The sequence below is a fragment of the Suncus etruscus genome, chromosome 6, assembly GCF_024139225.1.
Source record: "Suncus etruscus isolate mSunEtr1 chromosome 6, mSunEtr1.pri.cur, whole genome shotgun sequence".
In the NCBI taxonomy this organism is placed as follows: domain Eukaryota; kingdom Metazoa; phylum Chordata; class Mammalia; order Eulipotyphla; family Soricidae; genus Suncus; species Suncus etruscus.
The window spans coordinates 32,220,791-32,291,818 of NC_064853.1; the positions used below are offsets into that span (position 1 = coordinate 32,220,791).

Below are 71,028 nucleotides of genomic sequence, written 5' to 3' on the forward strand. Positions count from 1 at the left end.
GGGTGATTGGGCTTCCACTGTAACTTTACCCTGTCCTCTTTCTTTGCATCTTTGTTGTCATAATTAAAATAATAAAAAAAATTAAAAAAAAAAAACCAAAAAAGGAAAAGAAAAAAAGAAAAGTAAGCCCTAAGTACCACTGAGTGGGTATGGCCCTAAAAAAACAAAAACCAAAGTAAATCTTGGGGACCTGAGAGAGAGAGAGCTCAATGGCTGGAGCACATACAAATGTCAAAAGAACTGTTGGAATTTCCCAGATACCATAGTTCCCTGAATGTAAGGAACTAGTTCAAAGGGCTGAAGTACATGCATACTGGAGACTTGGTTTGGAAATTCAGTTCACTATGGTCCCCCAGGATACCAGGAATAAGCCCCAAACACCTTGCTGAAAGTAGCCCCTAAATAACGTTGGATGTGACTCAAAAACCAAACCAAATTAAACAAAACAAAAATCGAATAGAAGGGTCAGAGATAGCATAAAGAGGCCCTTGCCTTGCATCGAGCCATCCCCAGGGTATTTAGATAACCATATAGTGCTAGAGATAGTTTTTTCCCACATACAAAACATGCACTCCAACCTACTGAACTCTCTCTACCAGCTTTATTAATTTATTTTTCTTTGTTTGTTTGTGCCATACCCGGTGACGCTGCTCAGGGGTTACTCCTGGCTATGCGCTCAGAAATCGCTCCTGGCTTAGGGGACCATATGGGACGCTGGGGATTGAATCCAGGTCGGTAGTGGGTCAGCCTCGTGCAAGGCAAATGCCCTATCACTGTGCTATCACTCGTCCCCTGCTTTATTCATTTATTAATATAACCATATCACTCTCCTTTGAATAGCTTTCCACTGAATTAGAAGGACATTTGAGCTACTTAAAACTTAATGTGTGGGCCCGGAGAGATAGCACAGTGGTGTTTGTCTTGCAAGCAGCTGATCCAGGACCAAAGGTGGTTGGTTCGAATCCCGGTGTCCCAAATGGTCCCCCGTGCCTGCCAGGAGCTATTTTTGAGCAGACAGCCAGGAGTAACCCCTGAGCACCGCTGGGTGTCCCCCCCCAAAAAAAAAAAAAACTTAATGTGTGAAAAATTTCACCATGACCACAGAGAATGACTTAGGTTGGACAACCTCTTATGCCTGGAACCCAGAGTCAGTCTTATGCCAGAAAACTTCAGGGTTAAGGTCTCTTTGTATGTAGGCTAAGGCTATTTTTTTTTCTTTTTCATTTTACCCATATTTTGCTGGGCCAATGCAAAGAACAACTGCCGCTCTCACACCTTTATTACTGTATTTTTTTTTTTTTGTGGTTTTTGGGCCACACCCGGCAGTGCTCAGGGGTTACTCCTGGCTCCATGCTCAGAAATTGCTCCTGGCAGGCACGGGGGACCATATGGGACGCTGGGATTCAAACCGATGACCTCTTGCATGAAAGGCAAACGCCTTACCTCCATGCTATCTCTCCAGCCCCTATTACTGTATTTTTTAACTCATCCTTTTAAAAAAAAGCCTTCTAAACTTTCTGCTGGTGCTTCAATGAATTCATTGTGAGTCAATAATTTTCAAAAATATTCTTTCCTTTCTCTTCCATCTCTTTAGTTTTTCAGTTTTGTTTTTTTTTCTTTTTGGTTTTTGGTTTTTGGGTCACACCCGGCAGTGCTCAGGGGCTATTCCTTGCTCTACACTCAGAAATCACTCTTGGCAGGCTCAGGGAACCATATGGGATGCTGGGATTCGAACCATCGACCTTTCACATGGAAGGCAAATGTCTTATCTCCATGCTATCTCTCTGGCCCCTCTTTAGTTTTTCTTTCAATTTTCTATTTTTTAAAAAAAAACATGTTGCGGGCCGGAGAGATAGCATGGAGGTAAGGCGTTTGCTTCTCATGCAGGAGGTCATCGGTTCGAATCCCGGCGTCCCATATATGGTCCTCCCGTGCCTGCCAGGAGCAATTTCTGAGCCTGGAGCCAGGAATAACCCCTGAGCACTGCCGGGTGTGACCCAAAAACCACAAAAAAAAAAAAAAAAAAAAAAAAAATGTTGCTTTTGGTCTCCCTACAAAATGTATTATTATCAGTTATGTCAACTATGTAATGTATTTTCGTTAAATAAATTAATTAAAAAAAAAACCTGGGGGCCGGGCGGTGGCGCTGGAGGTAAGGTGCCTGCCTTGCCTGCGCTAGCCTAGGACGGACCGCGGTTCGATCCCCCGGCGTCCCATATGGTCCCCCAAGAAGCCAGGAGCAACTTCTGAGCGCATAGCCAGGAGTAACCCCTGAGCGTCACAGGGTGTGGCCCAAAAACCAAAAAAAAAAAAAAAAAAAACCTACAAGGCTCTTTATAATATAGTCTCAATCCACTTCTTCAAATTCACTATTTTCCTTTCTTCATAATACTTTAAAAAAATAATAATGAGGTGAGACCAGAGCAATAGCCCAGTAGGTAGGGCATTTGCTTTGCACACGGGTGACTCAGGTTTGATCCACAGCCTGACAGGAGAGATTTCTGAGTAGAGAAGCAGGAGTAAACCCTGAGCACCACCGGGTGTGGCCCAAAAACAAAAAGAAAGGAGGACAAGAGGGTTGGGCCACACCTAGATGCGGGTGATCAGTGATCAGAGAACATTCCTGGCAACATTCCTTGAGCCATAAACAGTGTTGGTGATCAAAATCAAGCCAGCAGTACCCACTATACTATCTCACCACATTGGTCTTTCTGTTATTCCCAGACTGGATATGTAGTTCTGCTGTAGAGTGCTTCACTTTCCTTGCATCGTGGAGACCCAGGATCAATCCCAGCAATATGTGATCCCTGAGCATGATGGTAGTGAGCCCCAGGCACAGAGCAAGAATTAACTCCTGAAAACACTGTCAGAAGAGGCTAAAAAAAAAATGGGCGAGGGGTGGGGGGGCAGAGTGATACAATGAGTAGGGCATAGTCCTTACAAATGGCCAACCCAAGGGCTGGAGATATAGCATGGAGGTAAGGCATTTGCCTTTCATGCAAAAGGTCATTGGTTCCAATTCCGGCATCCCATTAGGTCCTCCAAGTCTGCCAGGAGCGATTTCTGGATTTCTGAGCATGGAGCTAGGAGTAACCCCTGAGCGCTGCTGGGTGTGACCCACAAACCAAAAAAAAGAAAAAAAAAGGCCAACTCAGGTTTCATTCCCAGCACCCTGCCAGAAGTAATTTCTTTTCTTTCTTTTTTTTTTTTTTTTTGGCTTTTTAGGCCACTCCCAGTGACATTCAGGGGTTACTTCTGGCTATGCACTCAGAAATCACTCCTGGCTTGGGACCATATGGGACACCGGTAGATCAAACCGCAGTCCATCCTAGGTTAGCGTGTGTAAGGCAAACTCCCTATGGCTTGCACCACCACTCTGGCCCCCAGGAGTAATTTCTTTTTTTTTTTTTTTTTTTTTTTTTTTTGGTTTTTGGGCCACACCCTGTGACGCTCAGGGGTTACTCCTGGCTATGCGCTCAGAAGTTGCTCCTGGCTTCTTGGGGGACCATATGGGATGCCGGGGGATCGAACCGCGGTCCGTCCTAGGCTAGCGCAGGCAAGGCAGGCACCTTACCTCTTGCGCCACCGCCCGGCCCAGGAGTAATTTCTTAATGCACAGCCAAGAGTAAACATAGAGCACCACAGGATGTGGCCCCAAAACAAAAACAAAAAAAGCCTTGAGAGGCAAAATTAACACAAAATGAAAAGTTAACACAAAATGAACTTACGTAAGACACTGAATCATATATTGATTAAAATATAAAGAAAACACTCAAAAAAAAAAAAAAAGGCCAAATTAGGAGCCGGAGCGGTGATGCAGCGGTAGGTAGGGCATTTGCCTTGCACGCGGCTGACCCAGGACAGACCGCGGTTCTATCCCCAGTGTTGCATATGGTCTGGCAAACCAGGAGCGACTTCTGAGCGCATAGTCAGAAATCAGCTGCACTATGCTGTCCAACAAACTTGTTTCGCTGGTGACCTGGGCCAATAGGGGCCTGGGCTTCAACTTGGTGCGGGAGTGTGTTGGCAGTTCTCCGGGGATGTGATGCTCACCGCGTGGGACACAGGCCGGGGCGGGCGGCCGTGCAGCAGCTGTAGGCCTACGGCCTGAGTCCCCATTTCCACATGCTGGATGTCAACTACCTGCAGAGCATCTGAGCCCTGTGCGATTTCCTGATCAAGGAATACAGGGGTGGGGGGGGCCCGGGACGACTCGACATGCTTGTGAACAAGGCAGGCGTCTTTCTGTGTAATATGTATAATAGTAATCCCAAATTAGTATTTCCTGATAAACTGAATTGACTTTAAAAACAAACTTTCATGGCACCAGAAATGTCTACACGGAGCTGCTGCCTCTCTTGAGACCAGGAGGCAGAATGGTGGTGAATCTATCCAACTCAGACAGCCTCCGAGTTTTTAAGGAATGCAGCCCAGAACTGCAGACGAAATTTAAAAGCAACACCATCATCGAGGAGGAGCTGGTGGAGCTCATGGACAAGTTCGTGGAAGATGTGAAGAACGGGGTTTATCGCGTGGAGGACTGTAGACGATTGGCGTCAAGCTGCCGTCCAGCATCCAGCCCAGGAAGCTTAAGGAGCAGAGGAAAGGGGACGGGGCGGGATCCTTCTCAAAGCCTGCTGTCCCAGCTGGGTGGGTCCTAAGCCATGAAGAGCCCAGAAGAAGGAATAAAGCTTCTATTGTATTTGGCTCTCCTGCCCCAGATGCGAAGGGACCTCATGGGCAATTCATTATGGAAAACAACTCCAAAGATTGGGTGAAGCAACATTTAGGCCTCCAAAAGACTGATATAACTGATGATTTAACCTTGAAAATCAACTGAATCTGATCAAAACCACTGGGAAAGGTAGAGCTGCCCGGAGTTGGCTAACTCATTCGTACACTCCATCATCTGTTTTTGCAAACTGAGCTAGTCTGTAAAATCCATAAATCTATATCTATATTCTTTGGTGTCTTCCACAGGCAGAACATGATTCACACCTCCACCAATTTCACTAGCTCCTGCTTATTTCTCTCCTACTTGTCACATAAGGCAACAAAGATTAAACCGAAAATAAAGGGGTCGGAGAGATAGCGTGGAGGTAGGGCATTTTCCTTGCATGCAGAAGGAAGGTGGTTCGAATCCCAGCATCCCATATGATCCCCAAGCCTGCTGGGGCTATTTCTTAGTGCTGAGCCAGAAGTAACTCCTGAGCGCTTCTGGGTGTGACCCAAAAAACAAAATAAATAAATAAATAAATAAATAGAAAATAAAGAACTAGAAATGATAAGTCTGATATAAGGAATAGAAAAACATCTAATAGGCAAGTTGTTTGCAGGGGGTTTTGGAACTTGGGGACATTGGTGGAGGGAAGTCATTAATGATGTGAGGTGGTGTTGGAACATTGTTCCCTTGAAACTCAAATATGAATGACTGTAAATCATGGGGCATTAATAGTTTTTAATTTTTTTCGGCCACACCCATTTGATGCTCAGGGGTTACTCCTGGCTAAGCGCTCAGAAATTGCCCCTGGCTTGGGGGGACCGTATGGGATGCCGGGGGATCGAACCGCAGTCGAACCGCAGTCCTTCCTTGGCTAGCGCTTGCAAGGCAGACACCTTACCTCTAGCGCCACCTTGCCGGCCCCAATAGTTTTTAATTTTTAATGTAAAATATTTTTCATCGGGGCCGGAGAGATAGCATGGAGGTAAGGCGTTTGCCTTTCATGCAGAAGGTCATCAGTTCAAATCCCGGCGTCCCATATGGTCCCCCGTGCCTGCCAGGAGCAATTTCTGAGCATGAAGCCAGGAGTAACCCCTGAGCACTGCCGGGTGTGACCCAAAAACCACAAAAAAAAATTTTTTTTTTCATCAATAAAATATATTTAAAACCTCAAAAATATTTAATGTATATAATTTAATTAACATTTATATAGTTTTATATAATGCAAATAATGTAAAGAGCTTTTAGGTTTAAAAAATGGGGTGGGGGGCCAGAGAGAAGTACAGCAGTAGGGCATTTGCTTTGTATGCCGCTAACCAGGGAGGATCCCGGTTCGATTCCTGGCATCCCATATGGTTCCCCAGCCTGCCAGGGATGATTTCTGAGTGTAAAAGCCAGGAGTGACCCTTGAGTGCCAATGGATGTGGTCCAAAAACTAACCAATCAATCAATAAAGTTTAAAAAAAAATCATGGGGGAACAAATAAAAAGGAAAAAAATCATGGGGGGCTGAGTGAGCAATAGTATAGGAAGTACACAGCCAACCTGAGTTAAGAACCCAGCATTCTATAGGTGTCAAAGTCTGCCAGGAGTGACAAACGAAAAAAATCAGGATCAATAGTTGGGGGGGGGCCGGAGAGATAGCATGGAAGTAAAGCGTTTGCCTTTCATGCAGAAGGACGGTTGTTCGAATCCTGGCATCTCATCTGGTCACCTGTGCCTGCCAGGGGTGATTTCTGAGCATGGAGCCAAGAGTAACCCCTGAGCACTGCTGGGTGTGACCCCCCCAAAAAAAAGTTGGCAGGTAGGACACTTGGCTTGCATTTGCTCAACTGACGTTTAATCCCTGCCATCTCATATAGTCCCTGGAGTCCATCAGTCCATCAGGCGTGATCTTTGTGGCCATGAGTGCCACTGGGGTGTGGCTCAAAAACCAAGAAACGGGGTCGGAGAGATAACATGGAGGTAGGGCATTTGCCTTGCATGTAGCCAATCCAGGACCAACTCTAGTTGTTATCCCGACATCCCATATGGTCCCCCAAGCCTGCCAGGAGTGACTTTTGAGCGCAGAGCCAGGAGTAGCACCTGAGCACTGCTGGGTGTGACCCAAAAACCGGAAAAAAACAAAACAAAAAAATCCAAACCAGAACCACACTTCTAAGCCCCCCATCACCAAGTCTGAGGATTAAATTCATTCTACCCCCACTGGATTTCCATTTCTCTCAGGCAAGCCTTAAAATTGCTCCAGCAGTTCTTCTAACTTAAAGCTTCCCCTCAAGCTATCCAATTTAAATAGAACACTATTCCCTCTCACCTCTTTAACTAATTATTCCCTATTCATCCTTCAGATCTTAGCTGATTAACTCAGTATGCTTCAGCTCTGCACATTTTTAAAGGCCTTCCTCCAACTGTAATTAGACTAATTATGCAATTACCTTTAAGTCTGTCTCACAAGTAAACTGTAGGGATTTGTGTAGTGGTTATAGCTATATCTCCAGGGTCTAACATTGTGCTTAACCAGTCCCCAGTAATTATTTAGTGAAAAGCAATGGTTTGGGGCTGGAGTGATAGCACAGCAGTTAAGGTGTTTGCCTTGCACAGGGCAACCCAGGGCAGACCCAGGAGCCATTTCTGAGTGCAGAGTCAGGTAGCAACCCCTGAGCGTCGCCAGGTGTGGCCCATAAACAAAACAAAAAAAGAAAAATAAAGCAATGGTCTGTCTATGAAACTGATGTGACTGAAGTTAGCAAGATTTTCCAAAAAGACTTCTAAAAATATGATTATCAGGGACAAAGAGACAACTCAAAGGATTGGAACACATGCTTCATATATCAGAGCTCCTGTATCAATCCTTGACACCTACCTGCATGGTCTCCTGAGCAATTTATAGGAGTAACCTGGCATATGAGCTCCCAAGTACAAAATAAATAAATAAGGCCGGAGTGATACTACAGCGAGTATAGTGCTTGCCTTGCACATGGCCAGCCTGGTTTCAATCTCCAGCATTCCATACGGTTCCCAAGCACCACCAGGAGTAATTCCTGAGTTCAGTGCCAAGAGTAACCCCTGAACACCACCAAATACCCAAATGCCCCCCACAAAAAATAGTGAGTTTAGGGGCCGGGCGGTGGCGCTGGAGGTAAGGTGCCTGCCTTACCTGCGCTAGCCTAGGAGACGGACCGCGGTTCGATTCCCCGGCGTCCCATATGGTCCCCCAAGCCAGGAGCGACTTCTGAGCGCATAGCCAGGAGTAACCCCTGAGCATTACCGGGTGTGGCCCAAAAAACAAAAAAAAAAAAAAAAAAATAGTGAGTTTAGTGGGTTTTTCTTTTTTGATTGAGATTCTATGATTTATAATACTATTAGTGGTTTCCCAAGCACATAACAAAAAAATATTTCTTGGGGCCGGAGAGATAGCATAGAGGTAAGGCACCTTGCGCATACTACTAGCTAGGACTGCGGTTCTATCCCCCAGCATCCCATATGGTCCCCCAAGTCAGGAGCAATTTCTGAGCGCATAGCTAGGAGTAATCCCTGAGCGTCACCAGGTGAGACCCCCCCCCCACAAAAAAGATTGGACTGCAAGTACTGCATGTAAGAGTCCAGGTTTCAAACCCCAGCACTAGTGTCACATGGTTTCCAGACAACCCAGGTAGCAACCCCAAGCACTGAGGAAGAGTAGCCACCTGAGGCAACCCTCCCCTTCAAAAATAATGTCTTGGGGTTGGAGAGATAATACAACAACAGTTAAACTGTTTGCTTTGTACACAGAAGAGTTAGGCTCACTACTTGTCATCACATATGATCCCCTGAGCTTGACCCTGAGTACGCCCTGAGCACTGCTGGATGTATCCTAAAAAAAAAAAAAAAAGTTGAATTTTTTTGTTTAAATATTTGAAGAAGGCATTTGGACAATAGTTGGCAGTGCTCTGCGGATCAAGTTGTGGTGCTGAGGATTGGACCAAGGTGTAAGGCAAATACCTTAACCTCTACACTATCTCACCAGACCACATTTGGATTAAACCTAACCACTGGTGAGGGTAGAAACTCACGACTAAGATCTAGCAATGCTTTGAAACCAGAGGACTCTCACCTCATTATCTCAATTCTGAGGTGATGATTAATTTTTGACATACTTAGCAAGATATGCTGCAGTAGCAATGCAATGTTGAGAATGGCCACTAGATTACACTCCTTACTGGTTTAATTGATTCAGAAAAGCAGGGGCGGGCTTTCAGCCTTATCCTTCGTTCTTCAGTTAACAAGAAAGAAAAAGTGAGCTCGTGACAAGTCACACACAGTCAGCATCCCTAGCTCCAGCAATCTAAGGAAACTTGTCCAGTCCAGTGCAGTCTGACAAATAAGACAAATGAGCAGTGTGGATTCTCCAATAGCTTTATTAACTCCCTCCTTCTGAGGGTGGCAGGATATTAAAGCTGGGGAGCTTGTAAGGAAGTAAGAAAGCTGTCGTCTTAGTAGGGATCATTAAAGGGGTACAGAGGATGCCCTGCATCTCTTGGGACTCTCTTCCCATCCACCTGAAATGAAAGATGAAGAACTTCTTTAGCAGGAATTGACCATCCAAAGATTCTAGATATGTTTCCTGATAGTTTCCTGAATCTCAGCTATATTCAGCACTTGGTAATAAGGCAGTGACCAAGACCCTGGCATCAATGAATAGAAAGTCAAAGTCTGGGGCCGGAGAGATAGCATGGAGGTAAGGCGTTTGCCTTTCATGCAGGAGGTCATCGGTTCGAATCCCGGCGTCCCATATGGTCCCCCGTGCCTGCCAGGAGCAATTTCTGAGCCTGGAGCCAGGAATAACCCCTGAGCACTGCCGGGTGTGACCCAAAAACCACAAAAAAAAAAAAAAAAAAAAAAAGTCAAAGTCTTTTTTTTTTTTTTTGGTTTTTGGGTCACACCCGGCGGCACTCAGGGGCTACTCCTGGCTCTATGCTCAGAAATCAACCCCCGCAGGCTCAGGGGACCATATGGGATACTGGGATTCGAACCATCATCCTTCAGCATGCAAGGCCAAATGCCCTACCGCTATGCTATCTCTCTCCAGCTCCAAGAAAGTCAAAGTCTTAGTTGCATTCCATCTCTAAACCCACCCATCGCCAAACCCAAACCCATAGTCATGATATCAACTACATTCCATTACCAAACTCAGAACCAGATTGCCATTTAGAATGCTGACCTGGGTCCCCAGAACCTGCCAGCAATAATCCCTGAGTACAGAACCAGAAATAAGTCCTCGCATCACTGGGTGTGACCCAAAAACAAAAAGAACCCCCAGTGCCTAAGTTAGCCATTTTCTCTACAACATTCTCCTTCCTTATTGCCGAGAAAGACTGAGGTCAGAGAGGCAGAAATTCATTGTCAAGTTCACATTCTTCAATTGTGAGGGCAATACATACCGTAATCATGGGCACAATGTATCTCCAATTTTTATTCAGGGCATTGATCTGCTTCATCTCCTCCGGGGTAAAGGTAAAGTCAAATACCTGGGAGTAAGTGAGGGATGAAGGTCATGAATGGAAAGACTGCCTTCTCACCTAGCCTGGCCAAGAAACAAAGGACTGGGGCAGGAGCGATAGCACAGTGGTAGGGCATTTGCGTTGCACCTGGCCGACCTGGAACAAACCCAGGTTCAATTCCCAGCATCCCACATGGTCCTCAGAGCTTGCCAGGAGTAATTTCTGAGTGCAGAGCCAGGAATAATCCCTGAGCACCGCTGGGTGTGGCCCAAAAACGAAAAAAAAAAAAAAAAAAAAAAGAATCACAGGATTGCAAATGCATAAAGGGAGTGTGGCATGTACAGAAAGCACAGAAAGGCCATGCTCTCATCCCTCCTCCCACTTTCCCTTACAGTGATCCCACCTGTATGGCTCATCTAGATCCTTGTGTAATTAAATCATGAATCCAGGGGCTGGAGCGATAGCATAGTGGTAGAGTATCTGCCTTGCATGCAACTGACCCAGGACCAATCCAGGTTCGATTCCTGGCATCCCATATGGTCCCCCTAGCCTGTCAGGAGCGATTTCTAAGCACCACTGGATGTAGCCCCAAACCAATAAACATACAAACAAAAACAAACAAACAAAAAAACATGAATCCACTAGAGCAGAGCAAAGAAGAAAATTATATGTTCAGCAAATACCTGGATATTCTCCAGGATCCGTGAGGGTGTGATGCTTTTGGGGATGCAAATCACTTTCCGCTGGACCTGCCACCTGTCACCGGGGAGGAGAGGCAAGTGAGCAGGAAGAGTCAGTGCTCGTGAATATGGTTATGTCCTCTCCACAGCCTTCTCTCAGCTCCCAGTGCCGCCCAGTCCCACTGGAATAAGAACTTGTCCCAGACTGATAGCCTCTGTATCATGTGACAAGATTCTTAGCTTGCAGCTGGCCCACTGTTGATGTATTTAAGGAAATTACACAAAGTACATTTAAGAGGTGATGATACTCCCCACTATAATGGCAGATGAAACTGGCAGTTATTGGAGAGGCCCAGGGAAAAGACCAGAGCAGGGCCTACCCACCAGTAGGGAACCAGAGATAAAGTATCCTGCAGTCTGTATCCCTATTCTCTCTCAAAGTCTGGATTTAAAGGCCTACCTTGGCCCTCTCTGGCTTGTGAAATACATTTATCTCTGTCTCAGAAAAACAACCCAACCCACCCTCGCCTTACCCCCAACCCACCCCACCTTTACCCCCCCACCCCCCCCCCCACCGTTGTAGAAGCAGACTTCAGACTTCAAGCTAGGAATAAAAGGATATATTGTGTCTACTCCTCTCACTCTCTGGGCCTCTCTCTTGCGTTCCAAACCCCCCCAGCTCTGGGTGGGGCAGTCACAGGTGGCTACATTTTGGTGTCCCTGGGTAAAACACCTCACCCCACCCGGCAGCCTGGTCCCAGGGCCCTTGCAGCTCTGCAGATTTTGCAGCCCCATAAATAAGAAATTCCTCAATTCCTGCCTCCCCACTCTGCCTACCTCATTACCTTTCTCCCACAAAACAGTTGTACCTGAGCAAGATCTGGGCTGGAGACCTGTTGTACTTTTTAGCCAGTGCCAAGATCACTGGTTCTTCAAGTAGGACAGGTTCATTAGGATCACGCCAAGCACGGTCAGAGGAGCCCAAAGGGCTGTAGCCAGTCACCTCCAGGCCACGTGCCTGGCAGTGAGCTATCAGCTCATTCTGAGCCAGGTATGGGTGGCATTCCACCTGCATGAGAAAACGATCCACCATGTGGGTAGCCCTGCCCAGACAAGCATGTGCTACCCACCTCATTAGCCTACCCCTTATATCACAACCCTCTGGCCCACTTTTCTCCTTTTCCATTTCCTTTCCTTCCTGCATACACTTGGGTGCCTTTTATGTAGAGAAGTCTGCAAGTGGTCTACCTTCCAAACTGTGAGACCTTTCAAGGTAACAGACCTGCTCATACCTGCTCTGGCACCCCTAAACCAGCAGCTCTACCTGTGGAACTCACCTGCAGGACAGCAGGGCGCACTGAAGCCACACTAAGCAAATCATCAATCTGCCGGCTACTGAAGTTGGACAGGCCCAGGGCCCGCACCAGCCCCTTCCCCACCAAGGGTTCTAGAGCCTTCCATGTCTCCTTGTAGTCAGTAAAGTCATAGCGGATCGTCCCATCGGCGTTCTTAGGGAAGGGATTGTCTCCCTGCCTGGATGAGACAGCAACAGTGAATGGGCAACCACGAAAGACTTCTTTTTTTTTTTTTTTTTTTTTTTTGGTTTTTTGGATTACACCCAGCAGCACTCAGGGGCTACTCCTGGCTCTTTGCTCAGAAATCATTCCTGGCAGGCTCAGAGGACCACATGGGATGCCGGGATTTGAACCACTGACCTTCTGCATGAAAGGCAAACGCCTTTACCTTCATGCATCTCTCTGGCCCCACGAAAGACTTCTGATCTAACTGATCTACCTGTCACTGTCCTATACTCTAGGCCCTGAAAGGGAAATGGAAAGAACAAAAACACAGCACAGAATTAGAGATAGCACAGTGGCAGGGTGCTGGCCTTACAAGTGGTTGACCCAGGTTCAATCCCTGGCACCATCCCCTGAACATCTCTAAGAGGAATCCCTGAGCACTGCCAGTGTGGCCCCCAAACCAACAACAAGCAAACAAGAAACAGCAATATCGGAGAGATAACATGGAGGTAAGGCGTTTGCCTTTCATGCAGAAGGATGGTGGTTCAAATCCCAGCATCCTATATGATCCCCTGTGCCTGCCAGGGGAGATTTCTGAGCCTAAAGCCAGGACTGACCCCTGAGCACTGCCAGGTGTGACCCAAAAACCAAAAAAAAAAAAAAAAAAAAAAAAGAAACAGCATTATCCCTTGGAGTGGTCACAAATACCTAAACACTACTACAAATGCCCCCACAATCCTAAAACAAGAATAAAGGGGCAGGTTGGGCACTTGCCGTACCTTGCATGCAGCAAACCCAGGTTTGATCCCCAGCATCCCATAGCATGCCCTGAGCACCACCAGGAATGATTCCTGAGTGAAGAGCAAGGAGTAACCCCTGAGCATCACCAAGTATAGCCAAAACAAAATTAAAAAAAAAAAAAAAGGAGCCTGAGAGATAGCATGGAGGTAAAAGCGTTTGTCTTGCATGCAAAAGGATGGTGGTTCAAATCCCGGCATTCCACATGGTCCCTCAAACCTGCCAGGGGCGATTTCTGAGCATAGAGCCAGGAGTAACCCTGAGCGCTGCCGGTGTGACCCAAAAACAAAAACAAAAAAAAATTTAAAAAAAGGTGGAGGTAAAGAAAACCAAGATTTTTCTTTTACTCTTCTAGACTGTGACCCAGATATTAACTTCAGGATGTCCAGTGCCTTCCTCTGCTTCCCAGACACTTTCTCTAGAAAGTCTGCCCAGCTGTGTGCTCAGGAGCATCTCCTGCAGCCTCCTTCTAACAACATAGGCCACTGGGAGGCACACTGCCAGGTTCTTCACATCCTCTCCCCAAAAGTTCATTCTCTATGGCTAGCTCAAGAGCTTGCTCAACATAATTGAGTCCCTCTCATGAGTTAATATTCTTTTTTTTTTTGTTTTGTTTTGTTTTGTTTTGTTTTTGAGTCACACCCGGCAGCGCTCAGGGCTCACTCCTGGCTCTACGCTCAGAAATTGCTCCCTAGCAGGCTCGGGGACCATATGGGATGCCGGGATTCAAACTACTGTCCTTCTGCATGCAAGGCAAATGCCCTACCTCCATGCTATCTCTCTGGCCCCAATATTTCTTTTTTTTTTGTTTTGTTTTGTTTTGTTTTGTTTTTGGGCCACACCCGGTAACGCTCAGGGGTTACTCCTGGCTATGCGCTCAGAAGTTGCTCCTGGCTTGGGGGACCATATGGGACACCGGGGGATCGAACCGCGGTCCGTCCGAGGCTAGCGCAGGGAAGGCAGGCACCTTACCTTTAGCGCCACCGCCCGGCCCCCCAATATTTCTTTTGAGGTTTGTTTTTGGGCCATACTCAGTGACACTCAGATCATTCCTCAAGTAAGTGCTGGGAATCCAACACACACAGCAAGCACCTTAGCACTATACCAGTCCCTTACAAGTGGTTGCTACTCCCTCTTGAGGTAAATCACTGCCACAACTTTTGACTCTAGATGTATACCCAGATGAATACACAGGCTTACTCAAAAGCATAAGGCCAGTGTATCAGGTATAAATCCAAATACTCCAGCTGGAGGTCAGCCAGTGTCTTCCGAAGGGCAGGCTCCACATCCTCCGGGCGGTGCTTGGTGTTCCACAGCTTGGATGTCACGAACACTTCCTCCCGGGCCACCGCCTGGAGCATGAGGCAGGGCCCAGAGTTAGACCCAAGGGCCCCAGTCTCACCACATTACCTCTGGGAAAGGAGCTGGAAGGAAGCAGATCCCTGAGCAGCCCCAGGCCGAAGCCCCCCCCCCCCCCCCCACACACACACACCCGGCCTGCAGCCTCAGGCCCTTACCTTGCCAGGTCCCACATTCTCCTTCAGAGCCTCCCCAATTTCAGCCTCATTGCCGTAGATGGCAGCACAGTCAATGTGGCGGTAGCCTACACTCAAGGCATGCTTAACAGCTGCTTTCACCTGCAATGGAGAGAAGCAGAGGAGTCAGTACTTTCAATGTGGGCCAGTAGCTGCTGGAAAGGAAAAGAGAAAGAGGGAAAGAGAGGAAAAGAAAGAGTATCACTGATGGGGGGGTGGGCCAGCAGACGGCAGGCATCCAAGCAGTGGGAGTAGAAGGAAAAGTTGATTGTAGTCTAAGGAATCCAAAGCCTCTTAAGGTGCTCCTAAATCCTTTCTCTTCGTCCTACAACCCCCAGAGTTCCTTCCTACCCAAGCCAAAGTCAGTTCAGCCAACTCAGCATTAAACAATGTGGAGGGCTGGGGAGATAAAAGTGATAAGGCACATGCCTACTAAATCAAAGCCCAAAGTTCAAAATCCTCTCCAATCCTGTATCATAGGGTCTCCTGAGCACCATCAGGTACAGCCCTGGAAGCCAATGAGTACCAGCCACACCACTGGGGTATCACCATAGCTGGGGTAGAACTGTCAAACTGATTCAGCTAGAGACCCCTGCAAAGAAAATAAACAAAAACCTAACAAGTTGTGCCTGGACTAGCATAAAGATTTTAGTGCATCTTTTTTTTTTTTTAATTTTGTTTGTTTGAGGGCCACATCTGGCAGCACTCAGGGGTTACTTCTAGCTCTGTGCTCAGAAATCATTCCTGGAAGGCTCAGGAGATCATGTGGGATGCTGGAAATCGAACCTGGGTCTGTCCAGGGGTTGGCCACATGCAAGGTAAACACCCTACTGCTGTGAAATCTCTTGGCCTCTTTAGCCTTCCTTCCTTCCTTCCTTCCTTCCTTCCTTCCTTCCTTCCTTCCTTCCTTCCTTCCTTCCTTCCTTCCTCCTTCCTTCCTTCCTTCCTTCTTCCTTCCTTCCTTCTTCCTTCCCTCCTTCATTCCCTCCCTCCCTCCCTCCCTCCCTTCCATTCTTTCTTTCTTTCTTTCTTTCTTTCTTTCTTTCTGTCTTTCTGTCTGTCTGTCTGTCTGTCTGTCTGTCTTTCTTTCTTTCTTTCTTTCTTTCTTTCTTTCTTTCTTTCTTTCTTTCTTTCTTTCTTTCTTTCTTTCTTTCTTTCTTTCTTTCTTTTTTGGTTTTTGGGCCACACCCAGTGACACTCAGGTTACTCCTGGCTCTGCGCTTAGAAATTGCTCCTGGATTGGGGGACCATATGGGACACCAGGGGATCAAACCGAAGTCCATCCTAGGCTAGTGCATGCAAGGCAAGCGACTTATGGCTTGTGACACCACTTTGGCCCCTCTTTCTTTTTTGGGGGGGGGGTTTGGTTTTGGGGCAACATCCAGAGGTTCTCAGGGGTTACTCCTGGTTCTGTGCTCAGAAATCGCTTCTGGCAGGCTTGGAGACCACATGGGATGCTGGGAATAGAACCCAGATTTGTCCTGGGTCAGCGCATGCAAGACAATAGCCCTAGTGTGGTGCTATCTCTCTGGCCCATTTAGTACATCTCTCTGAATAAAATATGTAGGGACATTGGGGGGGGGTGCGGAGAGATCATACAACAGGTAGGATGATTGCTTAGTTTGCATGTGGTAGACCCAGCACCACCTATGATCCCCAAGTCTGTCAGGAGTGATTCCTGAGTACAGAAATAGGAGTAAGCCTAGTTCTAGTAAGTCCTAATCACAGCTGAGTGTGATCCATTAAAAACAAAAGAAAATAAATATGGAAGGACAAATTAACAGAAGTATATAAGTCACAAAAGCTGACTAGTATAGCAGATGGAGTACTTGCCTTGCATGTGGCAACCCAGTTTCAATCCCGGCACTTCAAATGGTCCTCAGAAGCCTGCCAAGGGTGATCCCTGAGCACTGTAAGTAGTAAGCCCTGAAACTGTAGAATGTAGCAAAAGAGAAGGGAGGGAGGAAGCAAGGAAGGAAGGAAGGAAGGAAGGAAGGAAGGAAGGAAGGAAGGAAGGAAGGAAGGAAGGAAGGAAGGAAGGAAGGAAGGGAGGTAGGGAGTGAGGGAGTGAGGGAAGGAAGGGAGTGAGGGAGTGAGGGAAGGAGGGAGGAAGGGAGGGAGGGAGAGAAGGAAGGAGGGATGGAGGGAGGAAGGGAAGGAAGGGAAGAAGGGAAGGAAGGGAGGGAGGAAGGAAGGAAAGAAGGAAGGGAAGAAGGGAAGGAAGGGAGGGAGGGAGGGAGGAAGCAAGGAAGGAAGGAAGGAAGGAAGGAAGGAAGGAAGGAAGGAAGGAAGGAAGGAAGGAAGGAAGGAAGGAAGGAAGGAAGGAAGGAAGGAAGGAAGGAAGGGAGAGAGAAAGAGAGAGAAGTATATAGGCCATAGATACAGAATCCTAGTTCTGAGGAGCTGCTTAAAGAAATGGGACACAAGGGCCCGGAGAGATAGCACAGCGGCATTTGCCTTGCAAGCAGCCGATCCAGGACCAAAGGTGGTTGGTTCGAATCCGGGTGTCCCATATGGTCCCCCGTGCCTGCCAGGAGCTATTTCTGAGCAGACAGCCAGGAGTAACCTCTGAGCACTGCTGGGTGTGGCTCAAAAAACAAAAACCAAAAAAAAAAAAAAAAAAAAAAAAAAAAAAAGAAATGGGACACAGGGCTGGAGAGATGGTTCAATAGGCTAAAGCAGGGGTCTCAAACTCGCGGCCCACCTTCAAATATCGCAGTATTCGCGATTAATTCACTTACCGAATAATCGCAATAAAAATCGCATTAATAAGAAAAAAGTTACATTAAAAATTCGCATATCCTGAGCAGTTCTGTTCGGGGTATGCAAATGTTTAATGTAATTTTTTGTGATTTTTTTTCTTATTAATGCGATTTTTTTTTTTTTTTTTTTTTTTGGTTTTTGGGTCACACCCGGCAGTGCTCAGGGGTTATTCCTGGCTCCAGGCTCAGAAATTGCTCCTGGCAGGCACGGGGGACCATATGGGGCGCCGGGATTCAAACCAATGACCTCCTGCATGAAAGGCAAACGCCTTACCTCCATGCTATCTCTCCGGCCCCCTAATGCGATTTTTTTATTGCGAATATTTGGTAAGCGAAATCCCTTATGAGGCCCTGCCTCACCCTGACTTTGCCTCCTGCGGCCCCCAGGTAAATTGAGTTTGAGACCCCTGGGCTAAAGCATTTGCTTTGCATGCATAGGTCCAAGTTCAATCCTTAGCATAGTCAGGAGACCCTGAGCACTACCAGGTGTAGCATCCCAAAAGAAGCAAAACAAAAGGTACCAGGCTGCTATTCAAGATCCCCCATTTAGGGACCAGAAAGCTAACCCAGAGGATAAGGCACTCGCTTTCCATGTGGCCAACCAGGTTCCTTTCTCAGCTGCACGTAAACCAGGTATAGCCCTAAGTACCACCAGGTACCCCAGAGGCCAGAGCAATAGTATAGCAGGGGCCAGAGAGATAGCATGGAGGTATGATGTTCGCTTTGCATGAAGAAGGACGATAGTTTGAATCCTGGCATCCCATATGGTCCCCCGAGCCTGCCAGGAGTGATTTCTGAGAGCAGAGCCAGGAGTAACTCCTGAGCGCAGCTGGGTGTGACCCAAAACAAAAACAGGTAGCAGGTAGACTATTTGCCTTACAGACAGCCTACCCAGTTCACAATCAGGAGTCACTCGTGAGCACCACCAGGTATGGCCCAGAAACAAATAAAGATCCTCATTTAATTATATCTCTTACTATTCAAATATATTATGCTGACCCTACACTGACTCTGGCCCTGGTCTGTACCTCCAACCTTAAACCTGACTCTAGTCTCCAGTCCCATGCCTTCATCACATAGTTAATTCTTTTTTTTTTTTTTTTTTTTTTTTGGTTTTTGGGTCACACTTGGCAGCGCTTAGGGGTTACTCCTGGCTCCACGCTCAGAAATCGCCCCCAGCAGGCTCGGGGGACCAGATGAGATGTCGGGATTCGAACCACTGTCCTTCTGCATGCAAGACAAATGCCTTGCCGCTGTGCTATCTCCTCGGCCCCTAATTCTTAAATTTGTCCTCAAGTCATGTCAAGTACTTGTCTGGAGTACAAAAAAACCCACTTCAGAGTCCTAGGAAGGAAAACATCTGCATTGCCCAACCACACAAAAAAATCCCAGCCCAAAACACAAGCTCTAGAGAAGAGTTGGGTATAGGACCTCCAAACTCAGTCCCAAACTTCTCTAAACTGACTCAGAGTCCAAGGAGCAAAGAGGAGGATGTGCCTCCCACAAGGTAGCAGCTGAATTACTGGCTATGAGAACCCCAAAAAGCAGGTCCCCAATCACGGGCTCTCCTAAGCCAAGAGTTTTTTTTTTTTTTTTTTTTTTTGGGCCACACCCAGCGGCACTCAGAAATAGCTATCTGCTCAGAAATAGCTCCTGGCAGGCACCAGGGACCATATGGGATGCCGGGATTCAAACCAACCACCTTAGGTCCTGGGTCGGCTGCTTGCAAGGCAAAAACTGCTGTGCTATCTCTCCGGCCCCTAAGCCAAGAGTTTTTAAACTCCACTACCAACAGACTTTTCTTTCTTTTTCTATTTTACTAGGTAGTCAAGATCATGCCTTTTGCATAAGAGGAATGTGGTCACCTTAGAGCTATAACACCAGTCCTTTGGCTGATTATTATTTTCCTTTCTTCTTTTTTTTTTTTTTTTGGTTTTAGGGCCACACCCAGCGGTGCTCAGGGGTCCTCCTGGCTATCTGCTCAGAAATAGCTTCTGGCAGGCACGGGGGACCATATGGGATGCCGGGATTCGAACCAACCACCTTAGGTCCTGGGTCGGCTCTCTCCAGCCCATTTTCTTTTTTCAATTATTATTTTCAATCCTTTTACTAAGAAAAATGTCTATCCATGGGCTGGAAAGATAGCACAGCGGTAGGGCGTTTGCCTTGCATGAGAATGACGGTGGTTCGAATCTCGGCATCCCATATGGTCCCCCGAGCCTGCAATTTCTGAGCATAGATTTCTGAGTGTAGAGTCAGCAGTAGCCCCCTGAGCGCTGCTGGGTGTGACCTCCACCAAAAAATAAGTCTACACATGGAAAGGTTACACAACACCTTCAGAATCCCATAAACACCTTCACTTTGCAACTCATTCAGCAAAATCTAAATGATTAACCATCAGGTTCTTTAAAAGAGACTTGCTAGCCTTTGGTTTATACAGTTGACCTGGTTATTCTTCAAACCCTGCCACATACTCTGTGCTGAACTCTGGCCTGAGCACAAGAGAGAGTTTCAGCTGTCAAGGAGCCCAAGTGGAAAAGACATGAGAACATAAGGTGCTGCGTTCCACTTGGGGGTCACTGTGGGACAAGCACAGAGCCATCACACGGGGAGTGGTTTCTTCCCTAGGCCCTTGGCCTGCTGTGCCCACAGCCCCACTCTGAGCCAGTAGGGAAAGTCCTAGAGTCACTGCTGGTATCTTCTTCTCCCAGCCTCAAGGCTTATCTTATCTAAAGAGAAACTTACAGAAGCGACTAAGCAAAATACAAGGACCCTTTCTCAATAGAGGTGGCTGAAGCTGTTTCCCTCATCCCATCACCTGGCCAGGCTCACTCTTCCAGGTGCCCAATCCAATCAGGGGCATCTTCTGCCCTGTGTGCAGCAGGACACTGGAAGCTGCCATTGTTGCCTGGAAAACAGAGAGGGAGAAAGTGATGTGAGGATTAAGGATTGCTTCTTGAGGGGCTGGAGCAATAGCATAGTGGTAGGGCATTTGCCTTACATGCGGCCAACCCCAGACAGACTCTGGTTCGATTCCCAGTATCCCATATGGTTCCCCGAGCCTGCCGGGAGCAACTTTGGAGCGCAGAGTAGGGAGTAACCCCTGAGCACTGCCCAGTGTGGCCCAAAAACAAAACAAAACAAAAATACAAATTCAGGAAGACTTTTTCAGTTTTTTTAGTCTATAATCTGATTGTAGGAGCCACCCTTTAAGTCTAAGAGGATGAGGAGGGGGGCCGGTGAGGTGGCGCTAGAAGTAAGGTGTCTGCCTTGCAAGCACTAGCCAAGGAAGGACTGCGGTTCGATCCCCAGGCGTCCAATATGGTCCCCCCAAGCCAGGGGCAATTTCTGAGTGCTTAGCCAGGAGTAACCCCTGAGCATCAAACGGGTGTGGCCTGAAAAACCAAAAAAAAAAAAAAAAAAAAAAGAGGATGAGGAAGATGGATTCTGGGTCACTCCTGGTGGTATAGCAGCTATTCTTACCTCTGTGCTGGATTACCATGCAGTGCTGGGAATTCAACCATGGTCAACTACATGTAAAACAAATACCTTAACCCCTTTACCACCTCTGGCCCAGGAAGCCACTCTTCTCTAAGACAAAAATAAAATTAGGGACTGGGTGCCGGAGAGATAGCATGGAGGTAAGGCATTTACCTTACATGCAGAAGGTTCAAATCCCAGCATCTCATATGGTCCCCTGAGCCTGCCAGGAGCGATTTCTGAGCAGAGAGCCAGGAGTAACCCCTGAGCGCTGCTGGGTGTGACCCAAAAAAAATAAAATAAAATAGGGCCTGGAGAGATAGCACAGCGGCGTTTGCCTTGCAAGCAGCCGATCCAGGACCAAAGGTGGTTGGTTCGAATCCCGGTGTCACATATGGTCCCCCGTGCCTGCCAGGAGCTATTTCTGAGCAGACAGCCAGGAGTAACCCCTGAGCACTGCCGGGTGTGGGCCCCCCCCAAAAAAAAAAGAAAAGAAAAGAAAATTAGGGACTGGAAGGGCCAGAGAGATAGCACAGCGGTAAGGCGCTTGCCTTGCAAGCAGCCGATACAGGACCGATGGTGGTTTGAATCCCGGCATCCCATATGGTTCCCAGTGCCTGCCAGGAATGATTTCTGAGCACAGAGCCAGAAGTAACCCCTGAGCGCCGCTGGGTGTGATCCAAAAACCAGAAAGAAAAACAACCCCCCCAAAAAATCAAAGAATCGTTTAAAGGGACCGGAGAGATAGCATGAAGGTAGTGCATTTGCTTTGCATGCAGAAGGATGGTGGTTTGAATCCCGGCATCCCATATGGTCCCCTGAGCCTGCCAGGAGCGATTTCTGAGCATAGAGCCAGGAGTAACCCCTGAGCACTGCCGGGTGTGACCAAAAACTAAAAAAAAAAAAAAAAAAATCAGGGACTGGAAATAGTATAGCTTGCCTTGCATGCGCCTGATCCAAGTTCTATCCCCAGCATTCCATCTGCTATATCTCCCAGGATATCCCATATCCTCCAGATCCCCAAGCACCACCAGATATAATTACTGAGTGCAGACCCAACCAGGAGTTAAATCTTGAGCAATTTGGGACTGGGTATGGCACGAAAACAAACCAAAGAAATTGAAAACAAAACTGTTCAGTGCGCCAGAGAGTACAGTAGGTATGGTGTTTTACTCTGCACATGGCCAATCCAAACTCCATATCCAGACCTGCCAGAAGAGATCCTGAAGCACAGAACAAGAAGCCCTGAGTCCCATTGGCTGTTACTCTCCCCCCACAAATAAAACCCTGTTCAAACTGGACAGTACTGTGTCCTCAAATTTGGTAGGGCCACCAGGATTCAAGCAAGCAAGTAGCTTGTACCTTATAGCTACCCCAGGGTCTGCGGGGTTTCCAGGTCTAGATCCCCAGGTAAGTAACCTTTTGGCCTCTCTGCCCAGATTTCTCAGCACAGAAGAGGGTTCTGAAATTACATCTGTGCTGAGAGCTTGCACAAAAACCCTAAGAGGAAAAGGAAGAAACATGATGCTTGGTTCTCCCTTTCTTTTGTGATGAAACTAAAAGGATCAAGTCTTGGCGGGGCAGAGATCATAGAGGTGAAAACATCTAACAAAGATCCACAAGACAAAAGCTCCAAAGGAGCCTATGGACTTTGTGAAAAGGTATATATGCCTTACTTGAGTCTCTAGGTTCAATCTCATAAAAAAAAAAAAAAAAAAAAGGTGAGGAAATCCATAGTGATTGCAGTGGGTAGGGCATCTGCCTTGCAAGTGGCTGACCCAGGTTCAATTCCCAGCATACCATATGGTCCCCCTGAGTCTGCCAAGAATGATTTCTAAAAGAGAGAGAAGGGAAAAAAAAGAGGGGGGGGTCTGCAAGAAGACCAATGTTTTTCATTAGGATTCAAAATCAGCTCTGCTTGCTATTCACTCTATTTCTCCATTTCTTGCCTGTGGCAATAGCTTTCCGACCCAGCTCTTCTAATCCTACCAGGAGTGATCACTACATGCAGTCAAGAGTAAATCCAGAGTACCATTAGGTGTACCAAAGCAGGATGGGGATGGGTTCAGTGACAGAGCACTTGCTCTTTTGAATTTGTGGGTCTCTGTGTTCAATTTCCAGCACCATAGGTGTCCTAAGCATGTCTAGATGTGGCCTGAAAAAAAAACTAAAAAATGTGCCAAAAAAAATCTAATATGTTCATAGTAGTACAATGCATGATGTTTAAAAGTTTGCATCGGCCAACCCTGATACTACGTCGTGGGGTGATACCAAGCACAAATCCAGGGATTAGCCCAAAAGAAATATATTTGTGTGTGTGGTAGGAAGGCACACATTGCTGTGCTCAGGGGTTACTTCTGGCTCTGCACTAAGAATTACTCCTGGCAATGCTCAAAGGACTATATGGCATGCTAGGGACTGAACCTAGGTCAGCTATATACAAGGTAAGTGGCCTGCAGTACTATCATATCACTCTGGCCCCACTCCTAAGAAATGCTAGGTATAATCTAACATCTCACCACCTTCGTAAAAAAAAAAAAAAAAAAAAAAAAGCCAGGCAAGGACAGAAAGCTAGCTTAATGAGCTGAAACCCTGTTTTGGATGTAGGAGTCCAGAGTTCCAAGGGACCACATGACTCCCCAGGAGAGACTCACCCCAGCCCCAAGCACTAAGTCAGCAGTAGTTCTCAGTACCATTATTAGGTGTGACCCAAAGCAAAGCAAACAAAAAGTCATCTATTGAAAGTATTTCAGGGGTAGAAGAAATAAAAAAGCATTTATCTTGTACACTGCCAATCCCATTCTGATTTCCAGCACAACCATGAGTAACCCCTGGGAACTAAGTCAGGAGTAAACTCTCAACAGAGCCAGGCATGCTCCCCTTCACACACACACAAAAGTATTTCAATTCATTTAAGCTATGTCTGAGTATTAACAAGGCCACACCTAAATGTGGGATTAGCAGATCCAGGGATTAGCTCCCCAAAAATCTGTGGGGGGGGGCACACCTGGCTCTGCTCAGGTGTAACTCCTGGCTCTGCATTCAGAAATCACTCCTGGCAGGGCTAAGGGGACTATATGGGATACAAGCAATCATCAAATGCAGGTACAAGGCAAGCTCCCTATCAATTGTGCTATGGCTCTGGCCCCAACAGTCTTTTTTTTTTTCTTTTAAACAAATGACAGGGATTAGTGTATCTTCTGTGCTTTTTAAGAAGGCAACAATAGGGGCTGGAGAGATAGCATGGAGGTAAGGCATTTGCCTTGCATGCAGAAGGACGGTGGTTCGAATCTCAGCATCCCATATGGTACCCCGTACCTGTCAGGAGTGATTTCTGAGCGTAGAGCCAGGAATAACGTCTGAGCGCTGCCAGGTGTGACCCCCCCCCCAAAAAAAGAAGGCAACAATAAAAGTGTGTGTGTGTGTGTGTGTGTGTGTGTTGATTTTGTTTTGAGGTCACACATACAGAGGTGCTCAGGTTTTAACCGGGCTGCATGCTCAGGGATCACTCCCAGTGATGTTCCTGAGACCATATGTAGTGCCAGGGGTCAAACCCAGTCAGCCAGTCAGCTCTCCAAAAAAACCATCTTTACTATTAACGGTATGCCAAATTTGGTTTGTTTGATTAGGTTAAAAATGCTTTTAGGGAGGCCGGAGAGATAGCATGGAGGTAAGATGTTTGCCTTGCATGCAGAAGGACGGTGGTTCGAATCCCAGCATTCCATATGGTCTCTTGCCTGCCAGGGGCGATTTCTGAGCATAGAGCCAGGAGTGACCCCTGAGCGCTGCCGGGTGTGACCCAAAAACCAAAAAAAGTAAATGCTTTTTTAGGGGCCAGAGAGATAGCACAGCGGTAGGGCATTTGCCTTGCATGCAGCCAATCCAGGACAGACAGTGGTTTGAATCCCGACATCCCATATGGTTCCCCATGCCTGCCAGGAGCGATTTCTGAGCGCAAAACCAAGAGTAACCCCTGACCATCGCTGGGTGTGACCCAAAAACAAAAAAAAAGAAAAAAAAATCACTCCTGGAGGTGGGGGGCATTTATGGTGCTTGCCTGCGATCAAACCCAGGTGATCAAACCCAGGTTGGTGGCTGCTTGCAAGGCAAATGCCACACCAGCAGTCCTATCTCTCCTGCCCCTACTACTTGACGAAGGCTTACAAAATTTTAAAAAACAGGCTGGAGAGTGCTTGGAGAGACAGTACAGCAAGTATGGTACTTGCTTTGTATGCAACTGACCCAGGTTCAATCCCCAGAATTCCATATAGTTCCTGGGGTCCTGCCAGTAGTAATTCCTGAGTGCAAAACAGTAGTACTCACTGAGCACTGATGAGTGTGTTCCTCCACCCAAAACAAATGTCCAGAAAGATAATACAGCAGATAGGGAGCTTGCCTTGCACATGGTAGACCTAGGTTTGATCCCCAGAATCCCCTATCATCCCCTGAGCCCTGCTAAGGAATGATCTTTGAGCACTGAGTAAGGAGTAAGCTCTGAGCACTACCAGGTATGACCCCAAACCAAACAAAAAATTTTTTTTGGTGTTTGGGCCACAACCAGGATAGACCTGGATTGGATCCCCAGCATTACATTGGTCCCCAGAACCTATCAGGAGTGATTCCTGAGCTCAGAGCCAGGAGTAACCCCTGAGTGCCGCCAAGTGTACACCCCCACAAAGTAAGAGTATATTTTCTAAATAAATCTTTCTCCGCTGCCTCTGTTTGGCTCTGTTTATCTGCTTCTAGTTCGCTTCCTTCTTGCAACAATCCACTCCCCAAATCCAACATGTGGTCCAAACTCTTTCAGCAGTTCTCTCCTATCCTCAAGATAAAGAGCAGGCCCATTAATAAAGCCCTTTGTAACCCACCATGGAACCTTCCTCCCTTCACCTCTTCACTCCAGCTACTCCAGACTCTGCAGAACCAGCCATTCGGGAGAGAGAACAAGGCCAGATCAGAAACATCGATGCTCTTCAAAAAAATGTCCTGCAGCCCCTGAGTAGGTACACACAGGCTTAAAAGGGAAGTTTTGTTTTGTTTTGATTTGGTTTTTGGTCCCACCCGGCAGCGCTCAGGGGTTACTCCTGGCTCAATGCTCAGAAATCGCTCCTGGCAGATTCGGGGACCATATGGGAAGCCGGGATTCGAACCACCGACCTTCTGCATGCAAGGCAACGCCTTACCTCCATGCTATCTCTCTGGGGCCCCATTAAAAGGGAAGTTTTAATAGCAGCCCCATTTTGTGACAGTACAAACTCCAAATCTCACTTGACAAACCTTGAAGCCAACAACTCTGATTGTCTAAAAACCACAGTAGAGGGCCCTAGATAGTACCAGGGGTGGAGTATTTGCCTAGTAAGAGGCCACCCGACCTTATTATCTGGCATTCCCCAAGGTCCTCCAAGCAAATGGATTCCTGAGCTCAGAGCCCTGTGCGCGGCGGGTGTGCAAAATTAATGAATAAAAATCTCAAAATAATAAACAATTTTCCAACTAAGTCTTGCCCCTTTCACTCTTCTGCTCTAGTTGCAGGGGCGGATACTTCCATAGGCAAGCAGCAAGGCCCCATCCAGGTGGCTTTGGACAACGAGAGCCTTCGCTGGAGAAACTCACCTCTGCAAGAGCACAGAGTGTGAATGCGCAGTGAGTGTTTTCGGCTCACTTCGGAGTCGCTCCCGAGAGCCAGAGAGCCCCGACTTCCGGGACCCAGAGCAGCGAGGCAAGCAGCAATGGAAGTCGTGGAAGCTAAGGCTCTGGAAGGAAGCAAAGACCCGGGGACTTAAGGCTAGCGGCGAAGAGGAAACCCCGCCCAGAGAAGGGGCAGGGGCCGGACTTTCCGCGTCACGTGCGATAACGGACCCCGCCCTTTGGACCCCGACGATGCCGAGGGATGGAGACCAGACCTCCCGCGCCGCCCGCGTTTGGAGATCCCACCTCTCCGAGCAGCCTGCAGCGCCGTGGTCCACGTGGCGCGCTCCGAAGGCGGGGCCCCGCCGGGCCCACAATGCACTGCGCGCCCACCTCGCCGCGCGCTCAGCCGTCGCGCCGCTTCCTGCGGGAGAGCCGAGGCGCCTACCTGTTGCCCTCTCTGATCCCCCGAGCCTGCCAGGAGCGGTTTCTGAGCGCAGAGCCAGGGGGAACCCCTGAGCATCACCGAGTGTGGTCCCAAAACAAAACAAAACAAAAATGTTGTCGGGGGACCCCAGTAAAGATAGCACAGCAGGTTAGGGCTCTTGCCTTGCACGCAGGCCCCACCAGGTCCATCTCCAGCCAGCATCCCTTATGGCCCCCTAAGAGAGCATCTACGAGAGTGATCCCTGAATGCAGAAAAGGGAGTAACCCCTGAGCACCACCAGGTGTGGATCAAAAATGTAAAAAAAGAAACAAGTGGGGCTAGAGAGAGAGCATAGAGGTAGGGTGTTTGCCTTGCATGCAGAGAAGGTCGTTGGTTCGAATCCCTGCATCTCATATGGTCCCCCGGGCCTGCCAGGAGCGATTTCTGAGCATAGAGCTAGGAGTAACCCCTGAGCTTGCTGGGTGTGACCCAAAATAAAAAAAATAAAAATAAAAAAAAGAAACAAGTTCATGATTCCTCTTTTCTGACCCTGGTCACAAAGATTTTTAAGCATGGTTTTATAAAATCTAATCTGTAAAAGGGAGTGATTTCTTATTATTTGGTTTTCATATATTGTAAACATTTTAATTGAAGTGTTGCATACACACAGAAAATTGTAGGGTGTTTTTTATTTTTGTTTTTTTGTTTTTGTTTTGTTTTTGGTTCACATCCGGCAGTGCTCAGGGGTTGTTACTCTTTTTTTTTTTTTTTTTTTTTTTTGGTTTTTGGGCCACACCCGGTAACGCTCAGGGGTTACTCCTGGCTATGTGCTCAGAAGTTGCTCCTGGCTTGGGGGACCATATGGGACACCGGGGGATCGAACCAGCGGGTCCGTCCAAGGATAGTGCAGGCAAGGCAGGCACCTTACCTTTAGCGTCACCGCCCGGCCCCTCAGGGGTTACTCTTGGCTCTACACTCAGAAAGCGCTCCTGGCAGTCTCAGGGGACCATATGGGATGCCAGGATTCGACCACCGTCCATGAAAGGCAAACGCCTTACCTCCATGCTATCTCTGCGGCCCCTGTAGGGTTGTATTTTAAGGTGGGTACAGCTAACTGTGCTTATGGGTTGCTCCTCAGAAACCAAGTTGGGTGGTGGAGAATTTCAGGGAGAGTACTGTGACTAGAGCTACTGGCTACTTTTTTATTTGCTTGGGATCATATCTTGCAGTGTTCTGGAGTTTCTCCTGGCAGTGTTCTGGGAAACATGGGATGCCAGAGATCAAACCCAGGTCTATACTATCTGTTTGGTTTATCTGTTTATATGGGATGCCAGATATCAAACTCAGGTCAGCTGCATGCAAGGCAAATATCAATCAGCTATATTATTGTTCAATCTAATTCCTCAAGTTTCACTCTATTTTTCTCATTTGGTTGATTTTGCTTGCATTAGAATCATTGTCAATCTACATGTTCATGTTTTCCCACTAACCCTATTAAAATATAATCCAAGGGGGCAGAGCGATAGCGCAGCTGTAGGGCATTTGCCTTGCAGGCGGCTGACCCAGAACGGTCCTTGGTTCTATCCCCAGCGTCCCATATGGTCCTCCAAGACAGGTATGATTTCTGAGCTCATAGCCAGGAGTAACCCCTGAGCGTCACTGGTGTGGCCTAAAATCCAAAAAAATAAAAATAAAAGGGGCCGGAGAGATAGCATGGAGGTAAGGTGTTTGCCTTTCATGCAGAAGGTCATCAGTTCGAATCTGGCTTCCCATATGGTCCCCAATGCCTGCCAGGAGCAATTTCTGAGCATGGAGCCAGGAGTTTCCCATGAGCAGTGCCAGGTGTGACCCAAAAACCACACACAAAAAATATAATAATAAAATAAAAAAATAAAAACAAAAAATAGGGGCCGGGCGGTGGCGCTAGAGGTAAGGTGCCTGCCATGCCTGCACTAGCCTTGGACGGACCCGGTTCGATCCCCCGGTGTCCCATATGGTCCCCCAAGCCAGGAGCAACTTCTGAGCGCATAGCCAGGAGTAACACCCCTGATCTTTACCGGTGTGGCCCAAAAACCAAAATAATAAATAAATAAATAAATAAATAAATAAATAAGTAAGTAAGTAACTCCTGCGCTCTGCCACTGGGTGTGGTCCAAAACTCCTCCCAAAAAATCCAAATATAATTGTGTGTGTGTGGTTTTTTTTTTTTTGGGGGGGTGTCATACCCGGCAGTGTTCAGGGGTTACTCTTGGCTCCATGCTCAGAAATTGCTCCTGGCAGGCACGGGGGACCAGATGGGACGCTGGGATTCAAACCCATGACCTACTGCATGAAAGGCAAATGCCTTACCTCCATGCTATCTCTCCGACCCCAAAATCCAAATATAATTGAGATTGAGATTGTTCCCCTTCCCTTGTGAAATCTTTCTTGGAAATGGTTACGGTGTCTTTGATCCTTGAACCATGAACAGGTGAATGGCGAATATATGATCAACAACTTTCAAGACTCCACAGTCTGACAAAACCAAATCCTATGACCTTTACTATGATCATCCTATGACCATCCCTCACATGCCCATAAGCTGATCAATTACACATCTCTAGTTCCTTGTATCTGGCTTTAAAGACACTTTACTTGTCCCATCTGTGGACAGGCTTGACTTTGGGGTACTGCTGTCTCCCTTGCCTGTTTGCTATAACAAACATACCCCCTTTTTCTGAAAACCGTATTCTGTGACTGGCTTGAGAAACAAAGTGTCAGAGATCTTTGGTATCAAATACATAAAACGTGGATTTTCTGGCACCACCAGAAAAACGCTTATGAAAGCCACATTGCTGATTAAATTACAGATTTGAGATTTGATATAACCCTTTGGAAATACAAGCAATGTCTTGTATTTATGTGGTGTGTGTGTGTGTGTGTGTGTGTGTGTGTGTGTTTCTTGGCAACAATAGGCAAAAAACAGGACTTTTATGTATTTTTTAGTTTTTGGGCCACACTCGGCAGCACTCAAGGGTTTCTACTGGCTCTGTGCTCAGAAATAACTCCTGGCATGGGGCGGGAGAAATAGCATGGAGGTAGGGCATTTGTCTTGCATGCAGAAGGACGGTGGTTCGAATCCCAGCATCCCAATTGGTCCCCTGAGCCTGCCTGCCAGGAGCGATTTCTGAGCATAGAGCAAGTAGTAATTCCTGGGTGCTGTCGGTGTGACCCAAAAACTAAGAAGAAAGGAAGGAGGGAAGGAGGGAGGGAGGAAGGGAGGGAGGGAGGGAGGGAGGGAGGAAGGAAGGAAGGAAGGAAGGAAGGAAGGAAGGAAGGAAGGAAGGAAGGAAGGAAGGAAGGAAGGAAGGAAGGAAGGAAGGAAGGAAGGAAGGAAGGAAGGAAGGAAGGGAAAAAAGAAAAATATATGAAAAAGAAAAGAAATAACTCCTAGCAAGTAGTAACCCCTGGGTGCTGCCGGTGTGACCCAAAAACTAAGAAGAAAGGAAGGAGGGAGGGAGGGAGGGAGGGAGGGAGGGAGGGAGGAAGGAAGGAAGGAAGGAAGGAAGGAAGGAAGGAAGGAAGGAAGGAAGGAAGGAAGGAAGGAAGGAAGGGAAAAAAGAAAAAATATATGAAAAAGAAAAGAAATAACTCCTGGCAGGCACAGGGGACCATATGGGATGCCGGGAAAAGAACCCAGGTTTGTCATTGTTTGGCTGCATGCAATGCAAATGCTCTACCACTAAGCTATCTCTCTGGCCCCAGTTTTCTTTCTTTTTTTTTTTTTTTTTTTTGGTTTTTGGATCACACCCGACAGCACTCAGGGTTTACTCCTGGCTCTATGCTCAGAAATCAATCGTTCCTGGCAGGCTCAGAGGACCATATGGAATGCCGGGATTCGAACCACCATCCTTCTGCATGAAAGGCAAACGCCCCACCTCCATGCTATCTCTCTGGCCCCTTCCCCCAGTTTTTTTGTTTTGTTTTGTTTTGTTTTTTAGTTTTTGGGCCGCACCTGGTAGTGCTCAGGGGTTACTCCTGGCTGTCTGCTCAGAAATAGCTCCTGGCAGGCATGGGGGACCATATGGGACACCGGGATTCCAATCAACCACCTTTGGTCCTGGATAGGCTGCTTGCAAGGCAAATGCTGCTGTGCTATCTCTACGGGCCCTCCCCCCAGTTTTTTATTTTTATTTTATTTTATTTTATTTTTGGCTTTGGGTCACACCTGGAGACACTCAGGGATTACTCCTGGCTCTGTGCTCAGAAATTTCTCCTGGTAGGCTCGAGGGAATACATTGGATGCCAGGAATTGAACTCGAGTCTGTCCTGAGTCAACCACGTGCAAGGCAAATGCCTTAACTCTGTGCTATGGCTTTTGCCTGCAGTTTTCTTTTTTTTTTTTCTTTTTGGTTTTTGGGTCACACCCAGCAACACTCATGGGTTACTCTTGGCTCTGCGCTCAGGAATCGCCCCTGGCAGGCACAGGGGACTTTATAGAATATCCGGAATCGAACCAGAGTCTGTCATGGATTGGCCACGTGCAAGGCAAACGCCCTACCACTGTACTATCACTCTGACCCCTGTTTTCTTTATTTCTTTTTTGGGGGGGGGCACACCCGTTAACGCTCAGGGGTTACTCCTGGCTATGCACTCAGAAATCGCTCCAGGCTTGGGGGACCATATTGGACACTGGGGGAATCAAACCGCGGTCCATCCTAGATCAATCACATTCAAGACAAACGCCCTACCGCTACACCACCGCTTTGGCCTTTTATTTATTTAGGTTTTTAGGCCAAGCCTGGCATCATCGATCAGGACTTACTCTTTGCTTTGTGCTCAGAAATAGTTCCTGGCAGACTGGGGGACCACAGGAATCAAACTCAGGTTCATCCTGGGTCAGGCATGTGCAAGTAAACGTCCTACTACTATGCTATCACTCCTGCCCCATTTGATTGGCTTTTTGGCCATACCTCTATTTATTTGGGGGCTGCTCACAGGAAAGCATGCAATTCCGGTATCTAACCAGATTCTTGCATGCAAGCAAAGCTTATGCTCCAGCCCTTGGAACAATCGCCCAGTCTCTTGGGTATTTTTACTTTACTTTAACCTCCTGGATTACCCCCCAGGGATTCTACAATGATGTCCTGTTTGACCAAATTGTCCAGTGTTATCTATCCAGCATCTACTGTTAGAAAGATGAGCTGATGGGGGCTGGAGAGATAGCATGGAGGTAAGGCATTTGTCTTGCATGCAGAATGTTGGTGGTTCGAATCCCGGCATCCCATATGGTCCCCCGAGCCTGCCAGGGACTACTCTGACAGTAGAGCCAGGAATAACCATTGAGCGCTGCCGGGTGTGACCCAAAAACCAAAAAAAAGAAAGAAAGATGAGCTGATACTAGCTTAAGTTATTAGGAGTTAGTATTCCTCAAATTCCTTTTATCTTAGCAAAGGCAATCAAAAACATAATACGGCTGATCCATAGCACTGTACATGGTCCCCAGATCACTGACAGGAATGCAGAAGTAAAGTCTGAACAGAGTCAGGTGTGACCAAACTCCCCCAGATACAAAAATCAGCATAGATAAACTCTGTACCCCACTCCTGCCCAAACCTGCTACAGGGTCTGATACACATCCTGCATTTCCTTATTATTGCTGACTCTGACTTCTGAGAAGTCTGAAGTGCAACCATCAAGTGACCTTGCCAACTGAGAACTGCTGAGTCACTGTTGTAATTCAGTGGCCCCCTTCCCAGTTCTAATTATTTTTGGTGCTTTTTTCCCTCCTTTGTTTTTGGGTCATACCAGGAATCTACATTCAGGAATCACTCCTGGCCAGCTCTGGGGATCATAAAGGATGTCAGGGATCAAATTCAGGCTGGATGTTTACAAGGCAAGTGCCTGACCCGCTGTATTATCTCTCTGGCCCCAGTTTCTAGTGATTTTTTTTTTTTTTTTTTTTTTTTGGTTTTTGGGCCACACCCGGCGGTGCTCAGGGGTTACTCCTGGCTGTCTGCTCAGAAATAGCTCCTGGCAGGCACAGGGGACCATATGGGACACCGGGATTCGAACCAACCACCTTTGGTCCTGGATCGGCTGCTTGCAAAGCAAACACCGCTGTGCTATCTCTCCGGGCCCCAGTGATTTTATTTTTAGTTCAAGCCAGATTGAAACATGCAAGCAAGGGGCCCTTGGCAACAATTTTTTTTTTTTGTTTTTTGGGGTTACTCCTGGCTCTACTCTCAGAAATCGCCCCCGGCAGGCTCGGGAGACCATATGAGATACCAGGATTCAAACCACCGTCTGTCTGCATGCAAGGCAAACACTTTACCACTGTGCTATCTCTCCGGCCCCTGGCAACCATTTTTTTTTTAATAATTCAAAACCAAAATGTGATCAGAAAAGGAGTTCTAGGGGCCAGAGAGATAGCATGGAGGTAAGGCGTTTGCCTTTCATGCAGGAGGTCATCTGTTCAAATCCTGGCATCCCATATGGTCCCCCGTGCCTGCCAGGAGCAATTTCTGAGCCTGGAGCCAGGAATAACCCCTGAGCACTGCCGGGTGTGACCCAAAAACCACAAAAAAAAAAAAAAAAAAAAAAAGAAAAGAAAAGGAGTTCTAGCCCCAACTTTGTCTCTACGGCTCATCAAAGGATGATGATTCAGCAGGAACAAAAGCTCTGGGAAGACTGAGAAAGTGGGGTTGGGTGTGGGGTGAAAGAGGGCCTCTGAACTCTATCAAGTTCTCCTTGACAACACCCTAGCAATGAACTCTTATCTGGAAAACCTCCAAGCAAGCAGCTTGGAATAGGCCTATAAAATCCAATTGGGGGAGGAGTGCTGAAGTGAAAATACACAGGGTATTTGGAAGTGATAATACAGAGGGTATTTGGGCGTTGACTTGCATATGGTCAATCTGGTTTTGATCCCCTGAATCCCAGATAGTCCCATGGGGGTGGGGGGGACAGAGAAATAGCATAGCTGTAGGGTGTTTGCCTTGCAAGCGCTGACCTAGGACGAATGGTTGTTCTAATCCCAGCATCCCATATGGTCCCCTGAGCCAGGAGTGATTTCTGAACAAGAGCCAGGAGTAACTCCTGAGCACCACTGGGTGTAACCGTGACCCCCCCCCCAAAAAAAAAAAACCCCAGATAGTTCCATGAGCAGCTCAAAGAGTTAATTCCTGAGTGCAGAGTCATGAGTAACCCTTCAGTACTGCTAGAGGTAGCCCAAACAAACAAAACACACACACACATTTGGGAAAGCAAGCAACTATAGCCATATCCTAATAGGATAATAGGAGTATAATTCATTTCTTTTCATGTGAAGGGTTATTTCTTCTCCCTTCTCTCTCTAAAGCAGGGGTCTCAAACTCAATTTACCTGGGGGCCGCAGAAGGCAAAGTCGGGGTGAGGCAGGGCCGCATAAGGGATTTCGCTTACCGAATATTCGCAATAAAAAATCGCATTAGTAAGAAAAATAATCGCCAAAAATCGCATTAAACATTTGCATACCCCAAACGGAACTGCTTGGGGTATGCGAATGTTTAATGCGATTTTTTTTTTTTTTACTAATGCGATTTTTATTGTGATTATTCGGTAAGCGAATTAGTCGCGAATACTGCGATATTTGAAGGGCGGCCGCTGGCCACAAAATGTTGTATGGAGGGCCGCAAACGGCCCGCGGGCCACAAGTTTGAGACCCTTGCTCTAAAGAAACCTACTCTCTCTCAAACATGTTTCTTTTTCCTTCTTTTTCTTGTTTTGGTGTGGGGAGGGGGGAGGAGGGATTTTGAGCCACACGCAGCAGCACTCAGGGGTTACTCCTGGCTCTGTGCTCAGAAATCGCACCTGGCAGGCTCAGGATCATATGGAATGCCAGGAATCAAACCTGGGTCCATCCCAGATTGGCTTGTGCAAGGCAAACACCTTACCACTGCTGTGCTAACTCTCCAGCCCCTAAATAAGCTTTTTTTTTTTAATCCAAACTATCTTGGGGCTGGAGAGAGAGCACAGCTGTAGGGCGTTTGCCTTGCAAGCAGTCCATCCAGGATGGATGGAGGTTCGAATCCCGACATCCCCTATGGTTCCCTGAGCCTGCCAGGAGCAATTTCTGAGCACAGAGCCAGGAGTAACCCCTGAGTGCAGCCGGTGTGACCCAAAAAGCCAAAACAAAACAAAACAAAAATCCAAACTATCTTGCATCACAAAAACAAAGAAAACATCTCATGGTGGTGTCTATAATAAAATTATTTTCTATAAGAACAGCTAATGAACCTGAGACACCTGTCCCACCAGGTGTGGAAATCAGAACTGACTTCCTTTTCTTGCTTCAATTTGAGAAACATGGATCGCTCCAAATGTCATTCAGGTGGTGGGACCAGTTCCTATACCACACAACAGTATTGTCTGAGAGCTGGCAGAACCAATGTGTCTAATCTGGTATACAAACCCCTGTGGGATATTTTTTCTGGCAGGGGGTACTGAAAAGTGGCTTCCCATGCCATACTCACTTACTAGAGATACACTGCTGTAGATTCAGTCAGCCTGTAAGTTAAAGACTAGGACCCAAAGAAGTGGTGCTGCTTGTGTCCTGTAGAACCAAGAACCACCAGGGGTCTGGGCTACCCTAGAATAGCTAGCGGAAAGAGTAGGCCCTCCCAAGTGACTTCCACAAATGTTCAAGATGTCTCCTGGAATTCCAGGGCTACATCCAGCAATTTTAGGGAGTATGTAGTATTTGGGATCAAAACTGGTTTCCATGTGCCCAAAGCCCTGTACTCTTCCCCTACTCCCATGTGCAAGCTTTTATGAGAGCTGTCCTCTCCTTCACTGGTAAGGTCCTGGTAAACTAAAAAGCAGCATTGTGGGCAGAGCAGTGGCACAGCAGAAGGGCGTTTACCTTGCATATGCTGACCTAGGACGGACCAATCCCCCAGCTTCCCATATGATCACAGGAGCCAGGAGCGATTTCTGAGTGCACAGCCAGGAGTAAAAAAGAAAGGAAGAGGGCCCGGAGAGATAGCACAGCGGCGGCGTTAGCCTTGCAAGCAGCCAATCCAGGACCTAAGGTGGTTGGTTTGAATCCCGGTGTCCCATATGGTTTCCCCGTGCCTGCCAGGAGCTATTTTTGAGCAGACATCCAGGAGTAACCCCTGAGCAATGCCAGATGTGGCCCAAAAACCAAAAAAAAAAAAAAAAAAAGGAAGAAATAAAGGTGTGGCCCCAAAAGCATAAAGTAAAAAATAAAATAAAAAGCAGCATAGTGGCATCTTTCTTTTTTTTTTGGTTTTGTTGTTATTGTTGTTTGTTGTTTTTTGTTTTGGGTCACACCCCACCCCCACCCGGCAGCGCTCAGGGATTACTCCTGGCTCTACCTGTGCTCAGAAATCGCTTCTGGAAGGCTCAGGAGACCATATGGGATGCCGGGATTCAAACCACGATACTTCTGCATGCAAGGTAAAAGCCTTACCTCCATGCTATCTCTCTGGCCCCAAAACAAATTTCTTAGCTAGCATTGAGGGTTCATTGCCCCAAACTCCAAATCTTGAAGCCACTAAACAAATGTTCTCTTCAAAATAAGAACGAATCTACACCCAGGATCATAAACCCTTGGGCAAATTGTTTCCAGTTCTTTGTTTTAAAAGCCATTAGTAATGGATTATAGGTCTTTCAAAAATAATTTTGCATTGTGTTGGGATGTGAATCAGTAGTAGAGTACTTGTCTTACATAAGTGAGGTCTTTTTTTCAATTTCCAAGTCTATGAAATAATAATGATTTTACAGGGCTATTAATCTTGGGTGGTACAGGGTAGAGGAGGTGGTTGAGGGAGGAGGAGGTGGGGATTATACCTGCCAGTACTCCTGGCTCTGAGCTCAGTTCCTGGCTGTACTAAAAGAATTATATTTGGTGCCAGGGACTGAATGAGTCAGCTGTTTGCAAGGCTAGAGCCTTACCACTGTACTATCTCTCTGGCCCTAGGCTATTATTCTCTTTCTTTCTTCCCTTTTTTTTTTTTTTTTTTTGATTTTTGTTTTTTGTTTTATGAGCCACACTCCATGAGGCTCAGGAGTTACTCCTCGATCTGCACTCTAAAATGACTCCTGACAGGCTTCAGGGGACCATATGTGATGCTGGAGATCAAACTCAGGTCAGATGCGTGGAAGGCAGATGCTTTCCTTGCTGTACTATTTCTCTGGCCCCATTATTTTTTTCTGTTTCTTTAGGCCACACCCTGTAGTTCTGGAAGACAAGATTACTCTTTGCTGAGCATTGGGAGTTGTTCCTATTTATGCTTAACTGACCATGGAGGACAATCTTTTTTGAAGAACGGGCTAGGTTTTGGGGGCATCAGCCAGGTCTTTTCCAGGCTCTGTGTTTAAAAGTTGCCTGTAGTTCAGGGGATCATCTATGGTGTGATTCAGGTGGCCATCTACAGTAGCTACATGTAAGGCAAGCACCTACCTCTGGAAATATCTCTCCAGCCCCCTAATATATCTTTTTTATCCTTTTTAATTTTGGGGCCACAGCCAGCAGCCCTCAGGGATTATTCTTGGCTTTGAGCTCAGAAATTTATCCTGGGGGCTGAAGAGATAGCACAGCGTCGTTTGCCTTGCAAGCAGCTGATCCAGGACCTAAGTGGGTTGGTTCGAGTCCCAGCGTCCCATATAGTCCTCTGTGCCTGCCAGGAGCTATTTCTGAGCAGATATCGAGGAGTAACCCCTAAGCACCGCCAGGTGTGGCTCCCCTCCCAAAAAAAAAATGATCCTGGCTGGCTCGGGGGAATAAGATGGTTCAAAACCTGGCATCCCATATGGTTTCCCAAGCCTGCCAGAAGCAATTTCTGAGCACAGAGTCAAGAGTAACTCCTGAGCACCACCAGGTGTGGCCCAAAAAAAACAAGAAAAAAAAAAAAAAAAGGAAGAAATAAAAAAAAATGGTCTATTTAAATCTCTGCTAAAGTCACAACTTAATAGTTATGACCTTGTGCATAGAGATTTAGTATCTATTTTGCAAAAGTTATACGAGATTAAATAAAACAATGAAAATAGAGTAGTACTTAGCAGGGGACTTATGAATGGTAATTGCTGTTTTCATATTAAAAGTGGTTGCTGATAGCACAGCGGAGTTTGCCTTGCAAGCAGCTGATCCAGGACCAAAGGTGGTTGGTTCGAATCCCGGTGTCCCATATGGTCCCCAGAGCCTGCCAGGAGCTATTTCTTTTTTTTTTTTTTTTTTTTTTTTTTTGGTTTTTGGGTCACACCCGGCAGTGCTCAGGGGTTATTCCTGGCTCCAGACTCAGAAATTGCTCCTGGCAGGCACGGGGGACCATATGGGACGCCGGGATTCGAACCGATGACCTCCTGCATGAAAGGCAAACACCTTACCTCCATGCTATCTCTCCGGCCCCCAGGAGCTATTTCTGAGCAGACAGCCAGGAGTAACCCCTGAGCATCGCTGGGTGTGGCCCAAAAACAAAACAACAACAACAACAAAAAGTGGTTGCTGGGGCCTGAGGAACAGCATGGAGGTATGGCCTTTGCCTTGCATGCAGAAGGACAGTGGTTCAAATCCCGGCATTCCATATGGTCCTCTGAGCCTGCCAGGAGCGATTTCTGAGCATAGAACCAGGAATGATCCCTGAGCGCTGCCAGGTATGACCCCCCAAAAAAAAAAAAGTGGTTGCTGCCTGCCAACCGAATTGAGATAGGTGTTAAACCCCTCTCTACCCCGTAAAACTTCTTCCCAGATCTGAGGTATATACTAAAACTCCTAAGGACAGGAATTGGCCTAAAGATTACACACTCCGCTTTCCTGTCTCACACTTAAACACATGTACGTGTACATTAATCTAGATTCTAGATTCTAGAACTTCAGCTGTCGGCATAAAAATGTTATCCTAGAAAAAATACAGGTAGGGGCCAGAGCAATAGCACAAGCAGGTAGGGCATATGCCATGCACAGAGCCAACCCAGGTTCAATCCCTAGCATCCCCTATGCACTCCCCCTAGACCCTGCCAGGAGTAATTTCTGAGCACAGAGCCAGGAGTAACTGCCGGGTGTACCCCAAAAACAAAACAAGGGAAAGTTGGGTTTTTTTTTTTTTGGTTTTGGGGTCACACTCGGCAGTGCACAGGGGTTACTCCTGGCTCTATGCTCAGAAATCGCTCCTGGCAGGCTCAGAGGACCATATGGGATGCCGGGATTCGAACCACCGTCCTTCTGCATGAAAGGCAAACACCCTACCTCCATGCCATCTCTCTGGCTCCAGGAAAGTTTTTTTGTTTTTTTTTTTTTTTTGTTGTTTTGTTTTTTTTTTGGTTTTTGGGCCACACCCTGTGACGCTCAGGGGTTACTCCTGGCTATGCGCTCAGAAGTTGCTCCTGGCTTCTTGGGGGACCATATGGGACGCCGGGGGATCGAACCGAGGTCCGTCCTAGGCTAGCGCAGGCAAGGCAGGCACCTTACCTCCAGCGCCACCGCCCGGCCCCAGTTTTTTTGTTTTGTTTTGTTTTGTTTTTGTTTGTGTCACACCAGGAGGCGCTCAGGGGTTATTCCTGGCTCTGAGCTCAGAAATCCCTCCTGGCAGTCTCAGGGACCATATGGGAAATCAGGAATGGAACCACCCTCTGTCCTGGGTTGGCCATATACAAGGCAAACACTCTACCACTGTGAAATTTCTGCAGCCCCAAAAGGGGGAGTTTTTGTTTCTGTGGCCAGTATCTGCCAGTCAGAGGCCTGGTGTCCTTATTAGTGCAAAGGTGTTCTTACAGCTCTTCAAAGTCTCAGAGAGCAATGCTGCAGTGAAGCTGTAGAAAAGAGGCTGCTGAAGAATGAAACCCTGGTCTGAACTGGAAAAGAAGAGAATGTATACAGAATATCTGGACAAACCAAGCAGGGTAAAAGCAGAACCAACCGTGACAGGAAGCAGCCAGTCTAAATCAGATGGCCCTGTGCGTTTCCCAATTGAACTTCATTTCCCAATTTTACAACCTCCTATTGCACATGTAACCCACAGAGGCTGCTCCGTGCTCAAAGTGGATTGAAGTGATTGACATACTCATGCAATTGAAAAACATTCTTTTCTTTTTCTTTTTTCTTTTTTTTTTTTTGGTTTTTGGGTTACACCCAGCAGCACTCAGGAGTTACTCCTGGCTCTACGCTCAGAAATCGCTCCTGGAGGGTCGGGAGACCATATGGGATGCCAGGATCTGAAATGATGTTCTTCTGCATACAAGGCAAACGCCTTACCTCCATGCTATCTCTCCGGCCCCTGAGAGACATTCTATGATGATCACTGTATACCTGGAATCTTTGGTAGAATAAACAGTTTCTTATTAGGGAGTTAAAAGGAACTGAGCAAAGGCAGGCCGGCAAAGGAACGACCGTCTGCCAAATTGTGGAGAATAAAGCAGGAACTATATGTAGTCTGATGAGATGGGCTCATACAGAACCTGGGAGAAAAGTAGGAGATAAAACTTGAGAGATGAAGACCAGTTCATTAAGAGCCTTAGATGCTACATGACAAGGACAAGGGCAAGAAGAGGTAAATTCCTATCTCATACTAAATATAAAAGTAAAGTTTGAGAACGGAGTGATAGTACAGTGATATGGTGCTTGCCTTGCATGCAGCTAACCCAGGTTCAATTCCCAGGACCCTATATGATGCCCTGAGCTCATCTGCAGTGATCTCTAAGGGCAGAGCCAAGTGTGAGTACTGATCACCATTGTCCAAAACCAATAAAAAAAAAAAAAAAAAAAAGACAACACAAGTAAATTTCAGGGTCCAGAGTGATAGCACAGTAGGTAGAGCATTTGTCTTGCATGCAGCCAACCTGGGTTTGATCCCCAGCATCCCAAGCCTGCCAGAAGTAATCTCTGAGCACCGCTGGGTGTGGTCCAAAACCCAGAAAAATAAAAAGTTTCAGGGCCTAAAGATAGTATATGAATGGAATTTTGCCTTGCATGTACTCCAACCCAGTTCAATCCTCAGCACTCTATGTGGTCCTCTGAGCACTGCCTAGAGTGATTCCTAAGCTCAGAGTAAGTGTATGGCTCAAAAACAGAAGAAAAAAAAAAAGGCAAAGTAAATTTCAGACTATAAAGTTTAAAGAATTTAATAGCAAACCAATACATATAATACTACTAATTTTTTGTTTTGTTTTGTTGTGGTATAGGTATTGAGCCACCTCCACCAGTGTCAAGGGGATCCTTTTTTTTTTTTTTTTTTCTTTTTTTTTTGGCCACACTCAGCAGTGTCAGGAGTTACTCCTGGCTCTGCTCTCAGAAGTTGCTCCTGGCAGGCTCAGGGAACTATATGGGATGCCAAGGATCGAACCCAGGTTGGTCCCGGGTTGGCCGCATTTAAGGCAAATACCCTATTGTGCTATTGTTCTGGCCCTCAATAGGCTGCTTTTTGGTCTGAGATCAGGGATCACTTCTGCAAGTGCTCGGGGGACTTATGTGGACTATGGATCAAATTGGAATCAGCCACACACAAAAAAAGTACCTTAACTCCTGTACTATCTCCTCATTCTCTGAGATGTTTTTTCATATAATTTTGGGATAGACAGGCTTTTCTTTACAGCCAAAGTTAGAAAGTATAGACTAATTTATTGATAATTTGGGAGCTGGCTCAAGGAATGGCTGAACATGCTTTGCATATAGGAACTCTGGATTCAGTGGTCTTCTTAGCACCACAGAAATTGAAAGTGACTCCCAAATACAAAACTAGGCAGAAGGGGCCGGCGAGGCGGTGCTAGAGGTAAGGTGTCTGCATTGCAAGTGCTAGCCAAAGAAGGACAGTGGTTTGATCCCCTGGTGTCCCATATGGTCGCCCCAAGCCAGGGGCAATTTCTGAGCGCTTAGCCAGGAGTAACCCCTGAACATCAAATGGGTGTGGCCCGAAAACCCCCCAAAAAAAAAAATCTAGGCAGAATACTAAATTGGGAGTAACCCTGAGTACAATCCAAAATTAAATTAAAAAAAAAAAAACTATTGTTAGGTTACAAACCCCCCCCCCCAATAAGAACAAATTGCCAAGTAGGAAGAGTGTCAAAAAGTTAAAAATCTTGGAGCCAGAGAAACCGTGCAACAGATAATACCCTTTTCTTATTTGCAACCAATTAAAGTTCATCCTTGGCACCATATATGGAATGCATTTTGAGCACAGAGCCAGTAAAAAGCCCTGAGTATCAATAGTTGTGCCGCAAAAAAGTAAAAACAGGGCCTGGAGAGATAGCACAGCGGTGTTTGCCTTGCAAGCAGCTGATCCAGGACCAAAGGTGGTTGGTTCGAATCCCGGTGTCCCATATGGTCCCCCGTGCCTGCCAGGAGCTGTTTCTGAGCAGACAACCAGGAGTAACCCCTGAGCACCGCCGGGTGTGGCCCAAAAACCAAAAAAAAAAAAAAAAGTAAAAACAGGAACCAGGGGCCTAAGGGAAAGTGCAGAGCATGGGGGTGTTTGCCTTGTATAAAGCCAATATGGATTAGATTCCTGGCATTTCATATGGTCCCCTGTCCCTCCAGGAGTAATTGCTGAGTGCATACCCAGAAGTAACCCCTAAGCATCAACAGGTGTTGTCCAAACACTAAAAAACAAAACAAAACAAACAAACAAACAAAAACCCAGGAACCAGAGAGATAGTAAATACAGTGGGGAAGGCTTTTGTCGTGCAAATGTTATATCTCCAGCATCACACATGATCCCCAGGATACTGCCACTACTGATCCCTAAGCACAGAGCTAAAAACTGCCTGAGCACACCCAGTGTGGCCCCAAATCTCACCAACAGTGTTTCAAATCTTACTTTGTAAAGAACAGTTTTGAAATCAACACATAACTTTATACAGGGGCCAGAGGTATAGCTTAGTGGTAGAATGCTTGCCTCATATGTGGGGATCCTGAGTTTAATTCTCCACAAAGAAATTGGTGGTGAGGGAGAGAGGGAAGGAGGGAGGAAAGGGGGAGGGAGAAATAGAGGAAGAAGGAAGAGGCAAGGAGAGACAGTAAAGGAGATAGGTCACTTGCCTTACACATATCTGACCCAGGATCGATCCCCAACATTCCATTGGGTCCCCGGAAGTCACCAGGAGTGATTTTTCTTTTTGGTTTTTGGGTCACACCGGGAGATGCTCAGGGGTTACTCCTGGCTCTGTGCTCAGAAATCGCTCCTGGCAGGCACGGGGGACCGTATGGGATGCTGGGTTTGATTCAACCACCCATGGTCCTGGTTGGCCACTTGCAAGGTAAATGCCCTACTGCTGTGTTATCTCTCCGTCTCCACTAGGAGAGTGATTTTTGATCACAGGGCAAGGAGTAACACCTGATCATCTTTGGAAGTGGCCCCAAAACAAAAACAAAACAAAATAAAAACTGAAGGACATATTTTGATATAAAGTAGGCAAAGTGGGCTGGAGAGACAATCAATAGGTTGGAGTGCATACTTTGCACATGAAAATCTCAGATTTAACCCCAGGCACCACATGCTACTCTAAGCACCTCCAGGAGTAACCTCTAAGAACAGAACTAGAAAACTAGGAGTATGGGGCCGGGCGGTGGCGCAAGAGGTAAGGTGCCTGCCTTACCTGCGCTAACCTTGGACAGGACCGCGGTTCGATCCCCCGGCGTCCCATATGGTCCCCCAAGCCAGGAGCGACTTCTGAGCACATAGCCAGGAGTAACCCCTGAGCGTCACAGGGTGTGGCCCAAAACAAATAAAAAAAAAAAAAAGAAAGAAAACTAGGAGTAGACCCCTGCATGCTGCAAAAAAATAAAGAACAGGGGCCGGAGAGGTGGCGCTAGAGGTAAGGTGTCTGCCTTGCAAGGAAAGACTGCGGTTCGAAATGGTCCCTCCAAGCCAGGGGCAATTTCTGAGCGCTTAGCCAGGAGTAAACCCCAGCATCAAATGGGTGTAGCCCAAAAAAGACAAAAAAAACTTCATGTATCGGTTTTAAAAAAAAGGAAAAATTGCTATAAGAAAATTAATTAAATTGTGGACCAGAACAATCATAAACAGCTAGGGCACTTGCCTTATACACAGTCCACTCCAGTTCTGTCCCCAGTAACCCATATAGTCTCACAAGCCCACAGAAGTGATTCCTCAAAAAAAGACTAATTTTCTATGTAATAGTACAGTTTGTAGGACATTTACCTTGCAAGTGGTTGATCTGGGTTCCAGGGGTAACCCCTGAGTGTGGCTGGGTTTGGCCCAAAAACAAACAACAAAAATTAATCAGGGGCCAGAGCAATAACACAGTGGTTAGGGTGTTTGCCTTGCATGTGGCCCACCCAGGTTTGAAACCCGGCATTCCATATAGTCCCAGGAGTCTGCCAGGAGTGATTTCTTTTTTCTTTTCTTTCTTTCTTTCTTTTTTTTCAGTAGGGGGAGGCGTTGGACCTCACCTGGCAGTGCTCAGGAGTTATTCCTGGCTCTGCATCAGAAATTACTCCTGGGCCTGGAGAGATAGCACAGCGGCATTTGCCTTGCAAGCAGCCTATCCAGGACCTAAGGTGGTTGGTTCGAATCCCGGTGTCCCATATGGTCCCCCGTGCCTGCCAGGAGCTATTTCTGAGCAGACAGCCAGGAGTAACCCCTGAGCAATGCTGGGTGTGGCCCAAAAACAAAACAAAAAAAAAAAAAAAAAAGAAAGAAATAAAAAAATCACTCCTGGCAGGCTTAGGGGAGCATATGAATTGCCAGGGATTGAACCAGGTAATTCTTGGTCAGCCATGGGTCAGCCACATGCAAGGCAAATGCTCTTCCACTGTGCTATTCCACTGACCCCAGGAATTATTTCTGAGCTCAGAGCAAGAAGTAACCTCTGAACACAACCAGGTTTGGCCCAAAAAACAAAAAACAAACAAAGATTAATCAAACATATAATGAGGGCCGGAGAGTTAGCATGGAGGTAAGGCGTTTGCCTTGCATGCAGAAAGACAGTGGTTCGAATTCCAGCATCCCATATGGTTCCCCGAGTCTGCCAGGAGCAATTTCTGAGTGTAGAGCCAGGAGGAACCCCTGAGTGCTGCCGGTGTGACCCAAAAACAAACAAACAAACAAAAAATATATATAATGAAAGAATTAATGGGCAGGGGGATGGTTCAAAAGTCTGGTGCACATGTTTTGCATACAGGAGAGCAAAATAAAAAACTTGAGAGGGGGCCGGAGAGATAGCACAGTGGTAAGGCCAATTAAAAAAAAAAAAAAGAAAAGAAGAAAGATTAGAGAGATTTTACAATGGGTTGGGCTCTTGCCTTACATGCAACTGACCCAGATTAGATACCTGGCACTCCATGGCACCCCTATGGTCTCCCAAGAATGGCCAGCATGGCCAGGAGTAATCCTGAAGAACAGAGCAGGGTTGGTTTTGTTTGTTTGTTTGTTTTTGTTTGTTTGTTTTGGTTTTGTTTTTTTGGCCACACCCGGTGACACTCAGGGGTTACTCCTGGCTCTGCACTCAGAAATTGCTCCTGGCTTGGGGGACCATATGGGATGCCGGGGGATCAAACAGTGGTCCATCCTAGGCTAAAGCAGGCAAGGCAACCACTTGCGCCACCGCTCCGGCCCCTGAGTACTACTGAGAGAGGCCTTCCCTCCCAGAAAAACAAGTAAAAAATTTAAAAGTGACAATATTTACAGCACTGTTTAAAGCAGAGAAAAGTTACCCAAATGTTTATTAAAAAAATTTAGTAAAATAAACAATTATGACCAAAATAAATAAATAATTAGGTATTAGTGTGATTAAAAAGGGAAAGGTATTCAGTTATAGGATAAAGTAGTTTTCTAAGTGCTGCTATGAAAAAATGTCCATTAATTTATTAAACAAGAAACAAATAAAAAAAATTGGTGAGATCCCCAAAAGAGGGTTTGACATTAGCTGTGTTCAACTTTTTCAGCACCAAAGATCAAAGTCCTAGGACTTCAAAAGGCCAAGGGCCAGTTCCTGTCTGTGGATCAAAGTTGTGTAAAAGCAGGGAGGAGGCTGGCCCTGAGCCCACGGTGGGGGTGGGACTGTTCTAACTCTGCCTGGCCATAGAGGCCCAAGTATGAGATGAGATAGATCTCTGTAATGGAGACTGGATTTCTTTCTCAGGGCCAAAAGTGGGTGAAGGTTAAAGCTCTGGCTTCCTCTTGGCGCCCTTCTTAATTCATTAGAGAGACTTTGCACTCTGCTAGTGGTAGGATACCTGAATCAAATTTCCTTTTGGGGGCCAGAGAGATAGCACAGCGGTAGGGCATTTGCCTTGCACGTGGCCATCCCAGGATGGACATTGGTTTGATTCCCCGAATCCCATATGGTCCCGTGGGTCTGCCAGAGGCAATTTCTGAGTGTAGAGCAGGAGTGACCCTTGAGCGCTGGATTTTTTTAACCCAACCTCTCCCAAAACACACACACACACACACACACACACACACACACACACACACACACACACACACAATTTCCTTTTGGAGGACAGAAGAAATGTGAATCTCGCATGTAAATCTTTGGAATAAGGCTGTCCTTATATTTATTTAAAATTTATTTAAAAAATAATTTTGGGGCCGGGCGGTGGCGCTGGAGGTAAGGTGCCTGCCTTGCCTGCGCTAGCCTAGGACGGACCGCGGTTCGATCCCCCGGCGTCCCATATGGTCCCCCAAGAAGCCAGGAGCAACTTCTGAGCGCATAGCCAGGAGTAACCCCTGAGCGTCACAGGGTGTGGCCCAAAAAACAAAAAAAACAAAAAAAAAAAAATTTTGGAGGGGCTGGAGAGATAACATGGAGGTAGGCTGTTTGCCTTGCATGCAGAAGGACGGTGGTTGGGAAAAAAATTTTTTTGGACCATTCCAGCTGTGTAGATAGGGGTGAGACAAGAGGTAAAAAAAATATTCAGGCTTGGGCCCGGAGAGATAGCAGCACAGCGGCATTTGCCTTGCAAGCAGCCAATCCAGGACCAAAGGTGGTTGGTTCAAATCCCGGTGTCCCATATGGTCCTCCATGCCTGGCAGGAGCTATTTCTGAGCAGACAGCCAGGAGGAACCCCTGAGCATCACCAGGTGTGGCCCAAAAACCAAAAAAAAAAAAAAAATTTTTCAGCCTTGTGGCCAGAGAGATAGCATGGAGGTAAGGCCTTTGCCTTTCATGCAGTGGGACAGTGGTTCGAATCCCGGCATCCCATATGGTCCCCTGAGCCTGCCGGGGGGCGGGGGCAAGAGCCAGGAGTAACCCCTGAGCGCTGGTGTGACCCAAAAACCAAAAGAAAAAAAAATGTAGGCTCGGGGCTGGAGAGATAGCATGGAGGTAAGGCATTTGCCTTGCATACAGAAGGATGGTGGTTTGAATCCCCGCATCCCATATGGTCCCCCAAGTCTGCCACGAGTGATTTCTGAGCGTAGAGCCAGGAGTAGCCCCTGTGCGCTGCTGGGTGTGACCCCCCCCCCAAGCAATAGCACAGCAGGTAAGGTATTTGCCTTGCATGCGGCTGACAGGAGACCAACATAGGTTCAATTCCCGACATCCCATATGGTCCCCAGAGTCTGACATGAGCGATTTCTGAGCATAGGGCCAGGAGTACCTCTGAGCATAGCCTGGTGAGACCCAAACACCAAAAAACAAAAAACAAAAACTTCATGCTCATGCCTGGGTTCGCTCCTGGCAGTTCTTTGGGTTCAACCTGTGCCCAGGATCATTACTGAACTAGAACATTCCACAAGTAAAATATACACCTAACCTACTTTTTTTGTTTGTTTTTGTTTTTGGGTCACTGCTGGTTATACACTTAGAAATTGCTCCTGGCTTGGGGACCATATGGGACTCCGGGAATCAAACCCAGGTTCATCTTGAGTTAGGTTAGCCATGTGCAAGGCAAACGCCTTACTGCTGTGCTATTGCTCCAGTCCCATTAACCTACTTTCTAAAGTCCTTAAATCTTTTTTTGTTTGTTTTTGGGTCACATCTGGCTATCTTCAAGGCTTAGTTTGAACTCAGGCATCACTCCTGGCAGAGTTCAGGGGACCACATAGGGTGTTGGGGATTGGACTTGGTTTATTTGTGTGCAAGACAAGAACCTTATTCACTGTACTATCTCTCCTATACTTTTAGACCATTTTTGAGGATCACAAGATTTCAGTGTTCTTGAAGAATAGATACTTGGTAAACACTCACTAAACTTCACACAAAATTGGACTCCGGGTAGATCCTAGAAAGGAAAAATAATTTCTTCATTAGACTGATTGGACAGACTAAACTATCATTACTTAAGCGGCCAATTAGTAGCTAATTGGAGATCTGTACTCCCTGACCAAGACTTTAAAGAAACCCTCTTGGGATTAAATCAGTATATCCAGTTACAATATTATTATATTTGCTCATCAAAACAATTCTCAGAAAAAAATATTCTTAGAGTGGCCAGAGCAATTAGTACAGAAGGTAGGGTGCTTGCCTTGCATGTGGCTGACCCTCTCTCCAGCATCCCATATGGTCCCCTGAGTGCTGCCAGGAGAAACCCCTGAGCATTCTGCGTGTGGCTCCCTCCCTCCCAAAAAAAAAAAAACCCAACAGTTTTCAGAACTTGAGTGATAGTACAGCTATCTGTAGGATGATTATCTTGCACACAGCCAACCTGTTTTGATCCCCAGCACCTCATTCCTTTTCCTAAGCCCTACCAGAAAAAAATCCCCAAGTGCAGAATGCAGAACTAGAGCAAACTCTGACTGGCAGGAGCAAATTCACCCTGAAAACAAAACAAAACAAAACAACAACAACAATAAACAAACAACAACAAAAAACAACCTAATATACCTTTAGAAAACCTATAAAATTTTGGTTTTGGGGTGGTCATACATGACTGTGCTCATGATACCTCTGGTTCTGTCCTGAGGAATCACTCCTAACCAAGCATGCATGATAGTTATCTTAACCACTGTACTATCTCTCCTCCCTGATCTACCCAAAGGTCTATGTCAGAAGTCACAGTGTGGGCTGGCTAGATGGTGATAGAGGTAAGGTGTCTGCCTTGCAAGCGCTAGCCAAGGAAGGATCGCGGTTTGATCCCCCGGCATCCCATATGGTCCCCCCAAGCCAGGGGCAATTTCTGAGCGCTTAGCCAAGAGAAACCCCTGAGCGTCAAACAGGTGTGGCCCCAAAAACCAAAAAAAAAAAAAAAAAAAAAAAAAAAAAAAAGAAGTCACAGTGTAATTCTCTTGCACTTGTTAGTTCCTTAGAGTAAAGTTCCAGACCAGGTAGCTGAGGTTGCCTCAGTTTTAGTGAAGTTGCCTCAGAATGCTCTCTGCTCCTAGGGAACTAAAAATGTATACTAAACACCTGGGAGTATTCTTTCTTTTCTTGGGGGGGTCACACCGGGCAGCACTTAGGGGTTACTCCTGGCTCTATGCTCAGAAATCGCTCCTGGCAGGCTTGGGGGACCATATGGAATGCTGGGATTCTAACCACTGTCTTTCTGCATGCAAGGCAAACACCCTACCTCCATGCTATCTCTCCGGCCACGGGAAAATTCTTTTTAAAAAATATATATATATATTTTTGGGGGTCACACCTGGCAGCGCTCAGGGGTTACTCCTGGCTCTATGCTCAGAAATTGCCCCTGGCAGGCTCAGGGGACCATATGAGATATCCGGATTCGAAGTCTTTCTGCATGGAAAGCCTTGACCTCCAGGCTATCTCTCCAGCCCTGAATACTTTTTTTTTTGGGGGGGGGGGGTTTTGGGCCACACCCAGCAGTGCTCAGGGGTTACTCCTGGCTGTCTGCTCAGAAATAGCTCTTGGCAGGCACGGGGGACCATATGGGACACCGGGATTCGAACCAACCACCTTAGGTCCTGGATCGGCTGCTTGCAAGGCAAACGCCACTGTGCTATCTCTCCGGGCCCCTAGTATAAGATTTTATCTTGGGGGCCGGGGAGATAGCATAGAGGTAGGGCGTTTCTGCATGCAGAAGGATGGTGGTTTAAATCCCGACATCCCATATGGTCCCCTGAGCCTGCCAGGAGCGATTTCTGAGTATAGAGCCAGGAGGAACCCCTGAGCATTGTCAGGTGTGACCCAAAAACAACAAAAACAAAAAAATAAAGATTTTATCTTGGTTCATACTAAGTTGTAAGAATCAAAACTTATACCTGTGTTCAGAGATTGCTTCTAGAGGGTCTCAGGGGACCATATATTGAAGACCATGTGGAAGACAAGTACCCTAGTTGCTGTATTGTCTCTCTGGTTCCTATACTTTTTCATTTAATTTTTTATTTATTTTTGGGAAGGCCACCTCCTGGTGATGCTCAGGGGTTACTCCTGTCTCTGCATTCAGGAATTACTCCTAGCAATGTCTAGGGGACCATGTGAGATGGGGGGGGGGGTTTTGAACCTGATTAGGTCACATGCAAAGCAAGCACCCTACCTAGACTACTATCTCTCTAGTCCCTTCAGCTCTAATTCAGCTTTAATTTTCTTATTAACATAAGTGAAGCATCTTAACTTTTCTTTTTCATTTTTTGTTTTTTGAGCCACACACAGATATGCTCAGGCTTACTTCTGACTCTGTGCTCAGAGATCATTTCTGGCAGTGCTTGGGAGACTATATGAGGTTCCAGCGACCAAACACTGGTCAGAGCTTGCAAGACTGTATATTGTAATACTCACTGTATTATTGTTCTTGCTTACGATAAAGTTTTAAGTGCTGTCCCTGAGAGAAATATGAGGTAAAAATGCAGTGGATAAGATGTGGGAAATTAATACTACAAGGATTTGAAGATAATTAGTGGTTGGTAAAATAAGACTATAAATTGAATAAGAAAAGACTTAAAAAGATGTGTCCTCTCGCTTTATGCCTTTGTAGCTTTTGAATTTGTTGCTTCAGAATTAGAAAGAGTTCCTTCTGCCTTGGTAAAGCATATTAGGGGCAAATTACCAGACCTTCTCTAGCCTCTTTGCTCAGGTGACCAGTTGTTAGCTGCAAAGGTAGTTAACACAGCCTCCTGTCTTCTCTGGTCTTACTCAATTTAGGGTCCTCTTGCACCCCTAATGCTTCTCTGGGGTTGAGGGTTTTGAAAGAGGACCAGTGGAGAAGGCTGTAGCTGTAGAATTACAGCTTTCAAAGAGCCAGGAGAACATGTGGTAAGAGCCTGTGATTTGAGGTGTGGTAAGCTGGAGGAATGATTCAGTGAAACCTTCCTGCCTGCAGGGAAAATTCTCTTTCCCACTGAATGTTTCCTAAGCCTTTGTCCTTTGTCTGCCTTTCTCTCTTAGTCAGTGGGAGGGTGGCCTCAGAGCAACAAGTCAAAGAAAGGCTCATTCATTACAATGGGTTTGAGTTGTTCCAGTACCATCACCATCTTTCTCCTAATTTCAGTGCTTCAGACAGACAAAATCTGAGAGTTTAGATCCAGATGTCTAGGAAGATCAGTGAATGAGGGAATAAAGGATTTCCCCCACTCCTTTCCAAGCAGAGAATATCCATGACAAATAGGACAAATCAGACAGAAGTTTAGATAAGATTAGTTCTCCTTGGACCAGAGATTTTTTTTTTTTGGGGGGGGGGGCACCCGGTGGTGCTCAGGGGTTACTCCTGGCTGTCTGCTCAGAAATAGCTCCTGGCAGGCACGGGGGACCATATGGGACACCAGGATTCGAACCTACCACCTTTGGTCTTGGATCAGCTGCTTGCAAGGAAAACGTCGCTGTGCTATCTCTCTGGGCCCAGACCAGAGATTTAATACAGATTGGGTGCTTGCCTCGGAAGTGGCTGATCTGGGTTCTATCCTCACAACCCTTTAAGGTTCTTTTTTTTTTTTTGGTTTTTGGGCCACACCCGTTTGACGCTCAGGGATTACTCCTGGCTATGCGCTCAGAAATTGCCCCTGGCTTGGGGAGACCATATGGGACGCCGGGGGATCGAAACGTGGTCCGTCCTACGCTAGCGCTTGCAAGGTAGACACCTTACCTCTAGCGCCACCTTCCCGGCCCCCCTTTAAGGTTCTTGAGCCCACCATGAATGATCCCTAAGCACAGAGCCAAGTGTAAGTCATCCCTTCCCCACAAAAAAAAAAAAAATAGAGTTCTTTAATCATTTATGGGTTGGAGCGAGATTGAACACATGCTTTACATGTAGGAGGCCCACTTCTTCCCCGGCAAAGCATAATTCCTTGAGAATTTCCAAGAGAGAGCACAAAGCTGCTGGGTATAGACCAAAAATGAAATAAAGAAGAAAGAAAAATCACTGATTTGACTTTCTCTAGCTCAGGAGTTCTTTTTTTTTTTTTTTTTTTTGGCCACACCCAGCGGTGCTCAGGGGTTACTCCTGACTGTCTGCTCAGAAATAGCTCCTGGCAGGCACGGGGACCATATGGGACACCAGGATTCGAACCAACCACCTTTGGTCCTGGATCGGCTGCTTGCAAGGCAAAGGCCGCTGTGCTATCTCTCCGGGCCCCTAGCTCAGGAGTTCTTACCGAGACGCAAATTTGTCAGATTTAACAATACGTGGGAGGGTGCTATTAATGGCATCCAAAAGGCAGGATATTGCTAAATAACCTATTACATGCAAGATGGAATAACCTTTCCCTCCCATATACATCATTCCGCCCCCCCCCCAAAAAAAAAAAAAAAACCTCAAACTATTAGAGCTGGCCAGAGTTCAGTAAGTTGAATGCGTGCTTTGAATGCCAGAGGCCCAAGTTCAGCCCACAGCACTACAAGAGCACTGAGTTGAAAGTGACACCAGAACAAATTGGGATTAATTCAGCATGATTGGATGTAGCTAAAAGGGAAAAAAAAGAAGGGCCAGAGAGATAGTACAGCGATGAAGGAAGTCACCTTGCATGAAGCTGACCCAGGTTCGATCCTTAGCATCCCATATGGTCCTCCATGCATACCAGGAATGATTCATGAGTGCAAAGCCAGGATTAAATAAGACCTGGGCACCGCTGTGTGTGACCCACCAAATAAAGAAAGACAAAAAGAAACTAAACAAATAACCTTTCCCCACCAAAAAATAAAACCCAAAAACCCAGGATGATAATAAAAGAAAAAAAAAACAATAAATCAAGGGATGTAGCACAACTGTAGCATAGTTGCATTTTATGTATTGAGACCTCTAATTCAATTCTCAGCACCAAGAAAAAAAAAGAAGAGATAACAAATTATACTTTAACTTAAGGTTGAAATTTGATAGAAAATTTAGGGATTTGGGAATCATAAAGATAGCACAGTGGTTAAGGTACTAGCCTTACCTGTAGTTGACCCAGTTTGACTCCTATGCCATATTTCTTTTCTTGAGATCCACTAGGAGTAACCCCTGAGCACCTGTGGGGGTGTGTGTGGAAGAGAGAGAGAGAGATAGAGAGAGAGAGAGAGAGAGAGAGAGAGAGAGAGAGAGAGAGAGAGAGAGAGAGAGAGAGAGAGTAGAACATTATATTTGTAGAGGCCGGAGAAATAGCATGGAGGTAGGGCATTTGCCTTGCATGCAGAAGGATGGTGGTTCGAATTCTGGCATTCTATATGGTCCCCCGACAATGCCAGGAGTGGTTTCTGAGTGTAGAGCCAGGAGTGACCCTGGGTGCTGCCAGGTGTAACCCAAAAAAACAAAACAAAACAGAAACATTATATTTATAAAAATAAAACAAAACAAAATACATATGCATATGGAAGTCAATAGAAAATCAGAATTGAGTTTAAGAGGTCAAATGAAGACTAGTGAATGAGTTAGTTAAATATGGTTTTTTATGTGTGTGGGTTTGCTTTTGGGTCATACCCTACAATGCTCAGAGATCACTCCTGATGTGGTCCAGGGGATTTATATGGTACCAGAAATCAAACTTGGGTCAGTACATCAAGGCAAGTGCTTTACTAGCTGTGCTACTTATCCAACCCTTTCTGATCTTTTGTATATATTTATTTTGCTTTTGGTTTGTGGATCATATCCTGTGGTGTTCAGAGTTTAGTCTTGACTGCATTCAGGGATCACTCCTGGTGATACTGGGGATCTGGGGTGCTGGAATTAAACCTGGGTTGGCTGCATGTAAGACAAGTGCCCTATCTGCTGTACTATCTTGCAATTTATTTATCCTTTTACTGTTTTTTTTTTGTGTGTTACACCCTTTGGTTCTTAAGCTACACCTACCTCTGTGCTGAGGGGTTACTCCTAATGATACTCAGAAGATCATATGCTCTGCTGAGTATTGAACTGGAGTTGGTTGCATGCAAAGCAGTAGCCTTAACCCCTCTATGTTTTTAGCCTCTTATTTATTTATTTATTTATTTATTTATTTATTTATTTATTTATTTATTTATTTATTTATTTATCTTGGACCACATGCAGTTGTGTCGGATATGAAGACATCTTAAAAATAAATAAATTTCGGGCCCGAAGAGATAGCACAGCGGTGTTTACCTTGCAAGCAGCTGATCCAGGACCAAAGGTGGTTGGTTCGAATCCCGGTGTCCCATATAGTCCCCCGTGCCTGCCAGGAGCTATTTCTGAGCAGACAGCCAGGAGTAAACCCTGAGCACAGCCGGGTGTGGCCCAAAAACCAAAAAAAATAAAATAAAATAAAATAAATAAATAAATAAGTTTCGGGCCCGGAGAGATAGCACAGCAGTGTTTGCCTTGCAAGCAGCCAATCTAGGACCAAAGGTGGTTGGTTCGAATCCCGGTGTCCCATATGGTCCCCCGTGCCTGCCAGGAGCTATTTCTGAGCAGACAGCCAGGAGTAACCCCTGAGCACCGCCGGGTGTGGCCCAAAAACCAAAAAAATAAATAAATAAACACATTTTTAGTTTAAAATTTGATAGTCTGAGGAGAGTAGTGGAAAGACATGTTTAGGGACTCTTAATTTGGAGCCAGAGCTATAGCAACAGTGGGTAGGGCGTTGGCCTTGCACTTGGACTTGCATGGTCGCCTGAACCTGCCAGAAGTAATTTCTTTTTCTTTTCTTTTCTTTTCTTTTCTTTTCTTTTCTTTTCTTTCTTTCTTTCTTTCTTTCTTTCTTTCTTTCTTTCTTTCTTTCTTTCTTTCTTTCTTTCTTTCTTTCTCTTTCTTTCTTTCTTTCTTTCTTTCTTTCTTTCTTTCTTTCTTTCTTTCTTTCTTTCTTTCTTTCTTCTGTTCTTTCTTTCTTCTTTCTTTCTTTCCTTCTCTTTCTTTTTTTCCTTCTCCTTCCTTCCTTCCTCCTTCCTTCCTTCCTTCCTATCTTTTTTTTTTTTTTTTTTGGTTTTTGGGCCACACCCGGCTGTGCTCAGGGGTTACTCCCGGCTGTCTGCTCAGAAATAGCTCCTGGCAGGCACGGGGACCATATGGGACACCGGGATTCGAACCAACCACCTTTGGTCCTGGATCGGCTGCTTGCAAAGCAAACGCTGCTGTGCTATCTCTCCGGGCCCTTTTTGGTTTTTGGGCCACACCTGGCAGTGCTCAGGGGTTACTCCTGGAAGGGTGGAAGGGTCAGGGTCCATATGGGATGCTGGGAATCGAACCCACGTCCTCTGCTGGGTCAGCTGCTGTGTTATCTCTCCCGCTCGGTTGGTTGGTTGGTTTATAAGTTTAACTTTAATGGTTATAATAAGTTAGTTTAACTTTAATGATTTGTAAGTTTATGGCAGGCTGCTATTAAGTTAGTAAATTCTAGTATTAAATGATTGTTAATGGGCTGTGAATGTGGCTCAATGAATGTGGTAAAATACATGTCTGGCATTTAGGAGACTTGGGTTCAATTCCCAGCACTCTGTTATGGGATATTTGCTTAATATTCATATTAAATTGTATTACCTGTTGTATTTAGTTAGCTATGAAGACAGGACAATAGCTGTTGATGAATTGTTAATTAAAAATAAGCAAAACAGGGGCCGGAGAAGTAGCATGGAGGTAAGGCGTTTGCCTTTCATGCAGGAGGTCATCGGTTCAAATCCCGGCGTCCCATATGGTCCCCTGTGCCTGCCAGGAGCAATTTCTGAGTCTGGAGCCAGGAATAACCCCTGAGCACTGCCAAGTGTGACCCAAAAACCACAAAAAAAAAAAAAAAAAGCAAAACAGGGGCAAGAGAGATAGCATGAAGTTAAGGCATTTGCCTTTTATGCAGAACCACGGTGGTTCAAATCCCAGCATCCCATATGGGGCAATTTTTTTTTCTTTTTATTTTTTTTGGTTTTTGGGTCACACCTGGCAGTGCTCAGGGGCTACTCCTGGCTCTATGCTCAGAAATCACCCCTGGCAGGCACGAGGGACCATATGGGATGCCAGAATTCAAACCACCATCTTTCTGCATGAAAGGCAACCACCTTACCTCCATGCTATCTCTCCAGCTCCTGGGGCAATTTTCTGAGCAGATCCAGGATAACCCCTGAGCACGCACCAAAAAAAAAAAAAAAAAAAGCAAATCAGTATAGTGATGTAATAACTACATTTTTGTTTTGTTTTGTATTGTTTTTGGACTTCATCCAGTAATGTTCAAAAGTTACTCTTGGCTTTGCACACAAGAATACTGTCTCCAGGGCCCGGAGAGATAGCACAGCGGTGTTTGCCTTGCAAGCAGCCGATCCAGGACCAAAGGTGGTTGGTTCGAATCCCGGTGTCCCATATGGTCCCCCGTGCCTGCCAGGAGCTATTTCTGAGCAGACAGCCAGGAGTAACCCCTGAGCACCACCGGATATGGCCCAAAAAAAAAAAAAAAAAAAAAAAAAAAAAAAAAAAGAATACTGTCTCTGTGCTATCCTACACAACCGCTCCAGCCCCAATTACTGCTTCTTTAAGCGAAGTCATCTGTCATATAATTTGAAATAATTCTTTTTTTATTTTGTTTTGTTTTGTTTTTGGGCCACACCCGGTGGCGCTCAGGGGTTACTTAGAGCTCTGCACTCAAAATTCACCCTGGCAGGCTTGGGGGACCGTATGGGATGCCAAGGATCAAATCTGGGTCAGCAGCATGCAAGGCAAATGCCCTACCCACTGTGCTATTGCTCCAGCACCTGGCTTAAAATAATTCTGTAAAGGGTTGGGATAGGGTCTGGAGTGATAATAGTGAGTAATACTTGCATGTGGCCTACCGGGGTTCAATCTCTGGCATCCATATGGTTTTCTGAGTAATTCCTCGACATAGAGCCAGGAGTAATCCCTCAATACTGCCAAGTATGGCTCAAGGAAAGAAAAACAAAAGAGAGATGAGGGTGAGAATGGTGGCACAAGAGGTAGGGCATTTGCCTTGCATGCGGCTAACCTAGGATGGACCACAGTTGTGTCCCATAGGTCCCCCAAGCCAGGAGAAATTTCTGAGTGCATAGCCAGGAGTAACCCCAGAGCATCACCTGGTGTGGCCAAAAAACCAAAAAAAAAAAAAAGAAAAGAAAAGAAAAGAAAAGAAAAGAAAAGAAAAGAAAAAGGGAGGAAGAAAGAGAAAGTGAGAGAAAGAGAAAGGAAGAAGAAAGAAAGAAAGAAAGAAAGAAAGAAAGAAAGAAAGAAAGAAAGAAAGAAAGAAAGAAAGAAAGAAAGAAAGAAAGAAGAATGAGAGGAAGAAGAATGAGAGGAAGAAAAAAGAAAGAGTGAGGAAAAATGAGAGGAAGAATTGAGGATATAAAATAGAACACACCATATGACCATCAAGCACAGCCAGCGATGAGGTAGGTGCTGGAACTCAGCTCCTGAGCTCTATTGGGTGTGGCACCTATATTTAAAATAAAAATCCAGTATGAACAAAGATTGCAGGCTTGCTTGAAGAGAAAATGGTGGTGGAAAACTGAATCATCACAGGGTGTAGGCAGTATAAATACGTATGCAAAACCTCAAAGTATTTGTCTATAACATTGGAACCATATTCTTGGAAAATATTGCATGCTGGAATCTCATCACAAGTTGCAATAGTTCGTCAGCAGCACTGGTTGTAATAATTAACAATTAAAACACTTTCAAGAAACAGAATTTTAGTTTTTTTTGTTTGTTTGTTTTTTTTGGGATTTTTGGGCCACACCCGGCGGTGCTCAGGGGTTACTCCTGGCTGTCTGCTCAGAAATAGCTCCTGGCAGGCACGGGGGACCATATGGGACACCGGGATTTGAACCAACCACCTTTGGTTCTGGATCGGCTGCTTGCAAGGCAAACACTATCTCTCCGGGCCCTAGTTTATTTTTTTTTAAGAAACAGAATTTTAGGGGCTGGAGAGATAGCATGGAGGTAAGGTGTTTGGCTTTCATGATGAAGGACGGTAGTTCGAATCCGGCATCTCATGTGGTCTCCTGAGCCTGCCAGGGGCGATTTCTGAGCATAGAGCCAGGAGTGACCCCTGAGCACTGCCAGGTGTGACCCCCCCAAAAAAAATTTACATTTTTCAGTGTTGAATTATGAAATAATCTCAAATATTAAACTGAAAAGTATAAAGTAAAGATGACAAAATTCAAATTATTAAATACAGCAAATTGAACCAATATTAGATATTAAAAACATTGGGGGGTGAGTGAGATAATACAGGATGTAAGGCCTAATATACACAGCCTACCCAGGTTTGATCTCTGGCACTAACAAGATCAATGTGATACTCTGAACTTCCCCAGGAGAGAATTTTTGGGGGTGTCATGCCCGGTAGCACTCAGGGGTTACTCCTGGCTCTATGCTCAGAAATCGCTCCTGGCACACTCGGGGGACTATATGGGATGCCGAGATTCAAACCACCATCCTTCTGCATGCAAGGCAAACGCCCTACCTCTATGCCATCTCTGGGGCCCCCAGGAGAGAATCTTGAGCAGAGTCAGAAGTAAGACCTTGAACACAGCCAGGTATGGTTTCAGGATAAACAAAAACAAATTAACAAAAATAAATAAAGCAGCGGGCTGGAGCAATAGCACAGTGGTAGGGCATTTGCCTTGCAAGCTACCAACCCAGGTCCAGCATTGGTTTGAATCCTGGCATCTCATATGGTCTTTGATGCCTGCCAGGAGTGATTTCTGAGCACAGAGCCAAAGTAACCCCTGAGTAAATTAACAAATTAAACAAAGAAACAAAAAAGTTTTTTTCTATTTACAGAGGACATTAACTTACAGATTTTTGAGAATATTGCTTTAAAAATAGTGCATGTAGGGGCTGGAGCAGTGGCGCAAGCAGTAGGGTGTTTGCCTTGCACGCACTAACCTAGGTCAAACCACAGTTCAATTCCCTGGAATTCCATATGGTCCCCCAGGCCAGGAGTAATTTCTGAGCATATAGCCAGGAGTAACCACTGAGTCTCACCGGTTGTGGCTCAAAAAGCAAAAAAAAAAAAAAAAAAAAAAAGTGCATGTAGGGGCTAGAGAGATAGCACACAATGGTAGGGTGTTTGTCTTGCACGTAGTAGATATAGGATAGACGGTGGTTTGAATCCCGTCATCCAATATGGTCCTCCATGCATGCCAGGTGTGATTTTTGAGTGCAGAACCAAGAGTACACACTCACACACACACACACACACACACACACACACACACACACACACATATATGTGTGTGTGTGTGTATATATATACATATATATACATATATATATTGCATGTAGCTTGACAAGAGTTCCCCTGGAATGAGAGAGCAATCTAGCACTAAGGACAATGGTAGTTTTTCGCTTAACGATGCTGTGTCTGTGTCTAGAAACTCAAACCTAGAGAAACCAGCCTGGTAGAACTGCTCTATCCTGGGGCTTACTCTGGACAGGCACCTCCTGTGGTATCCGGGACAGGCGCCTCCTGGAGCCTACTGTAGACAGGCCCCACCTGGAGCCTATTCTGGAGCAACAGTACCTGCCTATCCAGGATCAACTGCTCCAGGTGTCAATCCTGTGGGTTTGGGGCCTACCTTTCTCTGGACAGCCCAGTGCTCCTGGACAGCCTAGCGTTCCTGGTGCTTACCCTGCTGCTGGTCCCTTTGGTATCCCAGCTGAACCACTGACTGTGCACCATGACCTGCCTCTACCTGCAGGAGTCATGTATGGGTATAGACAAGCCAATGCAAAAACAATTGCTTTAGATTTCAAAAAAGGAAATGATGTGGTCTTCTGCTTAACTCATGCTTCAATGAGAACAATGAAAGAATCATCTCTGCAATACAAAGACGGATAATATCTGGGGAAAGGAAGAGAGAGGGATGACGTCCTTTTGAAAGTGGTAAACTATTCAAAATCCAAGTACCTACTGGTTGAAAACAAACACTTCAAGGTGGCTGTCAATGACTTATTGCAGTAGAAACACTAGATGGGAAATCTCAAGGAAATCAACAAACTGGGCATTTCTGGTGACACCACCACAGTCCTCACCAGTGCTTCACATGTCAATATATAATTCTAAGGGGTTGTTATTTAAAAAGAGAAAAAACAGTACACATTTAATATTCACTGTGAGTGAAATTGCATGCATGTTCATTGCAATTTTTCTTATAAATCAGCCATTTAATACATATTCTTATTCTTTAAAAAATTAAAATATTGCATGTAGGTAATTAAATCTTTTGAATAACTGGGCTGGGAATCAGTGCTTTCTCAGCAAAGATGAGTCATAGGTATTTGAAAATTTGGCAGAGAAATATTTTACTTCTAAGATATAAAGTGAAATATGAATAATTGTCCTAACTAGGAGCAATTCTTTCTAAAAAAGCCCCACCTAGAGTCCTCAGCAACTGACAACTTAGTAACAGCTGTTTTGTTTAATTTAAAGGATTTGAAGGATAACATTTTAAATAATTCAAGTAGCAGCCTGTCTAAGTGATTTCTTTCTTTTTTTGCAAGGGGTAGGATGTTCGGATCACACTCACTAGCTGTATTCAGGGCTTACTCCTAGCTCTGTGCTTAAAGACTTTGGTCGTGTTCTGAGTGCAACATAAAGTGCCAGGAATTGAAACCAGGTTGGCTGCATCCAGGCCCAAGAAGTTATTCTTGGTAGATATAATTCATCTTTAGAGAGATAGTACAGTGGGCAAAGCAGTTAGCTTGCATGAAGCCCACTGTTTGATTCAATCCCTTATACCCAATACTGTTTCCTGAGCCCGCTAGGAGTAATTCCTGAATGCAGAGCCAGCAGTAATCCTTGACCCTAGCTGTGTGTGACCCAATCACTAAAACAAAAAAATTAAGCTTCGTAAATGAATCTTCATCCATATATTGCTTCTCCTCTTCACCCATCCCAGTACTGCAGATCTACTGCTGCCTTCAAAAGCAAGGCATGCGTTCTATAAACGAGTCACAAACCCTGGTCTCAAATGCTGTATGTTTTGGTCGGGGAAGCCATACCCGGCAGTACACAATGGTTAGCTATGCAGAAAACAAGCTCCCTATGACTATACAATCTCTCCAGCCTCTATTATATTACTTCTATTTTTTATTTTTTGTCTTTTTTTTTTTTAACCACACCCGGCGATGCTCAGGGGCTATTCCTAGCTTTGCTCAGGACGCCTTCCTGGCATGCTCAGGGGGCCATGTCGGAATGCGGTGACAGAACTCAGGTCGAGTGCGTACAAGGCAAGCACCCTACCTGCTGTTCTATCGCTCCGGCCCCAATTTATTATATTATTTCTTGCCTCTTTTGTTTGTTTGCTTTTGGCCACAGTCAGTGGTGCTCAGGGCTCACTCTTGGCTCTGTGTTCAGGACTCACTCCTGGAGATACTTGTAGGACCATATGCAGGGGATCTAACTAGGATTGAATTTGTGCAAGGTAGGCACCTTAACACCTGTACTATCTCTCAGAACCTGTTATTGTCTTCTCTTCATGTAATTTTTCCTATTTTTCCTTGAAAGAGGAAACCCTAGTTTCCACTTGCCAGCTGCTAGGAATAGCTCCATTTTAGCTATCTCCATCCCCCCCCCCCTTTTTTTTTTAACACCTGACAGTGCTCAGGAATTAGTTCTGGCTCTGCACTCACAGGTTACTTCTGGTGGAGTTTGGAGGACCATGAGGGATGCCAGGGATTGAAGCCAGGTCAGCTACCTGCAAGGCAAGAACCTTATCTACTGTACTATATTGCTCAAGCCTCTTCCACTCCACTTTTTTTTTTTTTTTTTTTGGTTTTTGGGCCACACCCGATGACACTCAGGGGTTACTCCTGGCTATGCTCTCAGAAATTGCTCCTGGCTTGGGGGATCATATGGGACGCCAGAGGATAGAACCACAGTCTGTCCTAGACAGATGCCTTACTGCTTGCACCACTGCTCCGGCCACTTCCACTCCACATTTTAAGCATTCCTTCAAATTCCTGGGCTCTTTTTGAGAATGAGAAGAAAACAATTTCCCAAAGATCATAGATTCTGCCTTAATCTATGACTCAATCTACCTTAAACTCACAGGAAACTAAGGAAATGGGTAAAATTTAGGCAAATGGTCAAATAGATAATCTAAAAGGCCCTAAGCTACCCAGACCATTCTATAAAATCTTCACACTCTCTGTAATATTGTTGTCATTTGACAAATAACACACTCAGTTTTCCTATAAAAACTTCAGAAAATCAGGCCATACAAATAGTACACTGGGTAGAGTGCTTCTCATATACATGACCAATCCAGAGACCCAGGTTTGCCATCCCATCTATCCCATATGGCTCCCTGTCCACACCATTCCTGTGTGCAGAACTAGGAGACTTGCACTGGTGGGTGTGCCCTCCCCTCAAAAAAAAAAAAAAAAAAAAAAACCACAAAGTGACCCATAGTAAACTTATTCCTTTTTTTTTTTGGGGGGGGGGTTCACACCCGGCAGTGCTCAGGGGTTACTCCTGGCTCTGCGCTCAGAAATCACCCTGGCAGGCACTGGGGACCATATGGCAGCGAGAATTCTACCACTGAAACCACCAATGCCCAATAAAGGGGACCATGTGGGATTCCGGATTCGAACACCGTCCCCCGTCCTTCTGTATGGAAGACAAACACCTTACCTCCAAGCTATGTCTCCAGCTCCAAACTTATTTCTATGCTGTTTCTCCCCAACTAGAAAGTTTCTTTCTCCTCTACTTGCCAATAAATTTTTCTACTGGTTTTGATTTTGTTTTGGGCCCATATCCAGCAGGGTTCAGGGATTACTCCTGGCTCTATACTCAGGAATTACTCCTAGTGGACTAGGAGTACTATATGGGATGACAGGAATCTAATTTGGGTTGGCCATATGCAAGGCAAATGTTCTACTGACCCCAATTTTTGAACTTTTCAACTCTAAATCTGAGCATCTTTATTCCTTTTTTTTTTTTTTTTTGGTCACACCCAGCGGTGCTCAGGAGTTACTTCTGGTTCTGTGCTCAGATATCACTGTTGGCAGACTCAGGTGATGCCCGGGGATTGAACCTGGGTCCATCCCGGGTAAGCAGCGCTCAAAGCAAATGCCTTACCGCTGTGTTATCTCTCTGGCCCCTCACATTGTTTTTCTCCTTCTCCTTCCTTCCTTCCTTCCTTCCTTCCTTCCTTCCTTCCTTCCTTCCTTCCTTCCTTCCTTCCTTCCTTCCTTCCTTCCTTCCTTCCTTCCTTCCTTCCTCCCTCCCTCCCTCCCTCCCTCCCTCCCTCCCTCCCTACCTCCCTCTCTCCTTCTTCCTTCCTTCCTTCCTTCCTTCCTTCCTTCCTTCCTTCCTTCCTTCCTTCCTTCCTTCCTTCCTTCCTTTCTTCCTTCCTTCCTTCCTTCCTTCCTCCCTCCCTTCCTCCCTCCCTCTCTCCCTCCCTCCCTGTTGCTTTTTGGAGAGGAAGAGGCTAACCCTATGGTGATCTTAAGAAGATAATAATAGGGGCCGGGCGGTGGCGCTGGAGGTAAGGTGCCTGCCTTGCCTGCGCTAGCCTAGGACGGACCGCAGTTCGATCCCCCGGCGTCCCATATGGTCTCCCAAGAAGCCAGGAGCAACTTCTGAGCGCATAGCCAGGAGTAACCCCTGAGCGTCACAGGGTGTGGCCCAAAAACCAAAAAAAAAAGAAAAAGAAGATAATAATAATCTCATGAATTATTTAGCAGGCTCTGAGGACCACTTAGGGTTCTGGAGATAGAACCTGGTGGTCAAGGCAAGGCCGTATCTGCTGTACTATTGTTCTTTTTTTTTTTTTTTTGGTTTTTGGGCCACACTCTGCAGTGCTCAGGGGACACTCCTGGCTGTCTGCTCAGAAATAGCTCCTGGCAGGCACGGGGGATCATATGGCACACCGGGATTCGAACCAACCACCTTTGGTCCTGGATCGGCTGCTTGCAAGGCAAACGCCGCTGCCGTGCTATCTCTCTGGGCCCTGTACTATTGCTCTGGCCCTGCCTTTATTTGTTTTTGGGCTATATCCAGAAGTGTTCAGAGCTTACTCTTGTTTCTGTGTTCCGGGCTCATTCTTTGTGATGCTAAGAGGATTGCAGAGTGCTGAGAATTATTTTATTTATTTATTTTTTTTTTAGATTGCTGAGAATTAAACATGGGTACAAGATGTATGTTTTGCATGTGTTCATTTCATTGAGTATTTTTCCTGCCTCTATGTTGTATTAATTATATAGTCCTAGTGGTGTGGATGGAGAGGCCTTTCTCAGCTCGGCTTGGCCTGGTGCCTGTAGCCCCTTTGGCCGGCGAGTCTGTAGGTTTAGGATAAGGGTGAAGAAGAACATAAAGCAGTCAGCTGAAGTTTCAGGAGATATCCAGCTTTATTACAAGGCCCTACTCTCTGTGTTCATATTTCTCACATGGCCTCTAAGCTAAGCTTTATTAAGCGGCCTCCATTACCTACCCTACAAGCATCCTTCCAGAGCCCCATTTTATCTTGCCCTTCCCCCCAGGTGACACCTTAATTATCAACCACAGAGACCTCCCAGCTGTGAGAGGGTCTTACCACGTGAGATAGGCAGGAAGTTGGGGGAGGGGTAGCAACCCTAGACCCTTCTTTTTTTTGTTTGTTTGTGTTTGAGGCACACTGAGGTTTCAGGAAGATACAACGTGGGTTTCTCCTGACTGCTCTCGGGATCACTTCTGGCTGTCCTGGGGGTGCCTTATGGGGTTAGGATTGAATCCAGGTCAGCACTTGCAGGGAAAGATCCTACCTGCTGTTGTATCTTTTTGTTTGTTTGTTTGTTTTTGGATCACACTCGGCGGTGCTCTGGAGTTACTCCTGGCTCTGCACTCTGAAATCGCTCCTTGCGCACAGCCGATTCAGGACAGACTGTGGTTCAAATCCTGGCATCCTATATATTCCCCCCAGCCTGCCAGGAGCGATTTCTGAGCCCCGAACGCCGCTGGTGTGACCAAGAAAAAAAAAAAAAAAAAAAAAAAAGAACGAACAATAAATAAGTAACAAAACCTCTGCACTTTTGACTTGCAAATCAATGTCTTTAATGAGGGCTTCTGAACTTCTCCACCTAGATTTCTCTTGAGGCTTGCAATTTCGTTTGCCTCAAATTCACTTTAGATCACTGAGTTGTGCGCACAACTCCAGGGGGCACCACTTACATCACAGTCTGTGTAAATAACACACCGCTGTGTCTAGTACAATACCGCAACACCTTGACTCTGCTTTCTAGGATAGTATTTCTGCATCCAACATCTAATAGCTCTGACTTTGGAGAAGATACTTAAATGTTTAGGCAATAGATGCATCATCTGTAAATCATAGATAGTACTCAACAAATATTAGTCATTATTTTATTTGGGCCTACCAAGAGGAAATATGTAGCTCCTGAGATCTAATCAGGGTCAATTATGTACAAGACAAGTACTAATAATAATCTCTGTTCTATCTTTCAGACACCTTTTGTTGTTATTATTATTCTTATTTTAAAAATGTTTGGACCACACCCTGCTATGCTCAGAGTTTATTCCTGGTTCTATGCTCAGGGCTCACTTCTCTGCTCTCACTCAGGGTGGTGCTTGGGGGACCTTATGAAGCACCAGGAATCAAACCTAGGCAAGGTACTTTACTCTTATGCTATTTCTCCAGTCCTCTCTATTGTTTTTTATGAGAAAGATAAAGCCACGTGTACAGACCTGGGCCTATCACTTGATTGATATGAAAAATTTCCAACTAGGTAACTGAAGTCTTTTTTTGTTATTGGCTTAACCTAACTTTAGCAAATACCAGCCACTATTAAGCTCTTAATATGTGCAAGCCCTAAGAGAGGAAATGAGTAATACCAATAACTGTTCCAGACAGAAAAGAAAAAAAGAAAAACCAAAAAAGAAAAGCACTACTGTTGCAACGTAGGATGACAAGTACAAATTTTTTTTTGAGATGACCAGCAAACATAGCATAGCATTTCCCTTATTTTTATTAATTTGGGATTGGGGGAGTCACATCTGCCAGTGCCAGTGCTCCCCTATTGATTCAACCAGATCAGCCATCTATAAGCTAAGTGCCCTACCCACTATACACTCTGACCCCATTTTCCTTCATCTTTAAAAAAATGTGTTTGCGCTTTCCCTTCCCTTTTCTTCTCCCCCTTCGTTCCCTTCCCTTTCCCTCAAAAAAAAAAAAAAAAAAAAAAAAGGTTTTGCTTTGTCAGGATGAATCCAGGAGTAACTCTTGAGCACTGCTGGCTGAAGTCCAAAATCAAAATCAACCAACCAAACAAAAAACAAAGCTCAGAGCAGAAATTAATAAACCGAAAACCCTCCCCCTCATCCAAAAGATTAATGAAAGCAAGAGTTGTTTCTTTGGAAAAATTAACAAGATCAATAAACCACTAGCAAGGCTCTCAAAGAAAGAAAGAGAGATGAAGTTCATAAACCAAATTATAAATGAAAAAGGGGAGGTTACTACAGATCCTGCAGAAATTTAAAGGGTAGTCAGAGATTACATTGGGAAACTTTATGTCACAAAACAAGAGAACCTGAAAGAAAAGAAATGGATAATTTCTTGGACTTTTTCTTTTTTTGTTTTTATGGGCCACACTCGTTGATGCTCAAGAGTTACTCCTGGCTATGTGCTCAGAAATCGCTCCTGATGTAGGGGACCATATGGGACACTGGGGGATCGAACCATGGTCTGTCCTAGGCTACTGAGCACAGGGTAGATGCCTTACCGCTCTGCGCCACCACTCTGCTCCCTGAACTTTTTCTTATAACCCCAAGATTGAACCAAGATGATCAAGAATATCTGAACAGGGGCCAGAGAGATAGCATGGTTGTAGGGCGCTTGCCTTGCATGCAGCTGATTTGAACAGATGGTTTGAATCCTGGCATCTCAGGTGCAACACCTGAGCATGTTTGCCTTGCAAGCAGCCGATCCAGGACCAAAGGTGGTTGATTGGAATCCTGGTGTCCCATATGGTCCCCCGTGCCTGCCAGGAGCTATTTCTGAGCAGACAGCCAGGAGTAACCCCTGAGCACTGCCGGGTGTGGCCCAAAAACCAAAAAAAAAAAAAATCAAGTATCTTGGAGTCAACTTAACTGAGGAAATGAAAGACTTATGCAAAGAAAACTACAAAACAGGAGCTGGAGAGATAGCACAGCAGTAAGGCCTTGCACGTAGCCGATCCGATCCAGGAGAGATGGTGGTTTAAATCCTGTCATCCCATATGGTACCAGGAGCGATTTCTGAGTGTAGAGTCAGGAGTAATCCCCAAACGCCACCAGGTGTGACCCAAAAACCAAAAAACCAAACAAAAAACTACAAAACACTACTTCAAGAAATAAAAGAGGGGCCCGGAGAGATAGCACAGTGGTGTTTGCCTTGCAAGCAGCCGATCCAGGACCAAAGGTGGTTGGTTCGAATCCCGGTGTCCCATATGGTCCCCCGTGCCTGCCAGGAGCTATTTCTGAGCAGACAGCCAGGAGTAACCCCTGAGCACTGCTGGGTATGGCCCAAAAACCAAAAATAAATAAATAAATAAATAAAAGAGGACACAAGGAAATGGAAAATTATACCCTGCTCTTGAATTGGGAGGATTAACATCATAAAAATGCAATACTTTCCAAAGCATTGTACACACTTAATGCAATCCATCTAAAAATACCCATGACATTTTTCAAAGAAGTGGATCAGACACTCCTAAAACTCATTTGGAACAATAAACGTTTGCCCATAAATAGCTAAAGCAACCTTTGGGAAAAAGAAGATAGAAGGCATCACTTTCCCCAACTTTAAATTGTACTATAAGGCAATAGTCATTAAGAGCATGGTAGGGGCCAGAGAGATAGCACAGTGGTAGGGCATTTGCCTAGCAAGCCAGGCAATGGTGGTTCGAATCCCGGCATCCCATATGGTCCCCCGTGCCAGCCAGGAGCGATTTCTGAGCAGAGAGTCAGAAGTAACCCCTGAGTGCCTCCGGGTGTGACCCCAAAACAAACAAGCAAACAAAGCAGCATGGTATTGCACCATTGCACCAGATCAATGGAAATAGGCTTGAATATTCTAAGACTGACTTCTAGGTATTTAACTAATTAATCTTTGATAAAGAGGCAACAAATACAAAGTGGAGCAAGGAAATCCTCTTCAACAAGTGGTGTTGAGAAAACTGGTCAATTATATGCAGAAAGTGAATTCAGGCCTCTAACAATATGCACATAGGTAAAATCAAAATGGATTAAAGACCTTGATATCAGACCTGAAACCATAAGGTACGGAGACAAAAACATAGGCAAAACACACCATGACATTGAAGCTAAAAGCATCTTCAAGGAAGAAATACCACTGTCCAAGCAAATGGAAACAGAGATAAAAAAAAAAATGGGACTATATTAAGCTGAGAAGCTTCTACACGTCAAAGGAAACAGCGACTAAGATATGAAGACTACTCACAGAATGGGAGACAGAGTGGGAGAAACTATTCACCCAAAACTCAGTGGATAAAGGGCTAATATCTAAATTATATATGGTACAGGCAAAACTTAATAAGAAAAAAATCTATTTATTTATTTATTTTGGTTTTTGTTCCACACCCGATGACACGTAGGAGTTACTCCTGGTTCTGCACTCAGAAATCACTCCTGCCATGGGAGACCATATGGGGTGCTGGGAGATCAAACTGTGGTCCATCCTAGGTCAGCCATATGCAAGGTAAATGCCCTACCACTGTGCTACCACTCTGCCTCAGAAAAAAAATTGAACCCCATCAAAAATTGTGAAAAGAAATGAACAAATATTTAATCAAAGAAGAGATACATATGGCTAAAAGGCACATAAAAAATGTTCCACATCACTCATCATCAGGAAGATGCAAATCAAAACAAGGAGGTATCTTCTCATACCTCAGAGAATGGAACATATCACAAAGAACAAGAACAATCACTGATGGTGTGTGTGGGGAGAAAGAAACTCTATTTACTGCTGGTGGGAATGCTTTCTAGTCCAATGTTTCTGGAAAACAATTTGGATATTCTTTTTTTTTTTTTTTTGGTTTTTGGGCTACACCCAGCGGTGCTCAGGGGTTACTCCTGGCTGTCTGCTCAGAAATAGCTCCTGGCAGGCACGGGGGACCATATGGGACACAGGGATTCAAACCAACCACCTTTGGTCCTGGATCGGCTGCTTGCAAGGCAAACACCACTGTGCTATCTCTCCGGGCCCTGGATATTCTTTAAAAAACCTGGAAATTGGAGCCAGAGAGTTAGCACAGAGGTAGGGTGTTTGCCTTGCAAGTGGCTGACCCAGGACCAAAGGTGGTTCGAATCCTGGCATCCCATATGGTTCCCTGTGCCTGCCAGGAGCAATTTCTGAAGACAGAGCCAGGAGTAACCCTTGAGTGCCGCTGGATGTGGCCTCCCCTAAAAAAAAACACAAAAACCTGAAAATTGAGTTTTCTTATGATTCAGCAATACCACTCCTAGGGATATACCCTAAGGACACAAAAACACAGTGCAAAAATGCCCTTTGCACTCCAATATTCATTGCAGTGCTATTCACACTAGCACAATAGTCAGAATATGGAGGTAATCCAGGTGTCTGATAACCCGATGAGTGGCTTAAAGAAACTGATTTTCTATGGAATACTATGCAGCTGTTAGGAAAGGGGGGAGCACAGAGATACAGCATTTTGCCTTGCACAGGGCTGACCCAGGACTAACTGTAGTTCGTGTGTGTGTGTGGGTTTGGAGAATGCAAGGAGGATGAGAGGGAAAATTGTTGGTGACAGAAAATATGCACTGATGATGGTTGCTATACAAGCATATGATACTAACTGTCATGAACAACTTTATTTGTGGAAATAAAAGTAGTACAAACAACCTTGTAATCATGGTGTTTACAATTAAATTAAAAAATATAATTTAGGGAGTAAGAGCTACAGTAGTAGAAATAAAAGTTCATTTTTTTGGGAGGGGCACAACTCTTTGATTCCAGAACTGAGGCCCTAAGAGTTGACCTGTTTGATATCCAAATAGGTACTTTGTGAAAGATATAACTAGAGATGGTCTCAACCAAGACTAGCATTGACCATTTTACAGGTGAGAAATGAATGTCTCTTGCCTGGAACCTCCACAAAAGAGAGGAATTTCACATCAGGAAATTTGGAGCCCGTTTTTATTTGAAGCCACAAATCAGAGAGACTTCACACAGATTTCAGATTCTCTCCAGTGGCAGAGAAAGAAAGAATAGAGAAGGGAGACAGAGAGAAGCCATTCTTGAATCAGAATGAAGGATAATGGAGAAGAGGATCATGGAGAGAGGACAGGCAGGGAATGAATATTCCAGAACTATTGGGCTTCTCAGGACTTAATTCAAAAGCCGCTCCAAGTGCCTTCAAAAACAATAGCAAGGACCCCAGCTTGTCCAGCTGGGGCTTAGAAGGCCCCTGAGATGAGATAATTCGACAAGATCCAAATCACTTAAAAGCATTTGGAGGCGAGGAGGAACACACACGCCTGACCTCTAAGAACAATCTAACGTCCAGGGGCAGAAAAAAAACGCGGGAAAGCGTCTTTTCCCCGGGGCCCTAGGCCGCCCCCAGCGAGAAAAGCGCTGAGTCATCCTGGCGAGGCGCGGCCCGGGCGGGCCAGACCCCCTCCTCCCTCCCTCCCCTCCCCTCCTCTCGCGCCCCCGGCCCCTCCGCACTTCTCGCGAGAGCTCCGCGGGCTATAAAAGGCGGCGCTCGGCGCGCGCTCCGGGACTCCGCTTCCTGTCTGGTGCCGGAGATCACCTGCTTGGTCGCTGCGAGGTGAGTGCGTGGACC

The 71,028-nt window shown here is 45.8% G+C and overlaps 2 protein-coding genes and 2 pseudogenes across 2 annotated transcripts in view; 3 read left to right on the plus strand and 1 right to left on the minus strand.

The window, feature by feature from the left end:
- The first annotated feature begins 3,947 nt into the window (after positions 1–3,947).
- Positions 3,948–4,840, plus strand: LOC126011683 (carbonyl reductase [NADPH] 1-like; annotated as a pseudogene).
- Positions 4,841–9,098: 4,258 nt separating this feature from the next.
- On the minus strand, positions 9,099–26,941 carry AKR1A1 (aldo-keto reductase family 1 member A1). The gene is made up of 9 exons (XM_049774946.1): positions 26,588–26,941; positions 20,313–20,402; positions 14,715–14,834; positions 14,398–14,549; positions 12,217–12,412; positions 11,749–11,948; positions 10,883–10,955; positions 10,140–10,226; positions 9,099–9,257 (listed from the first exon to the last, which is right to left on the minus strand). Exons 2-9 carry the CDS (start codon positions 20,394–20,396, stop codon positions 9,192–9,194), a joined length of 978 nt encoding a protein of 325 aa, XP_049630903.1. The 5' UTR covers positions 20,397–20,402; positions 26,588–26,941; the 3' UTR covers positions 9,099–9,191.
- LOC126011684 (galectin-3-like) lies at positions 26,865–60,280 on the plus strand (annotated as a pseudogene).
- Positions 60,281–70,989: 10,709 nt separating this feature from the next.
- Positions 70,990–71,028, plus strand: part of PRDX1 (peroxiredoxin 1) — a 13,650-nt gene continuing 13,611 nt past the window's right edge. Inside the window, exon 1 of the mRNA XM_049775059.1 lies at positions 70,990–71,013. The gene's annotated coding sequence lies outside the window, so the exon portion shown is untranslated. The remainder of the gene's footprint in view (positions 71,014–71,028) is intronic.

Bases quoted from the DNA above. Each gene is read 5' to 3' on its own strand.
- AKR1A1 (XM_049774946.1), bottom strand. From the start codon at position 20,396: ATGGCAGCTTCCAGTGTCCTGCTGCACACAGGGCAGAAGATGCCCCTG. The intron at 14,835-20,312 runs GTGATGGGATGA...TCTCCATTGCAG, and splicing joins GGAAGAGTGAGCCTGGCCAG to GTGAAAGCAGCTGTTAAGCA. The intron at 9,258-10,139 runs GTATGTATTGCC...CTTTCATTTCAG, and splicing joins ACATTGTGCCCATGATTACG to GTGGATGGGAAGAGAGTCCC.